Below are 72,089 nucleotides of genomic sequence, written 5' to 3'. Positions count from 1 at the left end.
ACATGTAAATTCTTTAAATTGTTCATATGTATAATTTCAAATGGATAATTTCTGACCATTGTATTTTTCCCCTCACTTTATTTGTTTGCCAGTTAGCTTCATTACATCTTGCCACATATCTTGACCCTATCTTTCTTGTTCTCTTTCTCTTGACCTCAGTCCTTGTGGGTCCTGACTTGAAGTGTTCAAGTTAGATTTTCCTTGAGTGGCTTTCACTTGAACATTAGCCTGTGAATAGCTATATGTTCAATAAATGTAAATAAATGGGGACCTCTTTACAAGCCATTGTTCACACTGCTTGTAGACTTACATGCTACAGGTAGCCCTTCCTTAAAAATCAGTAACCTAGAATCTTTTTTTTCTTTTGCTTTAACATTGATGGTGTCTCCTGCCAAAACTCTTAAGAACCATCTATCAGCAGGTTTCTCTCCAGCCAAAGAAGGCTAGACACAGCTTGCCATAGAGTCTGTCAACTGTGCTCCATGTCTCAGCCTGAGGGGATAAAACGAGAGCAAAGAAACATGTTTGCTACCTCCAGAATCTGTAGCCTCTGGCATCTACTGATACAGGAGCAGAGGAGAAGCAGTAGCACAGCTGGCCTGGCTCAAGTCCCATGGTTTTACACTTTTTATAGCAAATATTTCTGTGGCAAAATTGTTCCAGCTTATTTTACAAGTCATTTAGAAACTCCAGTGTTAAAACTGCTGTAATTTTACTACCCATTTCARTTCCTTTTTCAAGTTACAGAGCTGATCCAGCAGTCATTAAAGGGCAGTGTTTGGTTGCCTACTGGAATCTGTATTCAAGGATATTCTAGCTTCATGCCTCAGTAATGGTTCTTGGGATTTCGGTAAGCATTGACTGTCATAATCGTAAAACAGTCTGTCAGTCTGATAGAGTTTCATTCTTAATTACRTAGAAGCCTGTGTAGCCCCATCTTTCTAACTGAAAAAGAGATCATAAAATGGACATGAAGTGTAGATAGACAGGTCTTACTTTCATCCCATCATCCACTTTTTTGTATGTTGTGAGCTATTGTTTGGGGCAAATTATTGTCGAAAGTGAGTGCTGTCTTTGAGAGCTTCTTGTTTTAGCCACCTAAGGCCAAACACATAGTACAGAGCACTAAGCTTGCTTTCCATGAGCAAGGACTACCTGCTTCCATGGGAACAGTGGATGATCTTGAAATTCCAGAGTCTCAAATTAGGCCACTTTTGAAATCCACATCCTTAGYCTTTCTGTCATTCCTGCTTCTCTAAAATGAGAGAAATATGACATTCCTAAGCATAGTTTGATATCTGTTGATCATGATCTTATTTTGATTATAAAAGCTCAAGATAAATAAAAATAATGGAAGGTTCAGGTTCGGAAACAGAAGAAGGTATCTCAGATGGGTGTGGCTGCTGGAAGGGCAGCAGTGGCTAACTTCATTTCTTACATTAGAAGAGAGAGGAAAGTAAGAGAACATATGTTCTTTTGATCTAATTTTGATCTAATGTTTGCCTGGAGAGCACGATGAAACCACAGCTGCTCATACTTCAGCGAAGAAACATATGCCCAACTTGTAACTATAAACAAGTCTTCCCTGTTTCTGCGGGAAGTACAGAACATTATTTTGTGATATTCTTGCAGGTCATTACTAGTCTACTTCACATAGCAGTAGTCATGTAATTTTGTAGTAAGGTAGTAATAATCTCTTTTTTATTTTTAAAAGTATGTAAGATTTATGCACTGTAGTAGCAAAACTGTACAGTGCTGSCATAAATAATATGTTATGACAACCCCTGAGGGAGTAACTCCTGTTGGCAGTATGTCTGTAATCCCTGGGTAGTCTGATGCATTGACAACAATGGAAACATGAACCTGGCCTCGGGTATCTCACGGCTTGGGTTGGTGGGCTCAGCTGTGTTGGCAAGGTAATGCAGTTGAGCTTCAAGGGAGAAGGAGGGGTGGCTAATAGTCACTGTAGAGGGCCATCTGCTAGATGACTAAAAATGTTTATGATATTTTAAAAGGTTCTGTAAAAGACATGCTAAACTTTCTGTTTAATRAAACTGTTGTCGTTTCTTTTGTCACTTCTCATTCTGCTCTACATGCTATTTGTAACTATAATGTGCTGTCCCACAGTTGGTGCTATACACATAYATTAATAACAAATCACACTTCTGAGATTCTGACTTTAACAAATTTAGAGTTTTGTGTGCCTAGATCACCACAGAAGCAATTTTTTTTTCATCTGGCAACACTGTGATAAAGGAACCTATAAAAATTGTTCTTACTCTCTTAGGAATGATCTTTCAACTTACTACTGTGTCTGTCATCTGTATTAGTATCTGTATCTTATGTGTTCTCTATAAAAATGATGATAATGCAGCTGAGGTATTTTTTGAATAAAACATGTAAATTTGCTGTATTTTATAGTACAAATATGGAARTAGACAGTGTTGGTAACTTGAAATACAAAGAACCATAGCTGTAACAGTATTTAGGAGTATGATTTCCCAGACAAGGAAAGGAATAGTAGAATCAAAGGAGAAACAACTTAGGCACCCAGCTACAGAAAAAGCCATTGATGGCATTTGTGTAGATCATATATTCCCCGGCTCATTATCATGAACTGATTCCCTCTAGGTACCAGGGGTACCTGGCTCCAGACAGATAACTTTCTGCCGTACCAGAGGGATCTGAAAAAGAAGTTGCATCTCCCTCTGTAGTATTTGTCTGGCCTTTGACAGTTTCTTGGGTCACACAGAGGTGTGTGATGATGGTTTTGWGAGACAGAGGTGCACAGAATTATTTTCACAGAGTGGAAGCAGTTCTCAARATCCTGAGTTGTTTTATCTATTAAGCCTCCAGGGACTGCAGTGTAAATGTCCTTGTTATTCTTGTTTTCACTTTTTGTTAAATGAAATAGCAGCAGATGGCAATGCAGACTTCACTGGTACTGCTTGATAATTTAACTGAACTAAACACAGACCGGAGTTTGATTCTTTAGCCTTTTTCGATGGCTGTTTCTTCTTCCTGATTCCTACCAGACTGTAATATTAAGAATAATGCTCCAGCAGATACACATCCAAGCATTTATCTACAAACCGTAGAAAATACTAGCTACTGCTGTGCTAGCCACATTATGTCCAGCAAAACTAGATTTGATGGTCACAATTACTTGCTTAGCTCCTGTATCTTCTAATAAGCTTATTTCAAGGCACTGACTGCAATACCTTAGTTCCCCAAACTAAGTTCCCGAGCTGTGTTCAAGTATTTCCACCTGGTGCGTACACTTTACAGGCCAGTTTAGGATGTGCTGTCACTAGCATGGTGATGGTAATGGCCACCACCACTGCTGCTGACAGTTTTCCTTGACAGTAGCCGTATCCAAGTTTAAAAGTTTGTGAAAGCCAGATTTACAATTTTTCCCCTCAAGCAGTGYCAGTAGATACAGTAATCATGACATCTAAATGAACAAGCTGCCTTCAGTAGGTAGCCCAGCCTCAACTCTGTGAGTAGCCAGGATCTCATAGCTCTGGACAAYGGCCAGTCTGGATAGCTTTTTGTTCTCCTGGCTTTTGTCTGCACTAGGTATGCAGAGCAGGTATGCAGATATAAATACGTCTGCCAGTGATACTTAGTTTTTACAAGGAATCTGCTTTACTCTGTGTCTGCTTCTGATGGGCTGTACACAAGGACAGGAATTTTGAACACTGTAGCTAAGCTTTTGTTTACTGCAGCTCAGCTTTCAAACTCGTATTACAACCAGAAACAATTATTTCCTTTATAGATTCTACCAAAATCTTTATTTTTCTAGCAGTAACCTGCAGAAAAATGTGCAAAGAGCATCAGTCCAGTCTTAACTGGATGCTCTGTGAAAGTTTTTCTGGGAAGAAAAGTGGGCTCACTTGGTTGGGATTATGTTAGGCAATAGTTATGCAACAAAAATGTTTTAGGACGCTTCGTGCTGCACCAAAACACTGCAGCCTTATGGTGCAAAGTGCTGCAGACACATGATTTGAATGTGCCAAAAAATTCTGAATGGGGCAGCTTTTTTGCTTTACGTTGGTTTGAGTATATTCTAGCYGTGCTGTTCCATTCTTACGCCAAACTAGATATTGCTGATTCTCCCACAGACAATACAAAGCTAGCATAAATACTATATTGTGTACGCTGGATAATTCACCAGAAGCGCAATCATGTGCTCATGCCCAATCCATTTGGACTGCTCGGTGATCCAGTACCACACAAATCAAATGTTAATGGCCTTGTCAGTATGTCCTTACTAAAACTGAGGTTTTTTAATTGTCTCGGCCTCTCTTTTGTCTKGCATATATATGAGCACAAAGAAATCTAATATTTACCAGCACAGCTGTTTCCTACCTCCTTCCCCGTCTGTATCCCCCTCAGGACACCATTCTAATACAGTTTTGTGTAAACAGCAGTTGGCAAAAATCCTGAAGTCCCCTCTAAGGTGAATATGACATCACTGCGACACATGTAGCTCAAATTTCTGAAGAAAATTATTTCCGCAAAACAATTCCCGCCAGAGAAATTGAACAAATTGAGGGTGTGCATGGAGGACCTCACCTATCTCTGACCAACGGTAATGTCAGTCTCTTGAGGAGAAGCAGGTATGGAGTTATACTGAGAGCTGCCCCTCACCGTTTTGGAAAGACACCAAGTGGTCACTGTTGCTTGGACCTGTTCAGTTGAATTCAGTGAATGTAAGACTTGATCGGGACTCTGTGCTTTTCCAGTTAAAGGAAATCTACCTGCAGAGCTGCAGCGTGTCTCCCCCGCTGTGAACTCGTGCACCGCAGCGGTCATACAACCCAAGAAGCATCTGATACGAGGGGCTGTGCACGAGGGAGAAGTCATGTCGCTGCAGTGCAGCTGGCCTCATGACATTAATAACATCTTCCTCTGACAAGATCTGACTCACCAGATGCATATGTCAAGTCTACCTCAAACGTCTGGAAAGAAGTGACCTGAGACTGCACTCCCACCAAAATGAAGGAGGCAATGCCCATGGGTTCACACCCAGTTTGTTCTCATATCCTTCAAAGCAGTGTCTAGACACCAGCTAGACTCCAGCTAAGACAGCTGGTGTTGGGGTGGCATTGCACCCTGTCCTGCCAGCACCCCACCTCTTTCTAGGCCAGCCAACATAGGACAGGGGAATTGTAATTTCTGTTATAGGAAAAATAAGGTACCACTGCTGGCTGCCTTGCCCAGCCCCAGTGTGTAGACTGGTCTGTGCTGGACAAAGTTTTCTCTAAAAGCAGCTGCTCTTAGAGGAGACCTGATGTAAACAGGGTTTTCAACAGCATATGAGGCTTCTGCTAATGCTGTATGTTTTTTCTAAAGAAAGGGCAAGATGATATTTCCTGAGGTTAGTACCGCTCTTCAGGTGTTTTTAATTTAAAGTGAAATGTGTCAGGGAGCCGCTGGCCTGGAGCTGGTGGCCAGTAGCAGTGAGGGCTCCTGGTGGTGGCAGGGCAGGACCTCACAGCCAGAGCCAGTGCCACCACCCCACAAGGGAGCAGGGCAGGCTGTAGTGCTGAGGCCAAGCCAGGAATGCAAATTACCAAGTCGGTGTCCAGACCAGGCCTGCTGAGGGTAACTGGGGTCAGACAAAGCCCCGCAACGGCTGGGCAGGGCTGTGGGATTGGGCCAACACCAGGCTGGGTCGCTGGCCTGCAGGTCAGGGCCAGGCTTAGCAGGTCCGTGGGGACAGACCCAGATACAGCACCACTGGCGCTGTAGCTCAGGCAGGGCCCCAGTGCGAGAACCTCAGCTGAAAGCAGCTGCCACAGGCCAGGGGGCAATCATGGTGGCTGCCTCCTCGCAGCACTGCTGGGGACCTCTCCCCAGAGGGACAGGGGACATCCTGGGCTGCATTGGCTCTGCACTGGCCTCAGGCTGGCCAGCCAGACCTCACAGAGGGGAGATGCTCGTAGGGTCCTTGCAAAATGGGTGCGTTGGGTCTTGCAATGTTTACAGCCGATCTGTGTGAACACGGTGCTTTCTAGTATTTTCTTTATATTTGTAGCAAAATCTAAAGTTCCTATTTACTGTTGGAAGTGAAAATGCCACCCAACCAGCAATCTGGTCCTTATCCCAGCTGCTCAGTCTCTCAGTGCCCAAAAGTCAAGTTTCAATTAATTTAATCTTGGATGCCTTTTCAATTTCAGATAAACTAGAGCCTTCAACACTTCACAGCTTTGAGAAAATATATGCAATTAAATATGATAGATTGGGTTCATTTCAAAATACCTACCTTGCAATGGTATACTTTCAAAGCTAATTTCATTAGGGTTTTTTTTTCCATAACAATTTATGGAACCAAATCCTGTAATGTCCTTCTCGTAAGTAGCTCCTGCTGAAATCAATGGGGAGAGCTCACAGATACAGTCCACAGCAATTCTCTCTTCCTTCCGTAGACCAGATCAACTGCTTTACATACTAGATCCAGCCATAAGACCAATGGTTGATCATCTTTGCTAAGAGATCTAAACAGGATTATATATTATAACCTTTTATCTTCTAGTCACTAGCTTGAACTTGGCCTGTGTGAACAGTGACTTAATGTCATTCACAGGAGCAATCTGCAGCAGTGAGAATTCTGGCAACGCTTTTCCTGAAATAAACAGTAGTCTCCTTGGTAAAATTTGATTTTTTTTTTTTTTTTTTTTAGTGTGAAATCAGAAATGTCTGCACAAAGTTTTGTGAACAAAACAAAGATCTCCCCACCTGCAAATGTTCTGGGTCTCACCCTTACCAGTCAGTGAGCTTTCAAAATCTAGTCCATTTGAATACAGTATCCAGTGAAGAGATAAAGTTAAAACTACTGTGTCCAGAAAAAGCACTATCCACTCACACTGAAATAAAGAACAACATTCTTACTGACATCAGGAGGAAGAACAGTCCTAATATAAAGAGATAACCCGAAACCAAGGATGCTGAAAGCATCAACATAAGGACCAGTATCGCAGTGAGTTAAAACAAACAGTGGTGATACTCTCTGTTTTTAAAAGTTGGTTCAGGCAGATGTTCCAGCACTCCTGGTGGTTAAACCAAGTTGAAATGCTCACAACAGAGCAAAGCAGTTTTTCATCCCAACAGAGATGTGGAAATTGCAGGAAAGAAGACATGTGAATAGTCTTATGCTGGAAGTTTCTACTTGGCTTTAGATTTGAGCATTCAAAAAAATAGAGTCAATATTTTCAGGGTATTCCATTCATCCTCAATTTTTTTCATGTTTGAGTATCTCCCAGTTTGCACATTTTCCAGTGTGGCAGCATAGTAAAGACAGGCAATAGTGACTAATTAACACCCATTTGTAAAATCTTTAGGGCCACTGAGACAAGCTGAAAAACATATTCTGCCTTATACTTGGAGAAAAGTGTCCAGGGAAAACCATTACTGTACAGCAGTAAAATACTTAGCTATGGACAAATCCACATTTATCCTCCAACTAGGCAACCTCCCATGAAGTATTTTTTCTAGTAGGTACAATACTATGTGGAAATGATTGGAAGTTAAATATTTCATGTGCAATTACCTGATTAAAAAAAATATTCCAATTAAAAGGCTTCAGATTTTTCAAAATTTTAGTATTTGTTGGAGAAAAAATAGGAGGTGAGTCTCAGTCTGCTCTGGTCTTATCAGAAATTTGACTTAGTAGAAATAATATCAGAGAAAAGTTTGAGAACCATTTGATATGATAATCGCACGCTAACAACAAGATCTAAGAAGGCAATCCAGTTTGATTCCATTATCACAGCTGGTCTATTGGTTTAGCTTGAGAAATGAGTATTTTTGGTTTTGTCTCCACTTTGGGTCTGTCCTTTAAGCATAGGTCACACTGATAGTCTTTGTAAAGCTGCTGCCTTGTCTGAATTAGAAAAATAATTTGAGATTTAATGTTTGGAGGTTTTTTTTTCCACTCACAGCATTATTTCCCTCCTAAAAGCCTCCTAAAAGTTCATCAGCATGAGATTAAGATAGCTTAAAGAAGGCACACATTTCTCAGTCTTTCTGTCTGTACAATATTTAATTCTCAATAAATGGTGCTTTTTAATCCATTTTCACATTTGTTGAGAGCTATGGAGTTGGATTATTTTAAAAACAGTGATAAAATACCTCAGAACCTTTATTTGCATTGTATCCATTCTGTTAGACTCAGAAGTCATGTTTGTTTCCTGGACACTTTGGCTAATCCCAATGGCAGAAGGGCTTCCTGGAAGAAGGACAGATGACAGAAAATGAGTCCAGAGCCCATACATCATGAAGAGAGCAGGAACAACTATTGAGCTGCTGAGATAAAGGTTAGATACTAATGAGACCTTTTATCAGCGGCTTCAGTCAGAAGAACTCATAGGGGATCCCAGTATTAATTTAAAGCTCTTCTTCCAACAATTTCCCAAAGACAGTGGCAGAAGCACCATGTTTTTCTGTTCCCCTGGGGAGTGACTTCTAAGGCAGGCCAGGGTTTCAGGTTGTTTCCTATCTGCTCGCCAGGGCAAATCAGATCTTTAGTCTCAGAATGTGAGCAAGGCAGATTTTATGGAACCGCAGTTTCTCTGAAGACTCAAGTGCTGACTTTCTTTCCAATATTGGCCTGAATCCATTAAGCTGTACATGAATATACAATACCAGAAATTTTCCACTGCAATCTATTCATTAATACTGCAGTCTGTTCAGTGACTTCTTCAGTGGAGAAAGGTTGAAGTCAACAATTTCTTCTGCTGTGTTTTGATCAATAAATATATTGGTCCAGATTCATGCCTGGTGTAGCTGCAATGCTGCAATGTGGAGAGATGCTTTTTTTCTCCATCCCTGAATTAAATTGTATAACTAAAATGATGGTAAGTCTTCAAAAATACTTTGCTTAAGCTAGCCCGAAAGTGCCAGAGAACAAAGACAAATGGGATTTTTAATTTAAAATTTACTGAAGGTTTGCTGACAACTGGTAGTTAAGCAGATCTATTTAGAGTTCAATTTAGAAAATAATCAGGAATCACACTGAAACACAACATCAGTGAAATAAAGCTATTTAGAGACACTTATTTTCTAAGATACACCTTTCATGGTTTCAAAACAATGTACGAACTGCTGAAAACTGCACAGTGACTTGGGCAAGTGAAGAAAGCTGGAGAAGCGGTAATGAGTGAGTGTGCCATAAGTAAAGCACTCCTCTATTTTTCTGGGTTTCTTACTGCATTGCCTCTGGTTTTAAGAGCCAGGCAGAGGCCAGCTGTAGTGAGCAGGCAAATTTTCTGATGTTAACGCTTGCCTTTGGCTTTCTCTTTCACTGAGGTCTAATGTGCAACTTGGAGGTGAAGGGAAGAACTTTCCTGAACACACACAGTGTGGATTAATAACCTAGGAGATTTTATCATTTGAAAGTACTTTTTTTTTTTTTTTTTTTTTTTTGGAAGGGATTTATAGTCCACCATCCTTATTATCGTTTGGACACAGCACAACGGTACTGTCACCACTAGGTGGCACGAACCTGATACAGCCGAAAACACTTCACATGTCTTTGATGAAGCATTTAATGCTCTGCTGAACATCTGACACCCAGTAAGCAAAAAGAATATCACCACCACAGAAGTCATCTGCACAGGACGCAGCTAGAAAGCCCACTTTGATTTGATTTGCAAAACACTCCTCTAGATAGTAAGGGAAGGAGGAATGTATTTGGAACAGAACCATTATGTTGCCTCCTCTCTCCAAATAAAACAAAAATACATTGCTATTAATAAGGGCTTTTTTTTCTATATTTCTGCAGCCAGGTCTTTAAAACACACACTTTTTTTCTGCTTGGAGTTACCGAGATGTGGACAGCTAGGGCTGCACCATAAAAATTAGGCTGCCCTTGCTCTGTTCTGTCCCCTCTGGCCATGCCCACATGCCTCATTTGGTACAACCTTGCTTTTAGGCCACAAGGTTGTAGATTTAAGTCTCACACCCCTGCTTTGCCTCCAAGCAAATGCAGGACTGACACTGCATTGCAGTGCTGGGGAGAGCTGCTGTCACAGAGGAAGTGTCCTCTGGGCGAGATGTCGGTCTGGCAACCTTCGGTGGCTCGCCAAAGAGGTATTAGAGATCCCAAGATACTTTCTATTTAGAGCAAGTGATCGTCAGGATTTCTTTAGGGATATGCATTCTAATATCTTATGCAGCTGTTTTCTTATTCAGATTTGCTGATACCTAATCTATTACTTTATAAGACATTTTAGATAATTAAATCTCTTAAAATAATAAATCAGTCTCTTAAAATACAGGAAAGCTGGCCTAACTGTTTACAGCATGGAGACCGAGCGCTACAGAAATATGTTCTGCTTAAGCTTACAGCTGCTGGTTAAGATTTTGTAACAAATTTTATTTCTGCAACATAGATGTGGAAAGCACTTTAAAGAGAGAGAAAATGGTAGATCCTTGTTTTAAAATAACTGTGCTTCAAATGTAGTATCATATATGCAGAAGGCACTTGAAAGAAAGAGAAAATGGAAGGTCCTTGTGCTAGAGCACCTACACTTTAAAGAGATTAAGCTCAGGATAAGCTGACAATAAACAAAGGGCTAGATGAAAGGCTGGCAATGGTGAGCAGTCAGGCTTAATAATATGACTATATCTTATTTCCTTTTTATTTTTTAATACAGTAAATTTATTGTAATAGGATTTCTGGACGGCATCCACTTTGAAAGCTTGTGTAGAGGTTAGTAATAGAAGATTGACTGGAAAAAAAATGAGTCATGTCAGAGGATTTAAGGGAGTCTGGGGCTGCAGAGAGCAAAAGATCAGAGAGGAGTTCTTTAAAAATACATTTAACAATTACCATTCTTTATACAGACAGCATGTTTTAATATATTGTTCTTAGGTAAGTTCCTGAGTCATTTGTGTCAAATGTGAATTTGGTTTGATTTCGTGGAAGTGCAAAGCTACGTTCAGATGCTGCAGTGACGTTATATACCTGCAGCTAGTCAGAAATTGCATGCAGGGGTAGGAAAGATTTTCCTTAGAGGAAATTTTATTTTTTTTTTTTTTTTTTTTTTTTGACAGAAATCTGAAAATGTTCTCAATTTTGGCCAATAAGTTAAAAAGGGGGCAGTGCTCTTTTTGACATATCATAGAGGAAAGCAAACACTTCCTGAGAAGATCTTCGTTTAGCCAAAACCAGATTTTTCCTCAACATAAGTTTCAGTCAATGGTTCTCAAACATTTCTAAAATAGATATGTGACTTGTCACACTGAATGTCCCTTGATTTAGAAAACCTGTAATTTATTTAGTTTACTTAAATTGTAGGTAATTTAAGTAAAGATTTATAGTGGACAATATTGGAAAACACATGATAATAGCTACAGAGACCTTGAAGTTTGCAAGGGAGAGAGAAAGGCTGCTTGAAGACCTTTGCTCTGAGCCACATTCGTGGATGTCAGGCTTGCCCAGAAGATCTCTAATCCTATCCTCCTCAACGAAAGGAAAGTCTTCCTGCTTTTCTGCCTGGACAGAGCCACTTCACCATCCATTTCCCCAGCTCTGCACTTGCACAAGCTGGCTGTGTAGGAAGCTGAGTTTTGACTCAAGGTCCAACTCATCCGCCAGAAACAGCCTTTCCAGAGCTGCTAACAGCAGCTTGTCCTGCGCGACCCCATGGCAGCCAGGGCTTGGTCTCACCACACGTCCCTCTCCGTAGCACCCATGGCACCAGGTCCCCACACCCCCCATGGCAGGCACAAATGTGACCAGCCCAGAAGCAGACTTTGAAACACAACCTACCAGGCAGATACTGAATTACTGCGACTTGGTTAGTTTGCCAGATCCAAAAAATCAACGTACCAGCTCACATGAGGGATGTCTAATCGAAACGCCTCGAACTCAACGCACGCAGCAGTCGCGCTCTTCCTTTCCAGAGGGAGGCTGGAGTCTGTGCCGTCTCACACACTCTCGATGTGAGCTATTGCAGAGCACCGACAGAAATTCAGGGAGAGGCACCCACCAGTGCAGCCGCGGTCCCGTCCGCAGCTCCCTTGTTGCCCCTTTCCAGTTGCAACCCTTTGCTTGCCTCCACCCAAACTGCAAAAAGATACAGCGTTTCCTTTCTGCACAACCTTCCTGAGCAAAACAGTGTATTTGCTACTGATGGGCCTGTAACCTTTGGAGCTGTGGTACAATCACAGGAACTAATTTTGACCGAATCTTCCTGGGAGAATCCCCCTGCTTATTAGATCTCACTTTACTCTCMTTACTCTTGCTTCTAAAAATGCATACGGATCAGCAACTGGAAAGCTGTTGTCCTAGTAGCAGCAGTGGTATTATTAGTATTTTATTTTCCTTAAGGAAAGTGTTTTCCTATGTCAAAACATTTCATGATAGTGCTGTCTGAGGTGMTCCAAGAAACATCTGTGCTAGTTGTTTCTCTTAACTGCTAAGGTGCTGGATCAATATTCAGATACAGTCAWTGGTTCCCTGGGACACTGACAAGCATCTAAAAACTCTTGCTGAAAACTGGGGAGTTAATGTGAACCAGGCATTTTTAAATAGATCAGCCAGCCCACCCATGATTATAAGCCTGAACATGAGGGAGATAACGGATGCTTTACAAGGTCAATTCCAATTAAAGCTCCTCTCCCAACCCAAATACCTTTAATCTCTAAAGACTAATTGTACGCATCGTTTCACTTACGTAAGTCTGTTTTGTGGTTCCTTCCAATTACTTCCCTGGCCACCTAGCTTTCTCATGCACCACGGCTATGAACGCGCACGTAAAGCTGCAACTGGCCCTGGCTTGCTACAGCGGCTTTCCTCAGCCTCGGCTGTTTTGTAGGGCAATGCTCTCTTAAGCATTTAATGCTTTGGAGTGAGTGGGGGAAGGGAAAACAGCTACTCAAATGATGATATTTAGTGTATCATGTTCTTGCTAATTTAGCTGMTCGTTCTACTTTTTACGATAAGGTTTATACACAAGCATAAGGTTGAAAAGATGCTGAAAAGAGCATAGGGAGGTTCTTTGATAGCAGAAATAGAGTGAAATTCAAGTCTTCGAGTTAAATATGGATGAGAGTCAAAACTCCTGATCTAACCAGGAGGCAGGTTCAAATGTCAAGGGCAGATCTGGATCTCATTTGTCTGTGTGTAAGCCTGCAGTAGCTCTACACTTTGTCCAAATGTAGTGTTTTGTTGGCGACCTCGCTGAGAATACAGTGTGAATCGAAGTGTGTGCATTTGGTCCTCAGCGTCTGGATTTGCGTTGCAAAAGAAATCCTCATTGTGAACTCTAGTGCAATCCAGGACTAGGAACTGAAATTAGTTCCAGCCCATTTTAATTAAAAAATATGTTTCAGAAAGTGAAAACAGAATGAAAATGTATTTTTCCACAAACCTTACCAAAATATATGAATTTCTTATTACTTTTCAATAGGCTTAAGAAACGATGGGTTTCTTAACTCTTTTGTGCCAGGAGAAGAGAGTGATTCTGTCTGATTCAATAGTGTCAGTTTGCTTCCCTGCTTTGCATCAGCCTGGTGGCAAGTGGGCCCGGGCTGGGAACGGGGCCGGTCTCCCAAGCCGGCTGCCCTGCCTCTGAGCAGCAGTTTCTCTATCCTCACAAGAAAAAAAATCTAAAAACATATTTTTTTAAAGGGAAATGACCTTCTTTTACCATACTTTCACTCCAGTATCAACACTAGGTATTTGCTGACTAGGAACTGTCAGCGCACAGTGTGTTTGTAGCACCAAGACCTTTCATCTGAATTAAAGAAAGCAGATGCTTAATTGAAAGGAGAACCCAAACGTGTACAGAACATTTCTAACCAAAGTCCCTAAACACAGCTGATGGTAAAGGTATCCTGCCTTTGAACTGATTGTTCCAATCAGATTTCTTTTTAAATGAGTTCAGATGTAAATAGTTTTTAAAAAGGAAGCAGTATTGTATAGAAGTGATTGATTTTGATGTACTTTCAGCAGTGATCAATGGTGAATTTTGAGATTTTACTTATCTCTGAAGATTATGACTCAAGTATATACATATCTAGCATACTTTTCTTTCTTTAGAGTAGAACATGAGAATATCTGGATTAGCATACCTCACCCAAAACGTAAAGCCAGAAAGGCTTTACATGCTCGTGTCTTACAGGTTCAGTCTCAATAATCTCAGCAGTTCCAGCAAATCTAGCCCTGAGTTTTAAGTCTGGGTTTCCTAGGAAAGATAGCAACTGGATGAACATGAGTAAAAACAGGATAAGTTGGCAAATGCTCTGGCACAATATCAGTTTCAAGATAAAAAGAATTCCTTTGAACATGGAAATATTTTGGGAATGCCTGAGGAATTTTCCACTGCCCTCATAACATTTAATCTGTAGTCTCTGCCTCATGGCTTCCCACCATATTTCAAATTGAAAGATTTATAAAGTCAGACTAGAAGACAAGAGGTACTAGGAAAGATGCTGCATTGAACTGGTGTATTTCTTACCCAGTGAGTTTAGGTTTTGAGAAGAAAAAGAACCAACATACAGATTTGAACAAAGTAATACAGTGTGAATTTTTCAGCAAAGTTTGCTGCATTGAATGTGTGTGTGTGTATATATATATATATATATATATACATACACATATATATATATATATATATATATATATATATACATATATATATATATACACACACACTTCTCACAGAAAATCTCCCAAGAAAGGTCTGATCTATGGTAGAATTTGCTACAATAAGCGAGTTAACAAGCAAACTGTACTTGAAATGTAATTCCCAATAATTACACTTGATTGGACACCGTGCTTGTACTTACTTTCTGCAGGAATTGCCCGTGTTCTGAGAAGTCAGGAATTATATCAGTTTGACTAAGCTAGACCTTTTGAGCAGATGTTGTATCGATTTCTAGGACACATCACTGTAAAATCCAAGTCACCTTAGGCAGCATATTTCAGAGTTATGTATAAAGAATATTGATTTTTGGACTCCTTTTTCTAAACACAGCAAATGCAACATAGGCATCTTTTTTCTCCCTGAGTTTGCACCTGATATTTTCACTCCTTTCTGTGCAGATTGATTGTAAAACACTTTCTTGTGTCATTCCCTTTGCATTCCCCCTGCATGTTTCTAATACCTAATCCCAGTGAAGTCAACAGGAGCCATCCTCATTTGGACAAGATCAAACTTTGAAGATACAGATTAAGACAAAGTGGAGAGAGATCTACTCAGTGACTGTTGTGGAATTAAGACAGTGCCCACAGGCCRCAGACATCACACGTGGCACCATGTAAGATGCTGCACACTGGTTCTTTGAGCACTGTAGGCATGGCCATCTCTAATAAACAGACACAAGTCCAAAGAGCAGGTCCAGCTCACCTCTGGGAGGCATATGATGTATTTAAATTTATGTCACAAGCTTTTATCCTGCTTTAAGAACTTTAGACAAACTGTTCTTGCAACACTGATAGAATGCAGGGGACCTGCATTAAAATGTTGACCTGGTTGACAAATATAGGCTATTTTAAAAGTCTAGTGTTAGCACCACTGGAATTAGATGATGACTCCATGATTAAGGAGAGAGAGAGTCTTCACATTAATTGATTGGTTATCTTCTTTGTTAATGTAGGGAGCTTATCCGTTGTGTTTTAGCTAGACATAGGGAAGGTTTTAAAAGTGCCTTTGGCATTAGGATTTAATATGAAATATACTGCAACATTAAGTTCCTTCAGAAAATCTAACCCCTGTGGAGGTCAGGAAGTCAGTAAGAACTATTTTTGTGAGTAAAAGAAGCAGGATTTGGCCCAACTTTTGATATACTGCCTGAAAGGTTATATGGATTGCTGCTGCATTTGTTTTTGTTTGTAACTGAAAGTGAGTTGCTTCTCTAGGATTTTGAATGATTTTTTTTGTATTATTTACGTATGTTGAAAGAAGCATTGATGTACGATAGGAGCCAGTTTGAGACTGTAGCAAGAGAAAGCTATTAAAACATATACATGCTGAACTCATTAGCTAAATTTATCTTGTCTTATTTTTAGTAAAAGTCATGATGACTATGTATCCCCATTATATCCCCCTGGGTTTGTAAAACATCTATTTGAAAAAGAAAAAAAAAAAAGAAAAGAAAAGAAAAGAAAACTTAACACAAATTTATCAAATCACCTTTCTTCCAAAAATGATTTAAATCCATTGATTTAACAGAGCATTGAAGGGCTATAAAAGGCTGCCTCTGCAGCTCAGTGGCTTAGGTAGTAACAGACCTAAATCAAATCCCATTTTCAGCTTGCATGTCCTGCCTCCCCAGCTGAGTGCTCCTAATTAATACACGCTTATTCTGTGTATAAAGGAATCTCTGCAACAGACGATTCTGGGCTTTCTGAAAAAGCCCACACAGTAAAATAACTTGAAACCTGGTGCCTTGCTAGTTTCCAGCAGAGGAGAGGTGGGGTCACGCATCCTCAGGTGGTGGACCCTGGTGAGCCTGTGTTCTCCACATCTCAAGCACCAGCCTCTCCAGGAGCAGAGGACATGCGGCAAGAAATCCTGAGGAGCGACATTTGCACYGCAGAGTCCCGTAGAAGGACAGACTCTCCCAACACAGTGGCTGTTACAGGTACCCAGACAGGTACCTAATTGTGCCCCAGCTCCATGCTGTGCCACAGCACAGAGTTGTGGGTCTAGCAGGAGACAGCTGATAATTTACAGGACATTTCCTCCTGGCCTGCAGCAGGGTTTTTTCCATACTGGAGGGAAAAGCAAAATTCCATTGTAATGGGGAGCTCCATTATTTTCTGCCCAGACCTCCCAGCAGAACAAAACCTTCTTCACCAGCCCCACCTCCAGCTCCACTCTGGACACCACATTTCCCTCCTTGTCTTCCCCACTGACTGCTCGAGGGTGAAGCACCCCCACAATGTCACGAGCCATCGTCTTCTTCCAGAGCCCTTTCCTCTTCCCTGCTGTCTGTGTGTCATTCAAAACCAAACCAGCAGGCTGTGAGATCACCCTGGCTAATTATGCTCTATCCCAATGGCTCTTGACATCTCTACTGTTGGCAAACAGTGAGATGCTAACTATGGCTGGGGGGACAGGAGGAGCTGGGGGAATTATACAGCAATTATATCTATTCCAGAATAATTCAGGCACACTTCACTGCTCCTGGTGTACCATTGAATTAAATCCTGGAGGTTTCAGACTTGACTGAAATGTCAAACATCAATTAAAAAAAAGCTCAAAACATTCAGAAAATGGACACCTTCTGAACATGTTTTTCTTGACACTTTGCCCCATGCCTTTTTATTACCAGCTCCAATAAACTTCAAACAGGAATTTTCCTCTTGCAGTGTCAAAATATTGGCCAAAGCGGCTAGGAATCCTTAACACCTCAACCTTACCAGTTAAATTTATACGCATTAGCCAAGGAGAGGTATGCACCCAGGTGTCAATGCTGGCTCAAGGACAACATGGAACAGAGAACAAGGGGGACATCATTTGTGAACTGCTGCAAAGTAAAATTAAAACACATGGTGAGAGATCCTGCACAGGAGTCAGGCATGTTTTGACACAGAGAAGAGCATAACCCAGAAGAGGTGACGCACTGCTGTCCCTCCTACCTACAGCTGGAGTCATGAAGCCCCGCATGAGCTCTGCTCCTGGCTACAGGACCAGCTGTGCTCTGGTTGAATGGGGCTTGCCTGCAGACTTAGTGCAAAAAGCCCTGGGCAGCTGGTGCTAAGGCCGAGCTCTGGGCTGGAGGTTCCCTCTTTCCACCTCTCTAACTTTCCTGTCATGTCACGTGGCCCCTTCACTGAGCATCAGATCAGTTTAACTTGTTTACTTGCCCAAGAAAAGCTCATTAAACCTATACTTCTGACATGTTTACACTGGAGAATCCATGTGTTTCCAACGTACACATATTACCCATCCCTATTGCATCTTGCTCACTGCCTAGGAACAGCTTCTTTTCCTGCTGCTCCTGCAGTGGAGAAGGGGAGAAAGAAACAGCATTTTCAGGAAGGACACAATATACATCACTGATTTTAATCTAGAGGGTGAAAATTTAAAATATGGTGCTCATTTTGTTAGACACTGATTGAAACTATTATTTCTGCACCAGGATTAATGAAAACAAGCAGCTTACTACTTGTGTTTATTGTTTTCTCATTTAATTAGGAGCTTAGCTCTATGTTCCAGTGTCAACAGAGCCAGCAAATATTTAAATGAGATTGGGATACTCGTTTCTTCATCGCTTTGCTATTAGGGAAGGGGGCACTTAATTCTCCATCTCTCTTTCTTGTATTTTATTCCGAAGCACCGACGTGCAGCCTTTCCCATCATCCACATGCGTGTGTCGGAAAGGGGCAGGCAGAACACCGAGCTCCGCTACCTGGGAGGCTAAAACACCTTGTCTCCATGCTAGGTGGGAACGCAGCTGGAGAACAGCAAACCGATGCCCGTGGCAAAATACGACGCAGAGTCCGCCGATGCTTTCTCTGCTCGCCCAGGGACGTGCTGTGCCTCACACACTGAGGTGGAGTAGCAGCGACRGGGTGTCTGCTTCTCCGCAGAGGCAGCAACTTCCCTCCTCGCCACTTCTGGCACGGTGCTGGAAGCCGGGCTGACRGCCGGCAGCATTTCCCGGTGCTCGGGTGGGGGGGTGTCACGCGCCTCCCGCAACACCTTCCAGCTGGGACGTGGTCGCTCTTGGCTTTTGGAGAGTGCACTCTAATCACGGGCCCCAGTCTTGCACCTCAGCTGCCGGCAGGCTCGGGCCTCGCTGCATTCGTTACGTGCTCGTCGCCCTTCAGTCTAGACCAGGAGATCTAGAATTGTTTATAAGCTTGGGTTCAGATGCAGTCACAAGACTGCAGGACACAGAGCCCTGGGCTAGACTAAAGGTCCAGCTGCTCGTACCGCCTCTAGCGCAGGAGGGTAGTTTGCCATGGGCCCATTTCATTTCACAGAGAATGAGACATAGCCCAGCCGCGAACAGAAAGCACAGAAAGCGGCTCTGGCAGAGCATTGCAAAGTTGAGCTATTTTTTTTGCTCATGCCAGCAGCGTTTCCCTGGCATGGTGAAATGCTGGGAAGGGAAGACTGCTTCGAATGCAAAGGTAGCATCCATTTGTATTTAAGAGCTAGYATTGATTTCCAATTTCATATCTGCTGAACAGTAGCCACGTGCCACATTAAAATTCATCATCTTCTTTGCTGTACCTTTCAATTCAGACTCTATCATTACCCTTAATGAATCAATCCATGTCAACATACAATACATTTGTTTTTAAACCATTCCCAGTGACGTTATGAAGTRAATTCAACTGGACTCCAAACAGTCCGATCTGACTTCACGGGGCTACAAAGAAGATTTAAGTTTAAAACATTCAAGCAGTTAGAATAATATTTTCAATTATTATTGAACACAGAATTATGTGTTGAATCACTATCGAAGAACTAAGCCTTGGACTACTCTCTGCCCTTAAAACACRCGTTTAATGCGTGATAATGCTGTTTACCCATCATCACAGAGCTTGGTAGCTCTTTGAAGCTTGACGGGAAATACCGAATCAACCGTGTTTTTCTCTGCCAGTACTGAAATACGGTTCTCCGTGGGATTCTCCGTWTGCATACCCTGTGCCCACACTGGCAAAATCTTCCCGGCGCTTGGGTTTTGTGGAAAGGGGGGAGGAAAGACCATTTGGGGGGTTTTCATCGAGAAAGGGAAAGGAGCAGCGAATCTCGTGGCTCTGTCGCGTTGTAGCCAGCCGCAGGATTTGTCCTTCGTGAGACAGCCACAAACCCTGCTGCGCGGCGGCCGTGCTGCAAGCGCCAGCGGGAGCCCAGGGGGGCCCCCGCCATGCGCGCAGGGGAGACCCAAGGCTTCTCCGGCTGCGGGCAGCAGCGCACCGGCCCGGCCCCACCGCCGGTGCCAGCTGCCGCTTGCTTTGTTTTTTTTTTTTTTTTTTTTTTTTTTTTTTTTTTTTTTTTTTTTTTTTATTTTATTATAGATTCCTTTTTTTTTTTTTTTTTTTTTTTTTTACCTTTTCCTTGCTCCATGCAAGGAAACGGCCCAAAGCTCCAGCAGAAAGGCTCGGGAAACACCGACAGCCTCAAAGCCGAGGGGCTGCTTGGAGCCGCGCTCAAAGGGGATTTTTGTTCGGGGAAGGGCAACGAGGCTGCTAACRCATTCTCCTTCACGAGATTAGGCTTCCCTACGCCTCACGTGAGCGCAGCCAGGCCGGCGACGCTACTCATCAATCAAAAACTCAATAAAATAAGCTGTCATTATGATAATCCTTCTTACTGGGAAATGTGGAGTTAAGAGCTTTACCATCCTGGCCCCTGACAAAAGCCCTGAAGACTCTGGCTGGGGTGTTAATTGATTGGTGTCACTTATAAGTAATCTAACAATACTGAATAATTTATTTAGCAGTGGCATATGCTGAAAATATACAGCTGCACAGATATGTGCCCAGCTTTGGGAGAACTGACGCTAAACAGAAAATAAAGCAGAGATTAAGCTTCGGGGCTCTCTTTAGGAACACTTCCCCGTGTGCTCAGCTATACGGCACTTTTATTGCAGCAGAAGTATATAGATCTGACAGTAGGAGCGTATAGATCTGAATGGTCAAGACGTGCAGAACTCAATATTCCCTTTTGTAGCAGGTTGCCTATAATGAATTTTAAAAGCCCAGACGGTGGATGCCTAGCGGGAAATGTGCAACGCCGAGTACAGCCTTGCAGAACGGCAATAAAAATTGACCACAGCGTTTCCACACTGAGGATGCTGATGATGGGAAAAAGTCTCATGATTCAATCTCTGTCTAACCAAAGCGGAATGCAAAATTCCTGCCTTTCAGTGACTGCGGGGTAGGTTTTCCAGGGGTCACCTCGTGGGGAGTGACTCTCGTTCATCTACGTTGTTTTTACAACTGCATGAATAACCCCAGTTCRTATGCTTTGAAATCTGGAGAAATCACCCCAGAGAGCAAGGAGGATTGAAGAGGCTGGCGGTCAGAGCAAAACCTCTGTCCTTGCAGATGTGCAAACGAAACGTTCCTGTTGGTTAGTTGTTATTCACRTGGGCAAAACTCCCACTGATTCCCCGGCCCATTTCAAGTCCGTGTCCCGCCGCCGAGGGCTSTGTCCCTCCCTCGGGGGGGATTCCTCTGCCCCCTCAAGCCAAACCTCGCTCTTTTTTGGTACTCTGGAGCGCAGCATGATTTTAGGTAAGTTCCATTTTATTGGAAAGATCAACTGCATTACTTGGAGGGGCTTTGAAAAGTGTTCCAGTGCATTGTAACTGGAAAGTCTAACCCCACTCAAGTTTGTAAAAAGACGTGGAAATCACCCCCAAAGCAAGGATGATTACGGGACAGCCTCCTTCCTGCATAACTTCCATGCTATCACGTAAAATTTAAAAAGTAATGAATTATATTTTGAGGGGGCTAATTCATGTGGTTGGCTTAAAATTGCATTTGTACAGAATATTCATATTTTAGCAGGTATTGCAGGGTAGGATATTTCTTTCAGATCATTAGTTTCTGAAGTCAAGTGATTACACAGAAATCCTAACCATTACTCGACAAAGTTTTTACTTCTTCAATTTATTCCTGTAAGAGAGCATAAAACATAACCAAATATACTTCAGAAACTAGAATGTTAGAAAAAGTGTGCAAAATATTTTCTAAAAAAAAAAAAAAAAAAAAAAATCTTCCCTCCCCCTCTCTTTCAGATTTAACTTTGCTTGAGGCCTGGAGCATGATTCTTCTAAAAATGAGTTTGATGAGCTTTGCGTTCTCCATAGGCCTTTCCTAACTGCCCAGTATTTCCCGAGCTGTGCGCATTGGAGAGCAAGGCTGCCTGCAGACAGCAGATCCAGTCTTGCTCCAAAGAAGCCAACAGCAGAGCTCTCACTGACTTCCATCAATGCTGGAGAGTATCCAAAGAGAGCAAGGGCAGGAGGGGATATACTTGTTTTCATTACTCATGTTCGTTGTATAAACACCGCTCACTTCTGACAGAGAAATATGTGACTTTATTTCTATCATTTTAAGGAAAAACATTTACCAAGAAAATAATCATTACTATTCTCCAATTGCTCAGTTTTTCCACTGCTGTGCACGTCAGAGCATGCATTGGTACAAATACAACTGATCTGGCGAAGTGTTTTAATACACAGGGGAGTAAATTGTTTGGGATGAAAGAAATTCATTATCCACAGTTTGCAGGGCTGAAAGTCTGACTGTTTTAATGTTACTACAGAGTAAAAAAACAAATTAGAAGTGCATGCTGCGACAAGCTGAAATATGCCTTTAGATGCTATTATGCTACAATAAGCATATTAATTAGATTATTGTGCATTCTTGCAATAAAGCTGAACCCCAACATGGCTAGTAGGAGAACTAAAGGTAATCAGCCAAAGAACAGCCAATTTCCCTTGATGCTTTTCTTATTAATTTAATTCACAGAGGGGAAAACTCCCGCTCCCCTCCTGAGAGAGGGTCGGGGAAAACCCTAAGTGGCAAAAAGAGAATACCTTGAGAGGTCACGCATGAATCCAAGAGATAATCTGTCTGCGCGGGGAGGCAGGAGGACGTATCAGGCTATGAACTGCAGCAATGACTGTGCTCTTACTCCAGGCTATACAAGATGAGACTCTCTCCTCCCACTGCAAGCAGAGCTCCTATGCACGGCAAATATACTCAGGCCTTACACAGAGCTCCGCTATTTGGACAAGAGATTCTATGCTAAAATCAAACATTGAAGGACCTCCTCATCCAGGCTTTTGCATCAGCTTTTTCCTACTGGATCTTTGTTTTTGTCCACAGTGCCTTTCAGCTGCTGCATGACAGAGGACGTGTTTATTTACTTGCTTATTTGTTTATACTTCACCCCTAGTTTGGCAGGGAGGAGCTAGGCCAGTTCTGCCTCATGACCCATAAAATTCACCTTGCGCTGCCTGAAGCTCTCCCTCCTCGCGTGCACCATTGGAGTAACGTCTCTGGAAACGGAGCAGTTCCCGCCCGGGCTTTCRTGTGGGGCTGCTGCAGGATGCCCATTTGAGCCCTGAGCTCGAGGCATCAGAGGGGAATCACCGCCGGTCCGCCAAAAAAAAGCATCTGCTGAGAGCCACACTGATCCTAACCTCAGCTCTTTGCAATACGCTGAAGGTTGCAGAGCCCAACAGTTTGAGGGTACTAATTTCAGTTTGGGGCTCTTGGTTATATTTAATTGGGAAGCCTGAAAATCAACAGTTGAAGAAGTGCTTCACAGATACAACTTGGAGGACACTCTTGTCTGAGAGTTTCCTGAGAGCTCCTCCTGAGAAACTGGATTTGGACCAGCGGCGGCAAGGGAGGAAGGACCTTTGCTGCTCCAGCAGATTCTCTGAACAGCATTTCCCAGCCCGGCTCTCATCTGCTTATTGAAAAGAGCTGTAAAGCTTCTACAATTCTGGTGTCATGGCCTGAGACTTCAGCAGTTTCACCTGCCTCGACGGCACAGGGGGTCTTTGGCATTTGCCAGTGCCAAAGGGGAGCTGCCACACCTGGGCTGTCACAATCCTGTCTCCTACCGCGGATGCCTCCGGCCATAGGGAAGGAGGAAGGCTTAATTCCTTCATCAAGAAAAAAAAAAATCGATGCCTGAAACGCAGTGCCTGGTTGCTGTCAGGGTGCCGCAGTGCAGGCACGACCCCGAGATTATCGTGTTTCACATTGCAGAGCCACACGGCCCTACTTCAGCCAGTAGCTGGAGCCGTGGCCCTTATCAAGTATTGACTATCTAGGAGGACAATAGCACRAGGAATTTTGTTTGCTCAAGTAATGACAGACCTTATTATAGAGCAACTGTGCCATACCAAACATGTTTAATAATTAAGCCGCAAGATATGACAAGTGGCAAATTCCAGCACAATTTTTTACGTGCCTTGGATTGCATTATAAGGCCAAAGGCCAAGGAAAATTCACCAGAGGATCAAACTATTTTGCATCTGAATCATCTATTCTGCCTATTTTTCTGCAATCTGTAGCACAACAGTGATATTCTGTCATGAATATTATAAGCATAAAATTGCCTGAGACCTTGGGATCTATTATCTCAAATGATATATGCGTATTACTTGCATACAGAGTGGTGGAATATACCCTTTGCCCATGATTAGGTCTGGAATTGATTTTCAGACTTCAGTTAACATCTCTGAAAAACAGGTTTGCTGATGGATTTGCTGACAGATTAACCACGTCAATGCAAAGGGCATCACCTCAGTGCTCTGGTCACTAACACTCAAATATTTCTCATTATGCCATAAAAAAAAAAGAGAAATACTTGGGATTTCAAGACAATATGTCTTTCTATATGCTAGAAATTTGATATCTGAGTTGTTTGCTTCATACCTCTCTCTCTTTTAGAATATGAGTGCAATATTATAAAATGTAGTATTTCCCACAGAAATGTCACACTAATGCAGTATCAATTCTGAGACTTTAATTCTACAAAAATCAGGTAAAGCTAGAATGAGGATTCCCACAACAAGTCTACAACAAGCTCTTTGTGGTATGTTTTGCAAGAAGGACTTTCTTTGCGCAGAGAACATAATGCAAAGCAATGTGACGCACCGTACAGCAAATATTTATTTTCGAGATAAGCACAGAGGCTTGAAAGGCCTAATGAGCTAATTGAAATAAATAAGGCTCTGCTGGAATCCAGGGCCGGATGCAGGCAGTGGTGAAGGGGAAATTGCCCAGCTGCTCTGCCACTCCTTGTCTCAAGGCATGCGTGTGCCAAGCTGCCCAGAGCTAGTGGGCAAGTGGGCAAGCTGTGACCCTTCTTCACCTCTGCTCTGGCTAGTCCATAGCAGTAGGAATGATATAAGCCATTCCGGGCATTAATAGGCATGACATACTAATATTTAAGGGATTGCTTACTTGATTAGGCCAATTAAAATTAGCATCTTGCTCTTAGTAATGGCCAGAACAAGTTGTTCAGTAGAAAAAGAGCAAAAATCAAAAACTGAATGTTGAATATTTTGTAATTTAATTGGACACATCTGTAATATTTATTCATTAGAGGTCTCCAAAAGAGTACTAGTGATTCCTGCCCTAAAAAGCTTTCAATTCAAGCAGACAACCAAGCACATCTGCATCTTTGCTTTACCTTACCTGGCTAGTCCTGGGAGCCACCTGAGGTTCAGGGTGTGCTGGAGAAGGAGCTCCCAGTGGTAACGGCAACCTCCTCTCAAGGAGGGACGCGGGGCCATCGAGTCTCGCTCAACAGTGACCAGGTGATAGGCTGGATGGAGACAGCAGCCCCAGCAGGTAAACGCAGCATGGTCAGCAGATATGGTCTCAGGGCAGTCTTAAAATAGAATGCAAGTGTAGACAATTTGATTACCATACAAAGAGGCGAGGGCGAGGACAGAAAGCCTCAATAAAGATGGAATCATCTGGCCGCTCGGTTAGGTGTTGGCACATCTTCCTGCGTGCTAAGCCAGCTGTGCGTATATAACATCTGGAATTAGGAGGCCGAGTGCAGCTGGGACACAGCTCTTTCCTGATTCCTGCAGATAATCAGGTTTTGCCCTGAAGCACTACGCTCTGCTAACCACCTTCTTCAAGTCCAATTTTAACTGGCCTGCAAGATCATATTGTAACACTGCCTGACCGGCACAGCATATAAATGCATAAACTCAAGGTATGACCTGCATGCATTTCAGACACTGGGAAAGCACAGCGAGAAATCTGTTATGTTAAAAAAGACAACAGCATTCTTTCTACACAGCTATTCTAGATTTTTGGCATTTTCTTGGAGAAGTAAAGGCCGTTTTACAGAAGCTTCAGGGAAATGGCTGCATTTTAATACAGACTAATTGACTTTTATGGTTATCTCTGAGGAGTCCTGGTCATAAAAGCTAATTAAATTATACTGATCTACATATTCAAGAACCATTCTATTTCTCACCCTTGGAAAAAAAGAAAAAGAAAAAAATGGAGATTCATACTCATGATGAGGACACGTTACAATCTCCTGACACCCCTCTTTGTGCAGTGTGCTTTGCTCAGTGTGCAGGATAAATTTAACTTCTCTGAACAAGCGACTGCCCTTACCATTTTTAAGAATGTTGAATATGTTATTTCAGATATCTCATTCTACAAATGCGTAGAAAGATCTATATGCTCAATTTACAATTGTACATGCATTTAATAATTCTCTAGAGAAAAGGTTAGAAAAAGGGAAGCTAAAAGTAAATCATCTGAATTTACATGATGGGAGCTTTAAAAAGTACACCTGCATTTTCTTGAGTTTCTTTTTTTCATARCCTTTCTTTGTTTCTACTTTTTAGTTCCATGCACATTGTGAGAGATTCTGACTTTGTCGCAGTAACAGTTGAACTGCATGCCAACCTCGATACTGTAAAAACCAATGATGTCACCATTTTCTAATCTGAACTTTCATTATTTTCATGTCTTTATTGCCCACACAGTGCCAGATTTCCAAATACTGAAGTGCCAAACAAATTTCGACACRTGCCAAGAATGATTTTATGAAGCCRACAAGATTTCTGAAGATCTTAGTAGCAGTCTATATCTGCCTTTCAGCACCTACATACCCTTGAAAATCTGGCCTAAGGCAGAATTCCCACTGAGAATCTTGGCCATTTGGGCTGAACAAATATTGTAGAAACCGGTTCCTCTGGAGTCAGTATCAGTTCCTCTGGAGTTGGTATTTCAACCGATTTTTTAAAAAGCCTTCTGACACCGCACCGKGCAAAGTGTCCAAACGCCTTAATAAAGCTAAGGCATTGCCCACTAAATAAACCCCCCGAATGGCTCAGCCAGYGGCTCGGAGCCCTGCAGGCTCCCTTGCCTTTTTACCCACTTCATGCCCAGGACTATGAAACGCACTAGACAGCAGTGGTGAAGCGGTAACATTCCCATTTGCTCTGCTGTTAGTGACCGACTGAACGGCTTTGGCCAGCAATTTCGTCCTTCACCAGCCGGTCCCTCCTCCTCTTAACTTCTCCCTCTCCGGCCGTGAGGGCTGAGGGCAGCTGCATCTGCTGCCTCTAGCCTGCATCGCACGATTGCACAGCAACAGCGTGGGCAAGCGTTGGAGTCTCTGCTGCTCCTCCCTACTACTCATCCACTCGTTTTCCCAGCTCCCAGCAGTTTTTTTAAAAAATTCAACTTACAAGAAGTTTTATAACTTGATTTCCAAGAAGTACATTTATTAAGCTACAGCGGTAGAGGAAGACCAGCCTGGGATAACTTTTTACTCTCAAATAATGAATAATTCGCCTCTGGTGAACCTTACTGAAACAAATAATATATATTTAAGGCTTTGTTGAATTAGAAAAGAGGATTTTTTTCTGAGAGAGCTGCTGGGAAGGCAGGGTCCATCCCCCTGCCCCAAGGGCACAGGGTCCCAGGGGCAGCCCCAGTCCCAGGGCGAGTGCCWGGCACCACTGCAGGCACAGGTATGGGGATAGGAGTCCGTGGCCGGACAGAGGCCAGGCCACGGCAGAGTTGGAGCTGGTGGCAGAGCAGCATCTTGGGGCAGTAACTGATGGCCCCGAGTTGGGCTGAGATGGGGCCACGGCTGGGCAGCGGGGGGACCATGGGGGATCAGCTTCAAGTGGGGCCGCTGCTTCGGTTTCATGGAACATACTGAGCAACAGGACCCACTTCATTTTGCCAAGAGCTGCTAAATTAGCCATTTAAGGTAGAAGAGTCGAGTTTTTTGTTTGCTGGKCGCAGAGGGATTGATAACAAAGCTTCATTGTTCTTTCTGGCCGGTGCTTAGCGATCCTGTGCTACTGTGCTGGTGCCGGGTGCTGGGTGCCAGAGGGTTCAATGCCAAGCGGCTCACTGAGGATCAGATTGCAAGAGAGGAAAAAGCCCTCTGGAGAGAGAGGCTGTACAAAACAAGGGCTTTTTGAGAAAAAGGCTGGGGGGGTCCCRCCAAAAAGGGCACCTTTCTCATTCCCGTCAGGTAAGTGGCAGCAGTCATAGCTCCACATCACCCACCAGCACTTTGTCAGGGGCCCGTGGCAGTGGGGACTCCTGAGGGTGGGAGGGACARGTCTCCAGCCAGGGCCCGTCCCACCACCCACGAGGGAGCAGGGATACTGGCCAGGGGCAATGGAGAGTCCAGATCATCAGGAAGGTTCATCGTGACAAGGCCAGTCCGAGGCCAAGCCAGGAAGCATGGGCGGTGGGCAGGAACAGTAAGGCCTATTAGTGCTCTCAGGGCAYCGAGACACTTAGTCAAAAAAGTTTGCTTACTCTCCTGCTTTTAAAGATCCACGRCTTTTCCTATGGTCTTCATGGTCCCTATAGTCTTTCCATCATACTGTTTCTGTGATTTTTCTTGCTGTAATCTTTATACACACATACAGGCACAACTCAGGTTATTGCCTGCCTTTACATTCATTGGATTGGAGTATCCTTGGACATACCCRTTTCAGCTTCATTTTGACTTTGGTATGGGCAGGAGCCTCTCTAGTTGCGTCTCTGTTGTTTTTTCAGATGAWCTGGTTGCTCTTTTTAGGTTTATCCTGAATGGAAAGCAGCTGAAAAACAATGTTTAACCCAATGCATAAAAATATTAGCAATGCCCAGGCAGTCTCAGATACTGTCTTATTTCTGTTTGCCTTACACCAAGCCCCTCGGGTACTAATAAAAAGTAACATTTCAAGGGTCAAGTTTCAGTGGTGAATTTCTGCACAAAAAAAGAAAGACGATATTAGCTCTGCAAGTGGCCTGGTAATGTGGAACATCTTTGGTTTCACCTGGGAAATCTGACCCACCTTTTTGGTACTTGGCATGGCCTGGCTGCAGGTGCTCCTTGTGACCTAAGCAGTGTATGCARTGCCTCTAACGTGATTCTCAGTGACCTGATCAGGCAGGTCAATAAATATGGCTGATATATTTTAATTGAAGTAGTTTCACGGATCGCTTATGTCCTTGTTGGTAGATGGATTGTGAGGGCAGAGATTCACAACTTCTCTCATTAAAAGCATCTGAAGCTGTTCCCTGCCACAGCTATAATTCAGAAAGAAGCTGCTTCAGTTGGACCTTTCTTCTTGTTGTTGTTGGGTTTTTTTACTGAAGATACTCATCTCTGTGTGTTTGATCKACGGATGGTTATAAGTGTGCAATATGTGATAAGCAGTGTGTACAATAAATTAGAGCCTGTGGTGTTGACAGAAACACTGTCCYTCGGCCAAGACTTGCTGTGTTCTTGCAGTACTTAGTGAGATCCTAGCCTTTTCCCCAATGATCACATCCTGCTCCTATCTCCCATCCACCCMCACCCAAATTTTTGTTTCACTGTTGTCTTCCTCCAACGAAGTGTCACAGCTTCTGCAGCTATTGTAAAGTTCTGAAAGTGAAGACAAGTCTGCCAGATGTGACAGAAAAGTAGGAGCCACAGAGGGATATAAAAACAGTAGTTAGAACAACTGATTAGGCTAAAAAATATTGCAGCAGTGCTCTGGATAGATTTGAGTTGGATGGGACTACACATGCCAAGACAAGTCTGAAAATGGTTGCAGCAATCTCTGTTGCTGAGATGATGAGAACGTGGCCAAGCATTTTGGCTGTGAGAAGGTCCAGGGAGGGCCATAACCTACAGCTGCTGCATAAGAGAGTCTGCAGGATTTAGACTGAAGTACAAGACATACAGAGAAATCCAAGCTGAAGATGATGACATGTAGGGTTAGGAGCTTAAGTGAGAAGCCAGTTGCRTTGTCCATAAAAATCAACCAAATGCAGAAGGGCTTTGGGATGGATTACAGACTGGGCATGTTGTGACTGATAGCTAGACTTCCATATACTTCTGCTGGTAGGTGACATTGAGCATGCCTAGAGAAAATGCACATGGGGAAAGGGGAGTAGGAAGAAATGACTATGAAATGACAGGGACTGGCACAAGAAAGCTGACAGTGTCCACAATGAAAAGGGTGAGAGACAGTGATGGAGCACGCTTGCTTTATGGCCAGATAGTGGCCCTTCAGCTGGTGTTTTTGAGGAGGCAGACTGGCAAAACCTCAGGAGTAAGCAGTTCAAGAGCAGAATCATGTGTGTATTTCACAGGAAAATAGATCCTTGGGTCCAGTATAGCCAGGTAGGAGGTTAGGCCTCCTCAAGCTCTATTTTTGCTACATCTCTCCCCAGAAGTCTCACTCAGCCCTAATCAGTTGCTACAACACTCCTATCACATGGGATTTCAGTGGCCATCAGCCCATCTCTGTTTTGACCCTGTTGTTACTCCATAGAGAAGGATGCCAGAAACATGGGCAGTTCCATTGGCCTTGACTAGTAGGATTTCACCTGCACGTCCTAAATACCTGAGGAACTTATCCCACTAAGGAACAAACTSTCAGAGCTGAGCAGGTGAACCTTGAGCCTGTTGAAGTCACCAAGACGAGCTTTCCTGTTCAAAAAGGGCTTTCTGACATGAGAATACTGCTCTGAGATCTGACATCCTCCCTTACCTAAAACAGCACTTAAAAATGAAGGCCACAAAAAAACACTACCTTTAAAAGGTGGAAATTAGTAACTAGGGGCTTAGTTATTGGCAACAACTTTGCCTGGAATTCAGTAACATGAAAATAAATAGAAGGAACACATTCTGCAGACAAGGAAGTGCTGTTGGGAACTGGCCTGTTGGTGAGTGACCTGCAAGGTGAGTCACTGACTTGGCTCTGTTTCCTCTCGAACATGGATCCATTGGGATCTTAACCATAAACCTCCCATCTGACACTAATAGCCAATTCTTCTTTATTTTATAATCAAAACTAAATAAGTCTTCCTTTATATCATTCTTTGGCATGTTAATTAATTTTTAAACATCATAATGTCTTTATCTTTTATCTTAGGTAGCTCCCAATACTGAATTGCCTCCTAATCCTTCATCAATTTTTCCTTCCTGCATCTCCATAAAGTAGGGAATTGCCAGCTTCATTTTGCAAATGGTGAACCAAGGCACACAAAAAAGGTGCCTAGAGTTACACTTCAGCAGGGTAAAAACACATGTTCTTTGAGACATGGGAACGTCTGCTAACTGCTTCTCCCCTCCATCGTCAGCCAGACATTGAGGCAGTGGCCGTCAAGCATTCCCTTAGAGCATTACAAATATTGCCTGTCAACAACCAGAAAGCCCCCCTTTTTTTGACCTGCCATGAATCAGATATAACCTTAAGCTGAAATGGAAACAGATGGATGGCTAACTGTGGAGGAAAAGGATTTGGTAAGAACGCTAAAACCTGCACAGAGTGTTTTTTGAACTGGTTTTCTTTTGGCTACAATTCAATGAGAAAATAAAGGAGGACCTACTGATGTTAAGAATTATCTACAATTTGAGAGTAAAGTCTTATTCTTCCACTTATCTTTTGGCTTGCTTGTACTTATTTTTATAGACCTCCTAGTTGTCTTCCTTACCACACTGTATTTGATGACATCCAGTATCCACTTCTTGCTTCAACTGCGCTTTATTGTATCAGTGTAACCACTTTTCTYATGGCCTCTTGATGTTTGTTCTTTGCTTTGTTTAGWTTTAAAAAGGACTGGCAATTGCAAKGCCACCAATTACTATTTTAGTATTTTCCAATACCTACTAGTAAATTCCTGGAAGCTTTAGTTGGTTTTGCATTATTGTTCTGATGCTTATTTCTATTGTCCTTTACACAGCAAAATTTGTGCAAAGAGCCATCACTATTTGGCAGTCTTCTAGCTCCAGAAATAACTCTCAAGTCAGACCTGACAGATTCCTGGATTTGACTCTGCTAGCCTGGGTATCAGTGTCTTTGTCAGGTGTCCAGACCATCAGAAGTAGGAGAGAACTGGAGCTGAAAGGAAGAGAGAACCTTAGCTTTTTGCACTAGGACATATCAGTAAGTATTCCCACTGCTTTCCTGGAAACAGGACATTGCCAAGGTCTGTGATAGCTCTGAGGAGGCGCAGTGTGGGGGTGAGACTCCAGGCAGGAYGCTGTCCTGAAAAGAGTTGTGTTGAAGTTCAGGCTTGGATGGATCTAAAAGAAAATCTATCACTGTACTGAGTGCAGCATTCTACCTTCCAWGGAAAAAGTGTTGGCCTTTTTTTAACTCTTCATTCTTCTGTTTATTGTAGTCACCTTAAAAGACTATATGCAAGCAAAAACAAAACCCCAAGTTATTGTTAAAATTTGTCCCTTCTTGACTCTTTTGGACTAACTGATCTCTACCATCTGTGCCATGTATGAGTATTTTTAGCTATTGTAAAATAGAGTGATATGCCAGTAGCATGCATTTTACTATATTTCAGTTAGGATCTGAAATTATGCCATTTGGGTCAACCACAAGCAACGTGAGTATCTGTGATAAGTCACCTACATCAACTCTGTGTTTGCCTTCCGTTAAAATTTTATTATGTAGATCAAAATTCCATACCTCCCTTTTCTTAATTTCCTGTTCTATAATCATGGTGACATAACCCTCAGAAGTCAGGGGCAACGTGGTAGGTCATAAGCGAGAAAGGTTGGCAGCTACTAGCCGTATACAGTTAGTTCATGATAGAATGGGTTTTATGAACTGGCTGGGAAGTGTACATCTAATGGCTCATAAAGAAGTCTATTCCCATAGTTCTGTGTCTACGTGTTCATATTTAGCTAATGTTCCTTTAACTAGAGAAAAATGCAAATAGGAGCATTAGAAAATGGCTTAATAATGGCCTTTTTTTTTTTTTTGACCTATCAGTTTTATTTTATGTATAACCTGCAGATACACTAAGGGAGAAAACTCAGGGTTCAAAAGTAGGTAACAGCAAGATCCTTCACCCCATTTTAGTCCCTTTAGGCTGAATACGGTTTGAAGAGCACCACAAAAGAAGTCCATAAAATTGACAGCAGCAAATTTCCTTTGGTATCGACACTGTTGAAAAAAATCTGGACAGTAAAATCTGTGACACCTGTGCTAATTCTGCCATAGTGGAATGCTAGGAAGAGGACTGATGAAGAAAGAAAAGCAGCAGGGGCAAAGGTGGCTCTGGGTTGTATTGTGGTCTGTGAGTGAACTGGGTTTAAGCTGCAACACCTTTGAAAAGTCCTCGGAGATATCTAGTATATGCCATGGCTCACGTAAAATCAGGAGCAAACCCCCAGGCCTATGACATTTAGGCAGTATCTTCTGGAGCGCAGCACAGCATCTCACCTATACATTTTGGAAAACACTGCTGCACAAGACTGAGAAACAGCTGAATTATTTGTTGCAAAGGAAGAGAACAAAAATGGCCCAGCTAGTATCAATKTGGGACTCAGAGTCCGAACTGCTGGGTTCTGTTCTGGCTCTGTCTTTAAAACAGCTGTCTCTGAGGCTGTGTAATTCACTTAACATACATGCACATTAGCATGTCCAGCTATTAAATAATAATGGTCATCTGCTGAGAAGCTTGAATTATCTCTGTAAAATCAGGTTAGCTCCTTGGATGACAGGAGCTATGAGCACGCATTGCAGTGTCACTGGCCCATGGGGTCTGAGGCTATCTTCACTGAAATACTAAGCGATGGTCTGATTGATTAGGCTTGCAACTGGAAGACCAAAGTTTTATTGGATGATTTTAACAAGAAACCTTAAAGAGGGTCCCAGGTCTCTCTTTACTTCTGAAGACCTTGAAAAGACCTGTTTTTTTTTTTAGAGGATTATCAAACAGGTCACCGTTTCACTGACCATAGGTCAAAGAACAGATCTCCACACTCGGCTCTTCTCAGGACTTGGTCAAGCTCTATCCTTGCTTTCTTCCCCCATCTTTAGCACTTTGTTGCTGGGCCGGGAGAGGATTATCATTTGTCAAACATATTTCTCTTCCAAAAGTAGTATCCAATAGGCCTCACTCAGATTTTGTATGGGCCTTCCTTGGTGGCGATAACCTACTGGCTCTTTTTTTTTTTTTTTTTTTTTTTTTTGTTAGAAGCTACTATAGTTTAAGTTTTCTGCCTCTGCCCTGCAGCTTCAGTAATGCTGGAGGTGCAGCATTAACCATAGCATTTGTTTAATAAAGAGAAGGGCACATTTTTTGCCCTGGAGTATTCCCATTGACTTCAGCAACAATTTCATTGCAAACTGAGATCAAAATTTCCCCTGCATTTGGGAGTGCCTTGAATTAACTGCTAGCAGGGCCACTGTTTTTTGACTAAATATTTGTATTTATTTATTACTCATAGTTTATACTATGGGAAACAATTACATGGGTTCTTTTCTCAAMTAAATCTGAATGATTCATATTTAGAGCTAAGGAGTTCATTGTGTAATTTTTACTTGTTTTGCTTTTTTTGTTGTTTTTGCTGAATTTGTTGTGTTGAAGGATCATGTGTGTCAGAAGTAGTCATCAGGCAACTTAATTAGTCATGAGTATACATTTCAACATGTCACATGGATCCTCTGGAAGAAAGCATAGAATATCAAGCCAGCAGCATGAGAAAATGTTCCTCTAAAAACTTGGAACTTTAAGGACAGATAAAGGCTTTTCATACTTAAAAATAACATCCTAGATAATCATTCTGCCCATATGTTCAAGGGATGTCGCCTTGTCATTTCCTTATATTTGTTTAGATTATATGTTAGAATGTGCAGTTTCTAGATAGATTGTGGATTGTCTCCTGACCCTGCAGTGTCACCTTGAAATGAAAAGGGAATGGTAAAATTYCTTTATTGTTAGTGAATCAGTCCTAGGTGTCATGCTTCGGACTCCAAGTAAATGCAAAAATCATTAGACAAGCCACTGCTAATGCTGTGAAAATGAATTCTTTCTTGATGCTCATAGTGATCAGATGAAAGCAGAAAAGTAAGCTGCATAATCCATTTATATAAAGTTAGTCACAAAAAAGTGCAGTTCAGGGAACACACACACATACACAGTCTAAGCACCTCACCCCCTAGACCTCACACTGAAATCCTGCTGAGGTAGTGACAAATTTCTGTGCAGAAAAACCTAGCAGGTGTGAGCTTTGTCTTGGTGCCTTTAGCACGTGAACTACTTTCTCAGTAGGAAATGGTTTTGTCTCTCTGAATTTTTCTACTGAACCATTAATATTTGTTGAAACATAGCCTATTGTAAAGTGTAAACATTTTGTATTTGCATCTGTTTTATAAAATTTCTTACTCTCAGTAGGAAATATGTTTTTAAATGGCTATTGCATTGACTTCCTAARCAATCAGGCCTCGACTCTGCTTTCAGTGCAGTTTTAGCTTTCAACAGACATGAAAACAGATCTGCATTCACTACTGCTTTTTATAATTAAACCAAGAAGAGACCAGCTGCCATTAATGTAATGCAGTTTTCCAAATCAATATTGTAACTTCTTCTTCCCTGATCTGATGAAATACAGTTTTAGAAACACAGAGCACATCAAAGGTTAGATGAGGGAAGACCGAGACTACCTACCATTTCCCCATTGTCTGAAGGAGTAAAATCTAAGTTRGTAGACCTTAGAGAAAAGAGGTGAAGGGGACCGGTAGAGCTAAGCAGCTGCAGGAGGCAAAGGGCTCTGCTTAAGCTAAAGTTGTGCCTGTGATGGTTCCCCATAAGGGAAAGTATTATCAACCTCCTCCTTGCTTCCTCATGAAGTATCTTGGGCTGCAGAAGAGTGCTTCATTCCTCTTTATCAAGAATGCTAGACTGCTGTCATCGTCATAAAAACAACAGCAGCAAAACAATGTGCATGTGTGTGTGTACGTGCTAGAGAGAATGAAGGTCAAGTACAGAAATTGTTGCGACATTTTAATAGAATTAAAGGGTTTCTAATTTAGCAACTGTGTTTATTCATAAAATATTACATTGGCAAAGATATAACATACTTAGCAATTCATTTTCTAAGCTTTCCCCCGTTTAGCTCATGCTACACTTATTTCATCTTGTTGTTAGAGGGTCCATCTTGTTTGCTATATCTTGCAAACCTCAAGAAATAATATGAATGTTTCTGAAATGGAAGGGCCTGAACGTGCAAGGTACAGAGTGTTAGAGAAACCAGCAGGAGACTATATTCCATCAAAGCACCAGATTCTAGCAAACAGTATAAAACTGTTTCACCAGCACCACATTTGGATTTTTTTTTTTTTGATAAAATTGTGTTAAATCAAAAACTAAATGAAGTATTTCAATCAGAATTAGCTTTTCAGGAGATACTTTCACAGTCATTCTGGATGATTAGGGCTTTCTTTTCCACCAGAATGAAAGCTCAAAGATCTCTAGGGAATTCATACCCCACATCTGTATTGTTGGACATCTCAGCATCTTCTACATCCAGAAATCTTATCCATGGGTGACATTCTTCTGAAAAAACATTCGTGTCTAGATTGTAGATGTTTTCATCTGAATTAGTCATCCAAGCTTTCTGCATAGCCAATAGGGAGAAATAGACACTTTTAAAGAGTGATTAATCTTATCTTAAATGAGACATCTAGAGCAGCTCTGATGAATCAAGCCCCCTTAAACTGCCCTTTTCTCTCTGTTGACTGCAAAGGTAGCCCAAGGTGACTAGCTCAGACGTAGACATTAAAATTGTAGATGTCTAAACTTAGGTGAAATGAATTCTGGCCCATATGTCTTCTTGATTTTGCAGGCTCTCATGGAGGCAGAGTCTGCAGTAGGCAGTGAAAATACTGAGAAATTTTTGTTCTGTAAACCGTAAAGTTTGGTTTTCCCCAGATAGGTCTACTCACCATATGTCTTTACATTTGTTCCGTATCACAAAACTGACTTCTTGTTGCTTGGTTAAATACAACACTTTTAAGAAGCTAACATATGGCAATATCATGCCACTTTTCAGAACTGGAAAGCTATGGAGAGCGATGGGGAATTCTGTTTAAGAATCGGTGTTAAGAGTTATCCTCAAAAAATCTCTTCCAAGTGGGGAAATGGACAAGGGTTTTTTGTTTTGTTTTCTTTTGTTTTTAACCAAAAATACATCTTCTTAAACTACAGATAAATTACTTAACATAATATGAGTTGGTTGTATTAGAAAATGTTTATGCCAATTGTTGAGTATTGCATCTAGGATTTGATTCTGTGCTTCTAAACGTATGAAAACTTCATATATGGACAGATGTTTAAGATGCAAATACATTAGAGCAGAAGCTATCAGTTCTAAAAAAATCTTCTCTGCTTGCAGCTTTTCTCCATCTTTCAAACATTCATTCCATTATTATTTTTATGTTTCAGGATAAGGAGTAAATAATTTAATGGCAACCAACCGTCTCGCTGGCACCAAACTCCCTGCCCCCTGAGGCTTTGATGCAGTCAGTAGGTGTCCCATGCTGGGAGAGCCAGCAAAAGAGAGATCAGAGGGAGCAGAGAGAATCAGAAGGAAAATTGTCTCTCTGGTGCAGATTCAGCATTTGGTTCAGATTCAGATTTGGGCCAAGTTCTTGCCCTTAGATGCAGAAGGATGCTCTCCAGAAATGTGACACTGACCACAGGTGCCCAAGGGCAACCCACACATGGGGTAAGGGCAGTAACAGGGACTGCATCTACGCTGCTCCAGAAGAAGGAAACAATTTACAAAGGGTTTCTGTGTGACACCATTTCCCTCTCAACTAAGTCACACAGGTAACCCAAAATCATCCCAGAGGAATGTGGTAGGAAATATCAACAACGCGAATTGCTCCTGTAGCATGATACTCCAAATATCTTAACGCTCCAGATGACTGCTGTCATCTTCAGAGCCTTCCACCCACTGCCTTAACCTCCCTACATCTGAGTTAAGGAAGTCTCAGCTGCCGGATTCTCCGTCTGCACCGATCACGCCAGACTTTGAGTTCAGCGCATCCAATTTTGTTTCAGATGAGCTCCCCAAGCTCTGCCGGCGTGCCAGTATCGCCGCTGATTCACTGAAGTCTCTGAGTCAGCCTGCTTAAAAAGGCACAGCTCCGAAGGGTCTGGTCGCCTCCTTCAAGTTGCATCTGACCAGCTCACTCATTTCTCGCTGCGGGCCTCATCTCCGAGTTCGCACCCTGACACTCCTTGAGGCGTCTTTGCTGCAAAGGCCACGCTACGGTCCACGTCCGTTCCCTCTGATGAGGGACTGAGGCTTTCCTCCATGTGCCCTGTCAGACCACAAACCCTTCAGGGCAAGGGCTTATTACATGCCAGGCACCGACCTCTTCCCGCACTGCATCATGTACATTCACAGCACTATCAATTATTTAAAACAGCGCTGCCTTCAGTTCAGCCACATGCTGAGTTAAGCGCCATAGCCTTTGGGTAGTTTGCAGCAATTTTATTTTTCTTCCTCACTGTTTCACAAATTGCTTGCTACTTTGTAGCACTTGTTACTATTTGCTCAGGGAGATGAGATGGTGTATTATCACTCAAGAGAAGTGTTTTTGTGGAGACGGTGTTAGTTTTCTTCACAAAAATTCAGATATGCCTATGCAGGAATGAAAGCCCAGACACTACCCCCAAAGGGGCATTGACTTCATTAGCACTTTCATATAGCTCAGACAAGTCATTATTAATATCAACATCTAATTCTAGCAAATCTAGCTGGATGTGCCACAAGGTGACAAGACATAATAAACATTAAACCATATAGACTTAGAAGGAGGAAAAATGTTCCCTTCAGTTAACAAGGGACAGACAAGATAATGGCTTAATAGTAGCAAATGGTGATTCACATAAATAGATTCGTGTTTTTTAACTTCCTCTTGTTTCCATACACTGAATTAAATTTATAATGTTTTTTCCCTTGAAGTGTTGGGGACATTTTCAGTTCTTTACTCAAGTTAATGAAAAAGTTAAGCTCTGTTTCCTGAAATATAAATATCACATTAGGTGACACAAATACGATCTTTATTTAGCTCAGGAATAGCTGGTGACAAATGCATACAACATAGGACAGTGCTCCAGCAAGCTGTTGCAGTCAGCTTCTGCTCCACATCCTCTCTGCGGGCTCTGACCCCTCCTGCTCTACCTGCACTGTATGGAGTATCCTCAGAAATGTCATCTCTCCCAGCAGCCCTTCAGCTCAACAACCGAAGGCCAGACAGTAGCTATCCCAGAGTCCACTTGTCTGCGACCACCCTAATGAGGAGAAACACCAGCCAGCACTTCCATCATGTGGTCTCCCACCCTGTTATAGGGGTCTCTCTCATAAGAGAAGACACAACCCCATTCCCTCCTTCCGGGTAAGTCCCCAAATAAAGATGCAGATGCTTCGGTTACTCATACAGCAGACTTGGTCAGCATAATACAAAGCACTCCACCTTGCAATAGAAAGTCCAAGGGAAAAGAGTCTATCACCCGAACCACTTCCTGATCTAGCCCTTAAGTCTGTGCCTGGCCTCCAGCAGTCTCTTAGCCCATCATACAATTGGGCCTGCTTTGGAGATGGCCCAAGGAGGTCTGCAAAGACCTTTCTCACAAGAAATCTATGCTGAACACAATCAGCTGTAGCTCAGTCATCCCCAGATCCTCTAAACTCAAGCACAGGAAGAAGGGACAAAATTCCAAGACAGAGTTCCTAAATTTTGCTTAGAAGTCAAAACCTTTTCAGACTTCATTATTCCTCACTTAGAGATGTTCATCTGGAAAATTCACACCAGGGATTACTCCATATCCCTGTTCAGTCTTTGGCAAACTATTGATTACTGCTTTCCAGATACAGTTATAAAATGAACTTGGCTAATCAGGCCATGTATTGCATTCAGGGTTCCCAAAAACTTCACCACTGGTCAGAGGAGGTGACCCAAGTAACCACAAATGTTGGAGATGATTCCAGCCTTCAGGATCGCTCCCTTTTCCTCACTAACTCCTCACACTTTTGCTACTTTCCACAGTCCTTCCCATCCATCACATCCCTGCCAGAGACATCAGAACAGCAGAAAGGTAGTTGTTACCAGTGCCACTCTGACAAGCAGCTCTCAGACAGAGCAGTCACTTAGAGAAGACTCAATGGGACTGGGTTAGGGGGAACTCAGACAAGTTCTCAATTCTATATTTTGTCCAGGGAAGAACATGGAAGTGTCCTGCAGGAGGAATTAATAATAGATTTAGTTTTTACACTTTCACCCCAGGAGTCTTACTCGGAGACAGAAGAACTTAAGCAAAAACAGAACTGCTTGCGACTGCTGAAATATTTCTGAAATTTTTGCTTGTCCACAAAGCGTATTAAAAAGTCACAGAAGCACAGCAGAATTAAGGTCTCTAAAGGCAACACTATAAAAGCGTACCCTTCATCTGACCCACAGCTCGTCGTTTAGACAGCCTTCAGCTATGTACTGGTGCATGGCATTCTTGTCCAAGTTTTAAGTAATCATCATGGTGCGTTGGCCATTTTTCCTATGGCTGACCAAAAAGATCCATTTGAAACTGCCCACATCTTTTTTAAATTATTTCTAATTGTTCATTCAGTGAGGCCAAGATTTTACTCATAGTCCCTTAGCTCAAAACAAGAAGTAACAGAGGAAAAGTGAAAAAGTATAAGCTTATGATTTATATAGATGGTTAGTCCTCTATATATCCCCCAAATCTCCTTTACTTGCCTATTACAGCTTGACTAGTTTCTTACTGGCCTCATAAAAGACAGAAGTTTCAGTGAGGAATTTGAGTGAAGAGAACCCAGCTCACTGCCTTAGTGACTCCTTCAGGCAATAGCTGCAATAATTGTCCCAGAAGAGAAAATATTCATACATATAACTTGATTAATATTCTGCAGGATAATGTACTTTTATAACAGCCTCTTAGCTGAATAGCTGAGCATCCTCTAACGTTCAAAGGGTCTTTTTGGTGTTAAAAGCAGTGTGGAAGGTAAGTAGCCTGACCTTGTAGGGTGTACTCCCGTTACAAGACGTACTGCTGTGAAATGCATGCGACGAGAGCAGTCACATGAGCAGCCCTCTCCCATATGCATAAAGTTGTAAGCCTAAGGCATTTGCTGGGTATACGGTCCATAGTTGCAGCCACCGTGCAAGTTGTTGTGTTGCCTGTCTTCCTAACAGAATTAATGAGCTTTTCCGAGAATAAAATACTGCAAACAATGCGTCTTTGCTATCAAATTTAGGGTAACAAAATAATTCTTGCTGAAGTATAATGTGAAGATACTAGTGCACTGAGAAAGCTTTCTTTGAGCAAGGAGTCATTCGCTGCCCTGATTAGGGGAGTGTATTGGAAACTATTGGTTTCCAGTGAATCCAGGAAACAAACTGCAGCCCTCATACCAGAGCGTACGCTTCATGCGTTTTTCTATGAGACATGTTTTTTTTTAAGGCAAAATGATTTTACATTAGGTAAACACATCCAGACCAGCATTAAGCTATTTAGCAAGTGCAGGAAAATTTGGTGAAATGGGCAAACAACCATTGCATGAGCTCAGGCTCATGACTTGTAGCCTAGTTGCTAGCTTGTACTGTCATATCCTTACTGCTACTGTTACCCACATTAAGTGTATTAAAATCAACACAGGCACGCAACTGGCAGGTACATCAAATCTGCCTCAAGCAAACGTTTGTATTCTGTGTAGACGTATCCAGTTCAAAAGCCAAAAAAAGTGGAACAAGTGTCTACAATGAAGCACTTTTCCTACTCCTCTTTCTTTTTGTGTATTAGCAAAATAAGCTTCCTTTGTGGAAGTTCTTATTATAGTCTTACTTAGAATAGACTGGCAGGCTACAGGCTGAGTCATATTGGGTTTGATCTCCCTTATATGGCAGCAAACCAGGAGCAACTCTGCTGAAGTTCCCTGGAATAAAACTAGGCTAAGCAGGATCAGAATCAGGCACACAAACTTGTGCAAGAAATATTAGCGCTGCTGCTGCTGCTGACATACTTATTTTGGGGTTATTTGGGTTTCTAACTCATCGCTATCGCAGTGGCAGTAACAGTTCTCATAACTGAACAGGGCTCCAAATCCGCACGCTGCGGCRTGATCCACAGCTTGGGAAATGGGTTTTGTTTTACCGTGTGACGTATGAGAGTCTTTCAAACACACACTCGATACCTGCATTCCATAACGCTAATGAGACTGAAAGCATAAGTAAGGGTTACAGGATAATCCCTGATATAATTTTACTAATGCCTTTCACTCTTTTTTTCCCTGACCCTCTAGGCTGTCACATAACAAAGTATTAAAAACTACCAGGGTATTCTTTGTGATTTAGCTCTAAAAGCTGGTTCATGAATCTTATGATCTGACTAGTTTAAAAGGCAAGTTGTTCCTGACATGTAAGCAACAGGATAACAATATTAAACAGCAAATCAGCTCATCTTCAGGTAATTCCTGAGCGTTTATTATTGTTAATACCCATCAGTACTGTTGGCAAAGACTGTACTAACTTCTTTTCATGGTGTTTTCATTTCCAACCACTTTTATTACAGTCCCTGCTGTTCTTCTTCATTATTTTTATCCTCTATGGGCCATGCATCACTTTGCTGGATCCAACGTCTTTTCTTAAAAGCCAGTTTTCCTTGGTAAGTTGTTAATTTTTTTCTGCTGGCTTTGATGTCTTTCTTCAGCTTCCCAGTGCATCTTCAGAACTCCAGTTCATTTCAGGCCTTTATTTCTGTTGATGCCTGCTCTCTAATTTACTACTGCATATGCCAGTAATTTACAACTGTCTGATTTCTTTCATTTGAATTTTTCACGCAATATTAAGCAAGACAGTGAGTTGATGTAGCGTTATCAACCTAAGGTGCAAAAAAAAAAAAAAAAAAAAAAAAAGAAAAGAAAAAAGAAAAAAAGATTGTACCAACCATCATCCTCAGTTGCTTTATTATTCTAAGCCTTCATGGCATTTTCAGTCTTGCAGTCTAAAGGTATAGCTAGAGATACGCAAACTACAAACAGCAACAACAAAAAAAAGACCCTAAAGGAAAGTCTAATGTATTTGAAAACATAAGTGAGCTTAGCAATGAAGCTAATATACTCACTTTCTAAAAACGTATCCTAAATTTCAAACCAAAACGCCCAAGACAATTTGAACCTCTCTCTCCAAGAACTGTTTGAAGGTGAATTGCTCTATTGGGGTAAAAACCCCAGTGCAACCGAGCGGCACATGCACAGAGCAAAGCCCAGCCTGAGCTGAAGCCTTCGTCTCTGCCCATCTCTCTTGCCTGTTTTTGTTGTCTCAAAGCAAATGTTACCCACTTCTCGGAGGGTTATAGAGAGGGGAGAAAGTACAGGGAGGAAGGAGGGGGAAGGAGTAAAGAATGCACAAGGGAAGAAGCAAAGGTTTTCAGAATTGTCTGTGCTTTCTAAAGTCCCCTTCCCAAATGTGTTCTACATCCAGCCATTCCCCCCTTGAGTGCAGTGAAGGGCACACAAATACAGCTCCTCCGTGCTTTGTAGTTCACCTTTAAGGTTTTGCTCTCCTGAAATTAAACTCCTTGTAAAGCTCTGACATATAGAATCACTCTGCCTGTTCATGTAGATGTAGTCTACAAAGGCAGCATTTTATCTATGTTGTTGAAACAAAGGATGGAGAGTTTTGCACGCCCAATTTTGAAACCAAAAAACCTGAACATACTTCTCAAGAAAAAAAAAAGTCAAACATTATTCTTCTTGTCATGTTCATAAAATCATTGTGGTTTCTGTGTGACTCCTTTTAAGTTCAAAACACTGGGTTTTTTAGTAAATGAGACAAGGGGAAATGGTAAAAACACTTTATCCCTGAGGAAAACTATTCCCCAGTTATTAAAAAGTTTGAATATATCTAAACCTTAGGGAGATGAAAGCATTTTCCATTACATTTGTGCTTTTCTGCTTGTTTTTTTAAATTATGTTTACAGAACATAGCACAGCAAGAAAGAAAACAACAGATCATTCAGATTTATAAGCCAGCTCTTCCTTCGGCTGACACCAGTCTCTTCCTTGTCACAATGTTTTAAAAGGTTTCCCACCACTTTCACCACTGTGGCAAGGTATCTCTTGCTGTCTGGGCCCTTATTCAACTGTTTTAAGGTTTTTGAAGGTGTTCTATGCCAACTGTTAAAAAAAAAAATGATCAAAAAAAAGAACTTAGAGTGGTTTCAATTAGAATCACAAAATCATAGAATCAGTAAGGTTGAAAGGGACCTCTGGAGATCATCTAGTCCAGCCTCCCCGCTCAGCAGGGTCACCCAGAGCATGTTAGACAGGGTTGCATCCAGGCGGGCCTTGAAGATCTCCAGAGAAGGAGACTCCACAACCTCTCTGGGCAACCTGTGCCAGTGCTCTGTCACTCTCACAGTCAAGAAATTCCCCCTCATGTTCAGGCGGAACTTCCCATGGTTCAGTTTCTGCCCTTTGCCTCTTGTCATGTCACATGGGACAACTGAAAAGAGTTTGTTCCCATCCCCCTGACACCCTCCCTTCAGGTACTTGTACACACTGATAAGATCCCCCCTCAGGCTTCTCTTCCCCAGGCTGAAGAGGCCCAGCTCTCGCAACCGTTCCGCATAAGGCGGGTGCTCCAGCCCTCTGATCATCTTTGTAGCCCTACGCTGGACTCTCTGCAGTAGCTCCATGTGTGTCTTGTCCTGGGGAGCCCAGAACTGGAGACAGTACACAAGATGAGGCCTCCCCAGGGCTGAGTAGAGGGGCAGGATCACCTCCCTCCCCCTGCTGGCAACACTCTTCCTAAGGCACCCCAGGAGACCATTGGCCTTCTTGGCCACAAGGGCACCTTGCTGGCTCATGGTCAATTTGTCATCCACCAGCACTCCCAGGTCCTTCTCTGCAGAGCTGCTCTCCACAAGGTCAGCCCCTAGCTTGTCCTGGTGCCTAGGGTTATTTCTCCGTAGGTGCAGGACTCTGCACTTGGCCTTGTTTAACCTCAGGAGGTTCCTCTCCACCCAGCTCTCCAGCCTGTCCAGATCTCTCTGAATGGCAGCATAGCCCTCAGGTGTGTCAGCCACTCCTCCCAGCTTGGCATCATCAGCAAACTTTCTAAGGAGGCACTCTGTCCCCTCATCCAGGTCATTGATGAAGAAGTTGAACAGGATGGGAGCCAGTACTGAGCCCTGGGGGACGCCACTAGCCGCAGGCCTCCAACTAGACTCCACGCCACTGATGACGACCCCCTGAGCTCTGCCCTTCAGCCAGTTCTCAATCCACCTCACTGTCCACTTATCTAACCACACTTCCTGAGCTTCCCTAGGAGGCTGTTATGGGAGAGTGTCAAAAGCCTTGCTGACGTCGAGGTACACAACGTCCACTGCTCTCCCCTCATCTACCCAGCCAGTAATACCATCATAGAAGGCTATCAGAATATCAAAATTATGTTCCATAATTTTATTTCCATATAAAATATCCTAACAAAAAATTATATATAGCAATAGAGACACAGAAAGCAGGCAGGAAGAAACCTCAGGAAGTCTTCTAGTTTCTATCTTCTATCCTACTACTCACAGAAGGATTGATTTCTCCTATGCCACTTCTCATAGGTGCTTCTCCAGCTTACTCTTAAAGATCTCCAGATCTTAAAGAACTGCTCAATCTTCCTATGACATCTATTCCAGTGCTTCACTAGCCTTACCATTAAAAATCCTCTCCCATAACCAAACTGAATGTCATACTTGCCTTATTCTCCATAACACATCTTTGGGGATCCTATCTGACACAAACACAGAGGTTAGACTATTTCCTGTCCTCTTTCTGGCATGCCTTGATGTGTCTGAAAAAAACATGCTTGAAGGCTGACAGCATGTCTCTCCTCTATCTTCTTCTCTCCAGACTAAACAACCACAGTTCCTTCTGCTTTTCCTCAGAATTTGCACTCTCATGATTATGCTTTCTTGAATTCTATTCATTCTCGTGGCTTTCCTCATGAAACTCTATCATTAGTCCCCATCTTCCTTGAAGTGGGATGTTCTAAATGGATGAGATAAAGATGCCACCCTTCTCAGACCCTGCCTCTGGCACACTGATGTGGAAAAGTTTCATCAGCCACAGTAGAAACAAGTAGTATTTAAGGATCTCTTAAGCTCAGCTTTCAGGAAATTGCAATTTGTGTCATTGCAAGCATTAATAGGCATTGAGGCTAGTACACATATAGCGGTACAAGTGAACATGCATACAGGGGGAAGAGAAGATATGGCTGCTGTTGGATCCAGATGTGGAGCTTTCCTAACTGCCACGTAGAAGCTTCCACTGCAGCATTGAGCTACGAAAAGTTACTTACATTTCACCAAATAAATATATAAATAAATAAAGAGATGCAGAAAATCTTCTGAGATGAGAGAGAGAATGTGCTGATCTGTTGCAATTCGATCGACGCTGGTACAAAATGATGCTCTGGGAGCAGGATCGTATCTTCGTTCTTTCCTGCTTTTTAGAAACTTCATCCAGTTAACACTTAATAAGTATAAACTCCTGCTGGAGAATAACTTGCACAGTTAATCTCCTGAGAGACTGGTCGGTAGCTTTAATAACAAGAAACCTGTGCTGCATAGCTGCCTACGGCTTCTATTGTGTAGTATTTAGATTCCATTCAAGAGCAGTTCCCCCTTTGTCTGCTGCCTTCATAAATAATGGATACATCTTGCATTAGAGATTAGCAAAATTGTTAAGCTTCCTTTTTTGCATGTGTAAGATTTGGTAGCTTTTAAAATATTGATATAGTTGTGCAAGTTGGTGCACTTATATTTTTAAGCGAGATTTCTTTTTTAATGCAAAGAGATGAGGAAAAGCATGGTAGATCTAAAAAACAGATTTCTGACAGTCAAAAACATCAGAATATTTGATCCTTCCATTTTAAAGTCTCTGGGAAAGTAGTTACATTACTAATTTTTGTAATATTCTTTTAAAGAAGATTCTACAGAGATCACCACAGGTTTCAAAGCAATTATGGTAAGAGGTCACGAAAAGCCTTCAGGAAATGCTGCCATGGTACTGCACCATCTAAAAGGAAGAACACAGTGCTGGAAACTTTTCAATTCTGACTGAGAACAGACAAAGAAAGACAAAATTTCAAAGTCCTCTTTACTCATTTCACAAATTTTATTTTTAATGTAAAAATTTACAATTATATCTTTTATGTGAAAATGCTCTCATATTTAGCCTTGGTAATTTGTGGGGGGGGGAGGTCATTTTGGCAGCAAACAGTTTAAGCAAGATTTGTGACTTCTGTTTTTTCCTTTGTCTGCATGCTACCAAGTTTAACTGTCCAGGCAGTTACACTGCACTGTTATTGTGGTTCTTTGTATGCGACTAGGGCCTATTTTCAGCACTCTGGCCCAACCCTTCCGCATATCCCACAGACAAGACACTTAAGTGCAGCTTATTACAGGGGACTAGTTAACCAGTAATTTCACAGTATTCAGCGGCTATGATCCTGAAATGCAGGCTGCCCAGCCAAAAACGGCTGGACAGAAACAGAGAGACTGCATTAAATAACCATAAAAGTTACAGGGTCTGATAAGAGATACAGTTATGGCAAAATCAGTGCTTTCATGATGTGGCTAAATTGCCATTATCTTGTGCTGTGGGGGAGGAGAAGAATAAAGGCCTGAAATAACCTAGCTAATGGAAAATTGCAGGCAATATGGTACCGAGCATCTTGGTGCCAAGGCATTTGAATGGTTTGCTGTGAAATCAGGTAGGATGGCTGGTGCAGCATCAGCATTAATAGGCCCTTCCAGATCGTGCTGATCCCTTCGGGACCACCCAAGTGTGGATGTTTGTCTGTGCTCCATATTCCCGGGATGCTCAGAGCTGGCTGAGGAGCACAGTGTGGACATACTCGGGGCTCTGCAGGGCTAAGCTCAGGTCCACTTGGCACCTCAAGCTCGGTGCCAGACTTGTTGAACTGAGGCTGGCTTCATACGGAGCCACCTTGAACCACAGGGTGCTCAGARCCCCAGGCGTCTCAGTGCAGAGCCAGCCTGAGTTCAGCAGGATTTTTTAGTTCAAACTTTGGCATACAGAAGTGGCAGAACTTCCTCTGAGACAAACTTACTCTAGATACAGGATAGCTGTTTATGCAACAGTCTGAACTAGTGTGCCTGCCCAGATCCAAACTGACTCTGTATCCATACAATTAAGCCTTAATCCACAAATTACTGAGAATGGACTGCTTCATCTGGGAAACACAGAAGATAAGAGATTTACTCAAAGTCTCATTGCACATCAATGCTAAGTCCAAAACTGTCTGACCTGAGGCTACTCTGTGAAAGCAAGGCTGGAGTCTGCTTCCTTACTTTCCCCAGCTGCCATGTCTGGAATTGCTAACTTGTGAATGGATGCTCTGAACTGGTAACTGCAGATAGTTACAGCAGATAACTAGTTACAGATAGTTACAGATAACAGCAGATGGAGCATGGGAATCACAGGACTGAGTTAACAGGGACTGAAAGGTTCAGCTTTCATGGCCACATACAAAAAAAAAATCTGGAAAATAAACCTATTTGGGAGTTAGAAAGCTAGAGACAGGTACTTCATACCAAAATGGGTTATCTAAAGCATGACTGGTCAGAATTACACATGACATTTTTTAATTATACATTTAGCATCACTAACAATGTGAAGACAGTGAGAAAGACAGACCACATTGTTTTCTTTTGACTCTGAAGCAGACTCTTCAGACTGGAAGTGGATCAGAACTTGCAATAAGTTCTTTCTTCTTTAAAGATTCATCAAGTTAGTTCCCCTGGGGCTTGCACTTGTTCCCTACAGTTATCTCCATGGAAGGAGAGAAGAGTAGACATTCAATGTTTGATAACCAACAAAGGCAGCACCTTGTTCTGCTGCAGAGGTTCTCTCCTTGGGGAATGAGAAGGCAGCAGGGACAGCTGTGCGCACGGCTGTCATTSCTCAGCCCTAACAAGAACTGTGGAACACAAATGCAGAATCTGGGGAACATGGTGGCTTGGATTAAGAGGAAAATGTGTTCCTAAGTATCAAGTTCTCAGATAGCCTCTCCTTAGATCATAGATACGTTAGAGAAGATCATAGATACGTTAGAAGACTGAGCAAATACTTAGAGAACTTACAATATTTGGAACTTTTTATCTTTTAATTTTCCCCTTGGTGTCCTCTATTTGTATTGCTCTCTGAGTTGTCATTTGATTCTAGCCTTCCTCCAGCTTTTCCAATACAGGAATGTGAAATATCCCGTAGACACAGTTAAAAAGATAAAAACAGGGTCATCAAGTCAAATCCATGTCAGCATAGCCCAGTATCCTGTCTCTAGCAGTGGCAGCAGTAAGTATCTAGGAAAGAATACAAGAGCAGAGTAAGTGTATAACATTATTCCTAGGCATTTTTTCAGTACTCAGGAATTTGTGGTTCAGAGAATTCCTGAACCAAATTTGGTRACTTTGTATTTAATAACCTCCTAATGGATTTAGCTTTCTTTGAATAGTCTAGTCACTTTGGAACCCATGTTAATTTTTATCATGGTAAGYGAATTCATATTGTAGGTATTATGTCTTCCATGTACTTCCCTAAGATTCTTCTTTTTGATATTGAAGAACATAYTTCCATAAAAATTGACAAACTAGGRATGATCTTTGACCTTGAGACGAAGACAGAAGATGCAATTTTCCTCCAGAACATTAAATAAATGTACAAGCACCCTTAAACTGGAAAAAAAAATGTAGAATAACACTAACATCTATCTTKCTTCAGTAAAAGTATTTGAGTCTGGTTTTAGCTATAAGCCTTTCATCATGCACAATTGAACCCATTAGAAAAGTTCTCAAGAAGTAATTGAAACTTGGCTGCAAAATGGAACAGTGCAAATGAATGGTTTTTTGATAAGTGTTGAAGTGAATTTATGCTGCACAGTGAGATTCACTCCCATGTAGTTTTAAAACCAACATCTTCTGTTTCCTACCATGCTTTCTTGCCRAAGATGCGCAGGAGAGACTTCCATGTGCAATTCTCAACAGCATGTGAACAAATTCACACCATAGGTCTATTGTATACTGAGAAAAAAAACAGATGCTTTGTGCCATTAGGTAATGGAGCATATCTAAAGCAATACAGCACATGCATTAAGCTCAGCAAGACARATTCTCTCCTGTTACCATATAAATGAAAACTGAAAAATTTGGCCAAGTGTACTTCTGTGTTTTCTTCCTGCCTAGCTGTTGTGTTCGAACAAAGGCCTTCTTTTCCACACAGTATAGACAATTTCTTGTCTGAATCTAGAGTTCATAACTCAATAATTTGTTCTGATGGAAATTGTTTTACTGTTGTTACTAGCACTGCTGAGAAGAAGAAAATACGAAACTGTTAACAAAGTGCTTAGGAGTCTCAGTCATACTAATACAGACAGAAAAGACAGAAAAACACCAAAACAACGAGATGACTTCGGTCGGGCTGGYAGGCTGACCACGTGCTGCCAGCTCACCCAGTTAGACCTGACCTGGCCTGAGTTTGAAGTGATGGTTACGTCAGCTGGGAATTGTCACAGAGAAGTGCTGAGATTCAGGCAGAAAGCGATAGTTCTGGCATAGATAGTTCTGGCAAGTGCAAGTTGCCCAGAAGGCAATAGCACCTGATTTTGTGAACAAGATTACCTTGGGCCTAAGATGCAAAGGGAGAAGAGGAGACCAGGGAAGGACCAGACTTGGAAGAGGGAAAGAAAGAGCTTCTAACAGAAGCGTTARAAGAGGAGTTAGGAGAGGAGAGAACTAGTATGATGGGAGACATTCAGTATGATAAACCTAGCACAGGACTAACTAGGAAGAGAAAGTGGTTGGGAAAGAATCCAAAATCTCTTTTAAACCCCAAGTGCCTTCTCTGAAGATGTGGGTCAAGAAATATCATCAATAATAAATCAAAGGCTCAAAGACTCATGCTTTGAGTCTAATATGAGCCAGTATCTTCCATAAATATCTTCCCCCATACAAAAGTCCTTCTTTTCAGGGTACTGTTATTTGCTGTAATGATGAATAAATTCTGATTAAGCAGTTCAGAGAGGATGAAATCTGCTTTCTGCTTCCCTCTGAAGACTTAGAAGGCCTAAGAGTAGTGGGACAGTGAACTACAGTGGTGTCAGCAGGAGAGGTGGCAAGATGGCCCCACMTATTGCTGGATCAGTAAGCAGGATTTTGCAGAGGAAAGATGGGCAACTAATCAGTGCAGCTGTATTTCAACTGACCAACTGCTCCTCAGCAAGGAAACATGAGACGGGACCTGCAAATGGCCACAGGGCCACRGTGGCCTGGAAGGGGACCCAAATCTGTCTGTGTTGCCGTGAAGCACGCACTGAGAGGACAAGAGGAAAGGTCGTCATTTGCTGGAGCCTCGAAGATCCCACCAGGCTCCTGTGCCCACGGATAGAGTGAATATTTAGGTTGTTTTTCAGCCACAACTGAGTTGCACAGTGCTGTTTGCTCCAAACTTACATTCAAAACAGAGCTGGACTTTTGAACTGGAGGCCCCCAGGGAGGCTCAGCTGTGTGCCAATGCTAAATTTAGAGCTTTCTAAAGTGGAAAATGGTAAAATGATTTGCAAATAGTAAACCTTTCAGGATGTGGTGCACAAGAGTCTTTCCACACAGCCAGGCTGCTACAAATAGATAACTGGAGAGTGGGCAATCATTAATCTCTTTCTGGAAAGACGTATAGATTTCTGAGCTGTTCACAGATGACTTCAGATACATCCAGAATGAAAAGTCTTATTTTTCTTCCTGGCTCAAGGCACAGAGAACATTTCAAACTGGCACTTCTGCCTGGGAATCACTGTTCCCTGAGGAGGCATTTGAATCCTCTACAGAAACAGATGAGTCTATGTAAAAGCTGCCGCATTTCCTAACAATATTTGGGAAGGGTATTTTTACTCTACATTTGTTTTTTTTTTTTTTATGAGTAGTTTTACAGGTATCATCAAAATTTATAATATTTCTACTATGTCAGATAATCATGGTATTTATAGCCTTTATCACCTTCAGCTTACTTCAGAGTATTAAATTATACTTCAGCTATAACTCACTGTTCTGTACATTCTTCAAAACCATCACTCTGACAGCCTCCTCCTTGGATAAGTTATTATTTTTTTAATATCAGGATACCGAGTGCTAATTTGGATAACGTACTATTTCATGCCTTAATGTGGCATATTTACAAAGATCTGTAAGAAATCTGGCTTTGTATTTCTTGACTCTTCTGAGAAAGCTCGTCCACTGTGTTGCATTAAAACATCTGTTTCACGTAATCTCCTTGAAGCTCCCTGGGACACAGAATAACAAGTAGTTACTGGGGGTTAGCTGGGCTGGTGAAGGTACGTGAAGGTTCAGCTTTGGCAGAATCTTTCTGTCAACTGCCATGCTCACTACAGTGATCTGTACATTTACATGCATATTGASAAACAAAAATCCCAAGTAGTATCTAGTACAGAGCCCACAAACTGGGATGGATAAAGAGGAACAGAAAAAGCCCAGAGCCATACTTCCTCCTTTATTTTTTATTGATTAACTATAGAGAAGCCAGATGCAGTAAAATAAAATCTGTGTACTTAGACAAGAATGCTTTACTATTTTTCTAACAGAATTACCTAATAACAAGAGGTAAAATCCTATAAAAATTAACATATTGCCTCTCTGATGTGGAAGATATGCTTCAGACTGGTGGTTCAGAATAAAACTAGGATAATACAGTTGCATAAATTACATAAAACTCCTAGGTACATTACAAACTGAGACCATATAATTTAAATTAGAATATTAATCAGTTACAATACCATYTCTTGATTTAAGTTGCACAGCAGGACAAGGGTTTCCTAAGACAAATCTGATAACCAGCATGGAGGGGTTTTTTTAATTTAGTTGCCTAGTTACGCAGTTTGTAAGCATACACTGCAAGGTTAGCCCATTTGTGAGGTATCATAAATATGTTTGGCCTGAAACTATAGCCTTGGCAACATGCCAGAAGTCCAAAGGTTTCTCACAAGAGACTCTGATATGTACTGGTTTCCAACAAAACCTGCACATTAAAATCATCTTTGGCTCATGGAAAGGTCCAGGCTAGACCCAGAATAACAATGATCCAGTGTTTCTCCATGGGTTAGTCATTAGGCTTCTTTGTGATTCAAGCCACTTGATATCTGTAATACAGAAAATAAAAGAATATTTTCTTCATTTCTATAAAGAATATTAAGATCTACAAATAAAATCATTGTTTAACAGAGCAAAGTACTGTTATCCTTAATAACTCAATTACTGTGTTTTAAATTGGTATATCCGTATTTTGTGAGTCATAGATTTGCTTTCTTTTTAGTAGCTGTTTATATAGATTTTTAAAAAWAACTCATAAACATAACTCTTAATATTTTCTGATTTCATGCTCTAGAATTTGCAAGGATTCACTCTTTCTTTGGGACTGTGCTGTAGAACTTAAATTGTCATAGTACCTGTTCCTTTCCCTTATGGTTGCAAACATAATCTTCAAACTCTGACAGCATCATCAGCCAGTGCAGTAATGTCTTCCCAAGGTGACAAACTGTCTGAATTTAGAGCAGTAAACTGCCTCTTCCTATTCCAGGTGACCATACATACTTGGTGACTCTGCAGCTACAGTCTAAAACTTGTCTAAGAAAGAAACAGGTAGTGTTTTTTTTTTTCCATAGAATATTTTACTTTGATACAATCTCCTCTCTCCAACACTTTTATCTCTTTCGGTGCCCTACCAAGACCTCCATGGAGCTGCCCTTTATTCAGCCCACTAGGAGCAAATTAATTGGATTAAGCAACTCTGCCTTGAACTGCTAAGGAAGGTAGCAGGGTATTACAGATGCAGTTTGCAGCTCTTACAGCAGAAAGCCCTAAATGCAGGAGGCAGAACCGAGCAGCCCAAGCAGCTGGGAAGGTGAGATCTGCCGAGCCTCAGGGCTGAGCTGCTGAAGCCAGCTGAAAGCTACTTCTTTCCTTACAACAAATGGAAGGGAAAAAAAGACACTGAACAAACATCAGCAGAGCCAAGACGCGAGGAGTGGAGCCAGGCCAAATGAAAAGCGTCATGTAACAAACTCTTCTTCTGATATAGCATTCGTTGAGAAAACTCACCAGTTCATTTCCCCATCAACTTTAGATGCGGTCAGCTGCCAATCAGTCATCACTGATTATCCATCCTGCTCTCCATAACCCTTAAGATCACTCTGTGCAAGCCCAGCTCAAGTGTAGAAACAGCACGGGCCCCTGCTTGATATGCACAGTGCTAGCTCACTATGTTCTTTTCTCATTACACATCTTTATAGCCCAGTCTAAGTAAGATTACTCAGGATTTTTTCTTAAAACAGAGTGTTCACCTCTGTCTTCCATGCCTGCATTTTTTCTAGGTAATTAGAGGCTGACAGTGTGAACCCTGCTTGGGAGGAGGTGGGCACGGGAGAGTCGGCAGCAAACACTAAGGTCCCATTCTTTCACCTTAGAAACAGCATTTTGTTTCAGAAAAGTCCATGAATGTTGCCATGACACTTAGGGGTTGTTCTTGTGCACTGGGTTTCACTGTGCAATGACTTACATAGAGCTTCTTTTAAATAYCTGACATTTTCAGGGATGGAGTTATACTATAATCCCAGATCCTTGAACTTTATTCCTATTATGTGGCTTTGAGCTCATTGTGTTGACTGATAATGACTTTATAATACAAGAATTGTTTGAACCGTTAGCATCGCAGCTACTGTTGCAGGTCTGCACCCAGTGTAGATTACTTCTTAACCCAAGCTGGCCAGATAGTTACATCAACTACGCATTTTAGCTATTTCAGATGAACAGTTTTCATTAAACTAGTTTCTATTAATTTTCATTGTCCTCTGACAGCTGTATCAGAACTTCCTTCCTGCAATTAGTTATTGTAAAATTTTTATATATGAACAGTTTTAAATACAAAAGGTAACTGACACTGGTACTGTTTATGCTGCTAAACTGATTAGGCCAGCGGGAAAATGAGTATAGCAGTACATTAAAATTTACAGAAGTGAATTCCTGCCATGCGGTGTGTCATTTCATGTAGTGAAATGTCTCAGAGCCGTTGAGCGACCACATGGCATGCACCATTCGACACAGCCTAGCAAGGCCACAGCCCGACACAGCCGACACACCTCACTAGCAGCTTCCCCACGCTGTCCTGCTTGCTCTGTCACAAACTTAACCTTGCTGCCACGCACTAAATACACCAGAGACTGTGACAAGTAGTTGACATTAAATGCTAGTTATAAAGAGCAGGGCTCACCTGATCTTCGCCCTCAAGAAATGAGGTGTCCAGTCTAGGCTAACCATCGAAGCTCCTCTACAGCAGGACATCTCCATTGGACAAGTCACTTGCCTTTCCTGCAACATAGCAAACAGGCAGTTTTTTCCACTGGCGGCATCAGTTAACCAGGTCCCAGGGTTTCCTCCAGACGCTCATTTTTGCTCCCACAACACTCCACTCCCTTCCRTAAAACTCTGTGCGGCCACTCTGTGAACCAGATGAAGTGATCAACGTGGACTTAAAAGACATTTCTTGGATTTTGTAATGCAATCTGCAGTGCCACCCCACCAACAATTTCACTTAGATCATTCATGCGACAGTGCCGAAGAACAAGAAGGCAAGGGCACAGAAAGAGCTAGAATTTACTTAAAGCCATCACTGACACCAGAAGAAATCTCAGAAGAGCCACCATGTTACATACCAACTGCAGGATGACTGAGTCAGGCCTCCAGCAGTACCTGTTCCTCTCTGCTGACTGCAGACAGAGCCTAGAGGACATCCTCGGACTAAATACCTAAGTGCTAACTGGTTAAAGTCAGATTAAAACCCAAAATGTCTATGTCTGTGGTGTGAAGGCACCACACCCTCGTAACTTGTTTAACCATTTTTCAGGCTATCAAGCATTGCTGGTCATGGGTCTGTCTTGGTATCATCTCACTGTATACTTTTTTTCTCTCCTCAACCATTCACATTGTATTTTGACCTTTTCATTTGCTCTAGATTCCATCATAGTTCTTTTTAGCTTTGGGGGGCTTTTTTTTCTTTATTTTCTCTTTTCTTCTCCTCTGGTTTTAGCTTAAATTTCTGTACTTTGATTTCAGTGTGCTACTGCCTTTTGGGTTGTCACAGTAACACCTCGTACATAATTAGCAACAGTGTTCTTCAGCATACCATGAGGTGCAGATCTAATTGGACTGTGAGTTTTCCCCACTGCAGCTCTAAGGCCAGACCAAAGACAGCCTTTGTTGTCCCTTCCTCTTCCTATTAGCAGTCACTATTGTCCTCCTGGGCCTTTCTTCTCCATGATCATTCCATTTTCCCTTTGGTAGGAAGGCTGGGAAACAGGTGATGTAACCCCAGGGCCATCAACCTCCCTGTTTTCATAGCTTGTCAAAAATCAGCGTTCATCAAAAACAAATCTGGAACTGGCAAGTCTGAAGCCAAACTTCAGCAGTCGGGTAAGCAAATTATTTCAGGCTGAGGTTACTGACTTTAGGGAGCTGCAGATGCCAGAACTGCCTTTGGCCCCTCAATGCCAAAATCTTAGAAAGATGGAAATAAAAAGAATTCTGAAAATTAAAGCAAGGGGTGGCTGGCAAGGAGAGGGAAGGAGGAACAGATATGCTTCTCGGTGTTTACCAAGAGACAGCTTGCTGTTCAATCTGGTTTGTAACCATTAGCTTATAAAGAGGTACTTCTCAGCTCTGCTGTGCAATAATACTGAAGAGTAAATGCTCTTCAAGTTGTGAAGGGCCTATACACTGCCCATTGTAACCAAACAGTGAATTTGCTATTTTTCCTCCAGGTATTGCCATACATAAGAAATACCCTAGGTTGTGCAGCTCCATTAAGGAAAGCAATTACACAGTCTTCATTCAATCGGACTGACAGGCCGGCACCACTGTAAGGGAAATTCATCTCCAGGATCTGCAAATGACAGAGCTTGCTTCGCTGTACAATAAAGCTTCCTGCAGCAACATTAGCTGCAGTACCTTTTGTTACGTTCTGCTTACACTGTTCTATGCAGTGTAACTTGATATTTCTCTGAGTGACATTTATATTTAAGTCAAGAAGAAAGCTGATTGTCTTTTTCTGTGAAAACATTACATGAGAATTTTAGACCTCTATGTCATTTGATATAAATCAGCTCCATATGTATGAAGCAACTAAACTACCCTCAGCTCTAATTTTCACATAATTTTGGTGTGATTATTGTTTAGCCATCTATGTGTGACTTTGATAAACATACTCCCTTGGAATTAGTCCATTTAAAAGCACATTTCCATGATCAGCCTCCCCCTCTTAGCCCTTCTTGACCCTCACTTGATAATTTCTTCTAAGTCATTTTAATCATGTTTTATCATTACAAGACTCCTTAATAGGACAGTCTAGCCTTTCCTTCTCACTGCATGAAGCACTGCTGCTGGAGCTTGATTTGCATGACCTAAATGATTTCTGCAATCTCTGCTCTCCAGTTGTTTGTCCTGGAGGGACAGTGAAGGATTATATTGTTTTAAAAGCATTTCTATTTAGCAAATACCTCATTTGCAATAAGACATCAGCATTTACCACATTCATAATGCAACTGGCCTGCTAATAAATTTCATTTCTGCTTTAATTTCCTGATTCACAGACAGACCAGAGACAAAGATTGTGTAACTGAGCTCTAAGAGCAGTAATTCCTTACCTATTAGCCCTCCAACTGCAAAATTGTAAGCTTGTTCAAAATAATTAATCAGCAGCTTGCACCATCCGTCCTGTCCCTAGGACTCCACATGAGGACCTCCATACTCTTCTGAGTAGGAAAGGAGGAAGAAAACGCTGCTGAAGCCCAGAAGAATTACCAAAAATACTTTGAAAGTAAAGATGATATTTTCCTCACACACATCTGAGGGATGATCGAGTCAAGGGAATCTCATTATGGAGTTAAATCACAACTAGTTCAAGGCCTTTGGGATAGTGAACACCACAGCTGGGAGGTGAGAAGAGTTGTTTTTCAAGTCTTATCTGGTTGCTCTCCCACATGGACTATTCTGAGCACCAATAGCTAAGGTAGATACTGTTAGAGAAGCCAGGAACTATCAAGCTCATTTATTATGCTGCCACCACACAGACACACTGAGGAAGAGTTAGGTGAGGAGGAAAGGTCTGAAGTCTCCCCATCATACTGCAGCTATGCCATGCAAAAGGCATGGTTTTCTTCATAATGGTAAACTAAATGAAAGTTTGAGTTGATTAATGGCTGTGGTAGAAGAACAAATATTGAAAACCTTTATAACTCATGGTATACCTTCCARTGCTCGAAAGGAATGGGATTCTTAAGCAAACAGCTTCATGCAGCAGTTGCCATTAAAGGGAGGCATTCATTTTGCATTATTGATTTTATTTATTCGTACAGGTCCCTACTATAGCCGCCAACGTCATGTCAAAAGCAACCAACATGGATTTCCACATCTTCTTGAAACAGYGTGTGTCTTTATTAAAGCAGGGTATGTCTCCCTGCCACATGTTTCTGTAGTGCCTAGCACCTTGATGTATTATAATAATTCTTGCAGGAAGAACAGTGTAACTCCATAAAATACTTCCCTTTCTCTGCATCTATATTTAGYTGATGGGAGAACATCCAGCTCCATAGTTCTTTTGAGAAAATAGATCTGCTTCTGGCAAAGGGGAAAAACTTTTGGGAAGCAGGTTTTTTCCATTCATCTCTCCCTCAAGACCACAAGCAAACCAGCATACTGCTGCTTGGAGCACAAAGTGCTTTTACCTGCACTGCAGGCCTTCCTCTGTAAGGGAAAAAAAAAGCAGTGGAGGCAGCAGACACTTGTTGAGTGTTCTGCATCACGCACCGCAGATGGCACAGACAGCATGGCTGCTGTCCGTGGGGAGAAGCAACACACGGGACTTACGAACGGAATCAGCTGTAAGGCTTCTTATGGGGTTATATGAACACTCGCACACAAATGYATGCAAAGAAATAATAATGGCCAAAGAGACCGAAAGCATTTTACAAGGTTGCCACCTCATAGCGCTGCAGCAAGTTAAGAGACAGACAATTCCTTAAAACATGACAAATGGCCCTAACTGGAAGTCTCACTGTTAGCACTCTATTTTTCTGCTTAATTCCGAATATAGGTGTTCACAAAATCTGTGGTTAAAAAGAGAAAAATCTCCAAAACAGCCATTAACGCTCTCAGAGCAGGTGAAGTTTGCAATATGCTGACACAGCTTGTACAACACCAGATGACATGAGGACAGATACAAATACCTGGCAAACAACTTTGGATCTGTTGGTTGAAGCAAAAAAAGCAACAAATATAGGCTAGCAGTATTTACCCGCTTACAGCACTGCCAAATGTGAACTTGCAGAAATGTATTGGCTGTTTTGAACCGATCTTTGACTTGGTCTCCTCACAGATGAAAGTGGCCTAAAACCAGAATAATCACATTACAGAGAAAGAGATATGGCAGAAATGCACAGGGTAACCCCTATTATTTGTTCTTGCCATAAGAGTCACCGCTGGAAAAATTAGGTCAGCTACAATTTTCAAAGGCATTAGGTAAGCTAGATCAAATTGATAACAGAATTTGAATCTGATAAAATTCTCTGTGTCAGACTGGATCACCCTTCTACTTGGAAGAAAAACTAAGGTTTTTTAAAATTAGAACAGACATTTTGCATTTAAAAATAATGAACTCACATGTGATATATTATCTGTTCCCAACTCTTTCACTCCTTCTCCCCCTCTCCCTTTAGGCACTAGCTTTTAGATGCTCCCCCTTAGTAATTGTATGACAAGCTGCACATGGACGGTAAGAAAGAACACCTATAAGATTCAGAAGTGCCCTGTGGCAATCAAATTTGAGACAGACATAATTTCTACATATTTAATGTGACTCATGATTGCTATTACAATCAAAGCACTACAACATTTTCACCCAGAAACAATAATATTTTTAAATATCAAGACTTAACTAAGGGCAGCAGAAATGTCATCCTAGGTGAGACCAAACCAATGAGCCATCTGATTCAGTACCCTATCTCCCACGCTGGCAGTGGGCGATGCTGTTTAGGGAGAGTATGTGCATCTGGGCACTTTCTGCTTATTTCTCTCAAAGTGTCCCAAGAAGTGTTATATTAGGGATGTTAAAGGGTCTATTGCTGCCAAATCCTGTTAGCACATTTATTGACCTTTTGTCTGCAAATTTGACTCATTTCTTTTGGTCCTGCTGATACTGCCCACCTCCTCAACCTCCTCAACCTCCCATATTGCTGTTGTCACCCCTTGTGCAAGGCAGCTGCGCTTGGCAAGGAAGYGCCACCTGACTCAGACAGACCATCTTTGGTTCATGAACTTCAACAAGTGGCTCCTTCGCTGGCCCAGCAAGGAACAACATCTCCCTTCCCATTCTACATACCCCAAGAAACAGTTTGAAACTGAATTGCTGGCTTCTGTGGGAAAGCAAAGGCAAAAGATGAAAGTTAGCCCTTTGCACGCTACCATCAGAACCAGGGCTTTCATGGCCATACAGAATTTAAAAAATGTAAGCAGCAAGCCTGAGACACAGAATAATTCAAAGGAAAAACAGTCATTGTTCCAGGGCTTTTGCTGGTATTTTTAATTGTGGAAAGAAATGAGAAAACTGTCAAATGGAATTTCTTTGATATAACTATATTCAAGGGTAATTTCCATTACCCAGATGCATGATCTAACTCCCAATGAAAGGTGTGTCCTCAAGGACAGAATTTGGCCTTATGTGAATCTAATGAACCCAACATTTTTTGTGGCCTTCTCAAAAAACTCCTTTGTTCTGTAAAGTGCCTTACCGTACTGTTTACATGAAAGAAGCTGTACAAAAGATGAGTCAGATGAAATGCTCTAGGGCCAGATTTTGTTTGACCTTCCCGTGCTGCCTGAGTGAAAAATTAAAGGAAGACCTTGTACAGTGAGTAGAGACAACTGTTTCTTTTTACTGCACGAAGCATCAAGTCTGCTCCTCACTGGGAATGAAACAGGGATTCAGGTCCAACTTCTCTTTGCACTGGAGCAGATAAGGAAAAGTTGAGACAATCTGCATATTTCTTTCACACAGCAAAGCTGGGGAAAAATAGCTCCCAAAGCATAACCTTACCTTTCAATAATATTTAACTTATAAAGGGATTGTGGCTCTTCCTATAACTGTGTCTGGAGGGTTTTAAAAGGTATATAAGGAAGGTTGATATAACTGTACTAAATTGGAAAAAATACAAGGTAAAATGAAGCTCTTAAAGAATCATAAATGTACGTGGTCCCACACAGGTGATGAATTCTGAGTAATTAAGTGCTTCATTTGTTTTACAGTGCAGATGTATTTATTTTTCCAATTTCCTACTGTTGTGCTGATATCACCTTATACTCGGTCTACTAATGACAAATCTGCTGAGGTCCCCAGTGGACTGAATTCAAGACATATGGAGAAATGGGTGCCATGCCTGAAAGGACCTAGCGTTTACACTTAGCAGTCCAGGAAAACTGCTGCTATGCTGCTATGTATGAGCTCTGCTCAATAGCAGTGCAAAACAGATCAGGAGAATCATATGAAGACAGACTTTGGAGGTGCTGTATGACCCCTGGGGAATGAAAAATATTTTGGAGGTGATTTCTAATTTATTGGCAGAACTCTTTAAATGTTGTGTATAAGTACCTGAAGGGAGGGTGTCAAGGGGACAGGGACAAACTTTTTTCAGTTGTCCCATGTGACAGGACAAGAGGCAATGGGCAGAAATTGAAGCACAGGAAGTTCCTCCTGACCGTGAGGGGGAATTTCTTCCCTGTGAAAGTGACGGAGCACTGGCACAGGTTGCCCAGAGAGGTTGTGGAGTCTCCTTCTCTGGAGATATTCAAGGCCTGCATGGATGCAACCCTGTCTAACACACTCTAGGTGACCCTGCTGAGCGTGGAGGTTGCACTAGATGACCTCCAGAGGTCCCTTCCAACCTTACTGATTCTATGATTCTATGAAAGGGATATCTTTGGCAAATCATTTAATAAATTAAGGTTCTGATTTATGTGGACATTGGTTACAAAAGACTGCAGATCGTAGATATGGCAAGACTACTTAGGGGGCTGAGGAGTGAAAGTTGTGTGTTGCCCACTCCTCAAAATTACTAACAGCCAGCTTTAAAGCAGCTTTAAAACTACTAACTATATCTCAACTGCAGAGCAGTAGCAACCCCAGGGCCAGGCAGACAGCAATGCTGTTGAGCAGGCACACTGTGTAGCTGCCAACTCCAACCTGGATCAGGTACCACACATCCTCATGCTGGCTCCAAGTGCCCGGGCTGGGAAATGCCCTGGCCAGAGTGCCTGGCGCTTCCCAGGGCATGGAGGAGGGTGGCTGGCACAGATGGGCATCAGTCGCCTGTGCCTGCAGAGTGTCCGGACAAGTATGCAGCATTCTCCCGGTACTCCTCAGAAAGGTCCACAGCAAGACAGAAAGTGTGAAGGTCAAGCCAGGCTGAGCTTGTGGTGAGGAATGGATAAGGCACTAAATCTTGGCACTGCGTCCGGCACCAGGTCAGGCCCAAGTCTGATCAGGCAAGGGAAATGCTGACTTGGCCACTGGGACTTATTAATGTTTAAAAGTCCCAAAGAGACTATGGTGCCAGATCAATATAGCGCTTCTGAATTTTGTCTATGCCTCTCCCTATAAATGAATACCTTATGTGATGTTTCCACTGATAACTGTAACAGAAACACAGGCTGGTAGGCATCTATCTTGACAGCCTGTGGTGTTAGAAACCATAGCTATTTGTTCATAACAGCTTTCCTACCCCTTTCAGTTGAGAAAACCATGTGAGAAACCACGTGACATGTAGTTAAAATACGAAGGGCCACAGAATTTTTCTCTGAGAACTAGTTTTAAAAACTTTTATGAAATAAATGTAGTGTATTATAATGAAGCAGATGACATGAAGCTGTTCGCTTTACAGGATGAGGTGTGATGTGAAAGGAAATAAGAATACAAGAAGCAGAAAAGAGGTAGTGAAAATGTAATACGCTGCCAATATGTCGACAGACAACAGGCTCATAAATGAGTATCAAAAGGATCAGGTAGGGATGTGCCCTCTAACATCCCTAACACAAAAGCCCTGGATGTCAGGGCAATATGAGAGGAACAGACCACAGAAAGTGGTCTGCTCACTAGCTCTCCCTAAACAACATCTCCCATCACCAGTGTCAAAGACACAATATGGGATCAGATGGATCATCGTTCTGACCTTGTAGGGCGTTTCTTATGCACTTGTGCTCTTAACTCCTTTCAGAAATGATGACTGCATCATTTCATTCAGACACAGCATTTGCAGAGTTGTCCCAATGCCTGCATTGCCAAAGTGGCCTTCTGGTCCAGAGGAATCCTTTCAGCACATCAATGTCTCAAACAGATTGCAGGAAAAACTATACAGGCAGAAGACAGATGTAGACTGGAGAAACCCAGAAGAAACACTGGATTACTGTGATAGGACAGGAGAAAGCAATAAAAGTTTTTATTACTGAAAATTCAAAAGCTGGTTTCTTGTACCCCTTTTGGCATAGCAGTACAACCCTGAAAATTCCTACACTGTTAAAAAGCATTACTAGCTAATATATACACATTTTTCATAAAGAGYTTTTTCCTGAGAGCTGCTGAGTATCTTTGGTTCTCATGCTGATACTTTAACTGCTAATGTGAAGCTGCACCATTTTACATTTGGCCCACTGGCTGCAGTGTGAGTAAAGGGTACTCATCATCTCCTCCCCTTGCACCCAGTAATTATCTCCAGAATAATTTACGTATGTACCCTGGAGATCTCCATCAAGGTGCTTTTTTTCTATTGTGGACCATAACCATTAGGCTGGATCTCTGGCTGATATGAACTGGCAAGGCACATTTAATTAATATATTTTCCTCTACCCCAGAGCTAGAAGGAAGTCTTAGGAATAGATGTTGTTAAGGGATATTGGAGGCAGCTGTGAATGGAAGATTTGAATCTCTTAAAATCTGATTATGCATTCTCTGCACACTCTCAACTCTGTGAGTTTTAGCTTGATCATGAATATGAGATCAGACTCTTGGTTTGTTTATAGGTAGAAGTATGTGTTGCATACAATGTAGGTACTATTACACTGATAAACTTGTACTGATATAAGCATTTTTTAAAGACAGAACAAATGATTTTCAGACTTTAAAACCTCATGGCCAATAGCTATGTTGCAAAAGTACTTGGCCAGCCATTTTTCTCATTTTAATTAGTATCATTATAATGGCTTGCTTTGTATAATTTAGACAAATTCATATACCATTGCTTTGCAACTGAAATACCAGTGCACTTCATGGATCTCAGCTTGAGAACAGCCGAGGTAATTATTATTCTTCCTTCTGTGTGTGTTGTAACTACGGCCAGTTTCTTGTTTGCTGCTGGAAAACCCTCACATGGCAGCAGACCTAGTCCCCACCTGGGGAGCCTCCAGCAGGAAGAGGGAAGTCATGTCCCCACTTCCCTTCAGTGATAAAAGCCTCAGGATAAAATTTCTGTACAGCTTAGTGCTTCTGAATGAGTTGTTCAGACGAATGGAAGCAGGCAGGGGTTGAATAGCTATTCAATAAAGCTATTTCTCTCTTCCCACAGTAGATTTGTGAGTGTTCATTCTGGAGAGAGGAGAGACTTGAGAAGTTGTCAGTGTTCACAAACCACAATGTTACAGCAAAAGCATTAATGCCTTTCTGTGGCAATGAGTGTTGCCTTCATGAAAGTACAGTAACTTCTGAATACACATACATGTTCATCATATGAATCTCTGAACTGGCAAGGAATCAATTAGTAATAATTACGAGGTTTCTGTACCTCAGTTTTCTCTGGATTAAAATGAGGTATGAATTTTAAGTATAGTGACAATTCCAGAACAGCTATTTTTTAAGTCACACTTAATCCACTGCAGTTATTTTAATTTTCTCTCTGCAAGTTAAGTATTGATTTAGCTAGCAAGTTGGAATATCCTGTTATGATCTTTCACATCATATCTATTACATTTAAGTGTAATTATAATAATTATTATCATGTAATTCTCTATAATAGGTATATATAAATATTTATATCTGTTATTAAAATAATGCATGTTACATAAATAACCAGGACATATTAGCAAATGTGTATGTGTTTTTACACATATGCATACATGCACAAGGGAGAAATAGATACTTTGACACAGAATATAGTATTTTGAGTCACATATGAATGAAATTTTGAAAACGAAAAACAGGAAAATGAGCTATGTCAGTTCAAACTAAATTCATTGGGGACAAAACAGGAGAGAAGATCTAAATAGAAGTGGTGTATACTGTGTAGGTTAGCAATAGATTATGTTGGAAAGTCAGTGCTATGGATATCCTATTGATATCCAAATTGTTAGTGATGAGTATTTTTGAGGACAGATTAATATAAAAGTACCCAAAAAGAAAAAAGTAACCAACAATCCAAGTATATGTTCTTTCCCTCAGAGAATGACTCTGATTTTTACCATACTCAAATAGATCCCAAGATCCAAGACTTTCCAGCAGGCCACTTGTTATTCATGAGGAAGCATAACAGAACTTGTCTTTTATTAAATGAAATAGGAACATTTGCTATTGCCAGTATAGTATTAGTACCTTCTATTTCATTTGGATGCAATTAATCTGGAAATATGGTGAGGTCCTGAGAAACTAATCTTTCCCTAGTTTTACGTAGCAGAAACAGTTGTCATTTACCAGACTAGCAGCCTCAACTTCTGTGGCACAGTCCTTCCAGGTGACATTTCCGGCCACCCTAAACCTACTTTGGCAAGCTCCCTGGAGGGGATGTATTTTCTGTGCCAGCCGTTACAGGAGCTGTGAACTGCAGATGCACTGACACAGTGCACACAGCCTCCACTCTTGCACAGAGAGGGGAAATCACAGGACATTTATATGAGGATTCCGGGTGCTATATGCAGAAGGACAGAGTGGAAAATGTGTAAAAAAAGAGTGGGCGCACACTAAAGCTGTGTGAGTTGAGAGGCAGCTCCTCCGGTGTGGCTTGTCACCAGCACGTGGAGAGGAAAACTGCCAAGTCTTCTGCTCCCGCTGAGTTTTGACCAGTTTTGAACCTCTGAGGGGGTCCGAAGGCATCCAGCAGCTCCAGGATCCCTAAATCTGGTGGCGCTCAGGGTAGCAAACAAGAGGGTGACTGCTTGTTTCCAAAGGCCACTTCACGGGGGGAAGGGGGTAGCAAAGACACCTCCTGGGCTGCTGCTGCTCAGCAGCTCCTGCTACCCTGCTCCTTCCCCATCCGCCCTCCGCTGCTGGCAGTCGTCGCTGGCGCCAGCCAATGCCTGCGTACGAATAAATGCCCTTTATTGTCTCTGCATGAAGGACCTGAACACAAAAGAGGCAGGTATCCCTCTAGCCTATAAACCCTCCATGAATATACTGACATTTAACTACTGTGACTTAATCAAGATTTGCAAATACATTAGAATGAGTAGGTGACACACTCAGTGTCAGTTAAAACAAGAGGATGACACAGCACTGAGTTTACACTAGCCGAAGATATTTCTTGATGATCTGAAAACCGCACCTATCTACTGCTGATGCTTGAGGCGAATTATTTCTGTAGACTCAAACAATTAAGAGATATCCTTCTGAACGATGTTTATCTAATGCTGCTTTCTTCACAGTGAAGATTGTTAATGCAGCAGTTGAGCAACTCCAGGAAGGCACAGTTATCCTGAGATAATCAGGAGCCTCAGGGCTCCCAGGCAGTCAGCTGTGTTCTGTGCCCCAATTTCATCGGTATATTAAATAAATAACAATAAAAAATCTGTATGTTAATACGTCACGAAGGTCAAATATTTCATTGCAAAATAAGTGTGGAAATGCAAAAACAGGGTTCCCAGAGCAGTCCTAACTGTATGTTTACATGTACGCAGGTAGAGTGGTTTTTCCCAATATTATTACTGCTGTCACTCAAAATCTATTAGAAACGTGGAGAAATTACAAGGAGATTGATGTCTCAAAAATTGCTTATTTAGTTAGTTGACTCTATGTACATCCTTATGAAGTATGTGGGTAAGCAGAAGACCACTTAGTTGAATTTTGGATACCTAGTTAAAAACATATTATGAAGAATTTCGTATTTTTTAATCTATTATATGATTGTATATATAAAAGGGCAGAATTATAGTTAACCTGTCAATATTTAAGAATGAAAAATATTTCAATATAGACATATTAAGCATACTTTATGTGTTAATGATACCATACCACACAGGACATGGGGTCTATAATATGTTTTTAACTGTCCTTGAGAGAAATGACAGCTTCCACTTAAGCTCTGCTGACAAGCTTTTGGCTACTGATATACTCTGAAATAAAATGGGGTGTGATTTATTAGGTGTACTGTGGGGGTGCTTAGCATTGCTAATTATGATCCAATTCCCTCTTATATTAGGAAATACACAGATAAACCAGCAATGAGCTGTCAGGAATGCATGTACGTGGCAAGGAGTCATGACTGACTGTCCTCCCTACATCGCTATCTGAGAGAGATATCTCATTAAAACCTAGCCTGATGAGCAAAAATCCCTAGTATGGAAAATGCTGAGAACTACTGGCTGCTGAATTGATGGCAGCCACTGCTCTCTGTACATTAAATAACATGGGCAGCTCTATTCACTTTTTGGAGAGCATTTGCCCCATATACAGCAAACCCTACACATGCAGCACTCGTGAATAGCCAAAAGCATGGATAGAATACTCCTGAGCACTAAAACATGCTTTTACGCCTGGAATAAGTCAGATGCAGTGAGAGCAGGATGTGAGCCAACCTGGGGATGCTTGAACTGCCTCCGAACTTGCTCTGTAAATGGAAGGAGTCCATCCTGAGGGCCTTTCCTCCATTACTGAGTAATTACAGACCAAAAAAAAAAAAAAAAAAAAAAAACAGTAAAACATTAAAATCTATTCACAGGAACTGGCAGCTATAACACAACTGTTATTTCCAAGGCACTGTTCTTTCTCTCAATTTACTGTTATGTATTCAAATTGTGAAATAATGTGGTGCTGATCTAAGAGTGTTTTTTGAGAAAAAGTACAAGTCCTCTCTTTTTAAAGGAACATAAAGAAATAAAGTAAGAGTAAACGCTGATCTCCCAGCAGAAGTTTCGGTATTGTAGCCCTGCAAAGGAAATGTAAAGACTATCTTGAGTTGATTGTATCACACAACCGCACCCCAGCACTAACTTGAAATCTTTAAACTGCTGCATTAGAATAAAAAGGGAGACAAGACAAAAGAAAGCAAGAAGGGGGGAGGGGAGAATTTGCCATCTTATAAAATAACAGAATGATATATAATAAAATAAAGACTTWTATGTGTTAGAAAGATTGAATGAAATCCATTGCTGCAATTCAGTGTGTCCTCACTGGAGTCTGAAACTCCCTTAATTTGTTCATTTTTTTCAACTGTAAACGGAGCGCTAGTTTAGAACTCATCTTTAAGGAGAAGGAAGAATGTAGAAAACAAGAGTAAGAAAAGCAGGAAGCAAAACTAACAACTCAAACAGCAATACCATTTTAAAAACTAGATTTTGTGCGACATTATTAAAATCATGGCCCTGAGTCTTTTTTCATTTGAATCCCTCTATGCCACACCGCGCATAGAAACCAGCGGCACAGCTAGCATAGTATCACCTGAGCATATGAAACATAGCACCAGGGCAACAGGAGTATCACCTTAACGCAAGGAAACCTAACACCAGGGCAACAGTTTCTATTCCATCCCTATCTTCGGAAGTGATTCACAGGGCTCTGCTTCACCCTAGCCATCTCTGAATGTTAAAATAGTGTCTAGAGCACAAATTAGAATACATTTTATGCTGTTCAAAGTTGTAATAGAAGATTCTGTGTAGTGTAGAGGTAGTTAAAAGGCTTGGGACCTTGAAGCAATTCTAAACTTGAAGCAAGGTTGAAGAAGACATCATTTACATTGCAAATTAAGTGTTTTTATTGATATAACTTCAAGGAATTTAACAAAACAGACATCTCATGGAAGAGGATATTAGCAAATCTTAAAGCCCATGATACCTGCACAGTGTATCAGTAATAAAATGAAAAAAATCCATAAATCTTTATATGAATAATCTATTCAGAACGTCCTGCAGGTTAAGGAACAGAAGGGATTTGGCCCCAGTGTCTTTCTGAAAGCAACCTCAGAAAGGGGCAAATATGTTGTGGGCCTGCTAGCTGCTAACTGGTCCTGCAAAACAGGCTGTAAGTCTCTAGCAAAACAATTCAATGACAGCAAAAATAAACAGATCTGGAAAGAGTGTGGAAAGACGGAATGAGTGGTGGCAGAGGAACATCAAAATGTCTCTGCACGGCTCTGATGCCATCGTTTATAATAAAGCCCATACAACATGAAAATATACCCAAACTTCTCCAGAGCAGACTGAGAGCCTTAGCCTGTGGCAAATGTAGCAAAAAGTCATTTGGAGAAGGTTTAAAGATACACACTGAACCAAAAACATAAAGCTTGTCAACATTGCCCTACTTTTACCTTGGTTATTTTGAGAATGAAAATAAAATCACTAAAATATTGCTGTCCAACTAAAATACACAGTTAGACTCTTGGCACACAAATTAGTGAAACAGTCATCTGAGGGGTTAGCCGTTTTAGGAACTTTTTAAGAAAGAAGTAAAATGTCGAAATTTTGATCAACTAACAAACCTGCAACACATTCTTTTTACTAAAAGATTCATGAGAAAATCACCCTGTTTTTTGGCTGGCTAGCATTAAAAGGAATATGTGTGTTCCTTGCTGCAGATTGCTCTAACAATCCTCATTCAGACCTCTCTCCTGGATTGTATTTTCAGCAGCAGCTTCCATAGCCAGAGGAAAGATACGGCAGTACAAGGCCATGTCTACAAGGAAAGCTAAGGAGAAAATGACCTAATGAAGTTAGGAAATAAATTCTTCTTTCTGTGCTGTACAATTTGTTCTGCTGAGCAAACCAAGTCACCAAAAGTAATGAATTGCTAATGTAACTCTAATGATTTCAAGAGGTTCCTGTGAGTGCTTTTGGTCTATTGCATTAATTAAGGCTGGATTCTGAAGTGGACAGAAATAAAAGAAGCAAAGAAAAATCATATTTATATTTCAATGTAAATTGCTACATTAATTGGGATATAATTCTGCTGTTAGAGGAAGCAGGGCAAAAAAATAGTGAGCATTTTTAGACCTGTCATCATTAAATATAGTTGTTCCTTTCTTAATATTGATGTAAACCAGAAGTGAATATATTTTTAAATGCAAGTATTGCTAAACGTTGCATATCCCTCAAGGGCTAGATTTAAGTCCTGGTATAAAGGTCATTAAAATCAACAGTAACTTTTCCTCTGTCTTCAGTAGAATCTGAATCTAGATATAAATGAGTATTCTGAAAAAGAATGAAAAAAACAATKAATAAAAGTAAGATATGATAGTTAAAATGGTGGTACTGACATTCAGTTGTAATTATAAAAACTGTTTTTCCAAAGGACAGTCTCATATGGGGACACTCTCCCCATGTGAAACTGTCCTGGCAGGCTAAACCTTGCCTAGTCACAGTTCTTAGCTTTTATTCAAGCAAAACTCATGCTTACTTGAATAGGATCACTAGCTTGGTCCATGGGCTGCCCTTGCTCGGGCCATTCAGGTTTTCTGCTCAGTGCGCTACTCTAAAGAATCTGCACGAAGGATTTTCTCAGCAAGAATGTAGAATTATAAAGGAGGGAGACAGAACGCTARTTTAGAACTCTTTACTGTCATACTATCTAAACTCTGATTTTACCAACCATTATCACTTAATTGACATTGCAYCCAGTCCTTTTATGGAAGACTTTGAAGAACTATCCAAGTACCACAGGAAGTGGAGCTGGTGATTCAGAAGGTAGTAACCTTTCTGCATCATATGCTGTTGAAAGTGCTTTGCTGGGAAAAGAGGGAAACAAAACTTCTGAAGCCTTGAAACTGTTAAAACATGTAAGATTTTTTAAGACTTTTTGTTTGTTTGTTTGTTTGTTTTTTCCAGAGGAGAACTGTTAGCCCATATCCTCGACGTATTCTGCTTAGGGTAATTACATTCACCCCTCTAGTTCCAATCGGATATATTATTCTACATTTCCTCTTTTAAAATACTGCTGTTGCTGTGACARTCTTGTTCCTTATCTGATCAGCTGGTTGTCCAAAGCAATTTGAAAGATCTTTTTGACAAAGGATRAAATAAGGTAGGCTCTCCTTTTACCTAATTAATACTTATTTTTAAGAGTTTGAATTCCAGAGCTCAGGGTTTCTTCTTCAGTCTCCCTACAATTCAGACAATTGTGCTTTCAAAGCAGCCATATTGTGAAAAAGCTATTCCCTGCTTTATCCAAAGTAAGTGCAGTGATATACAAAGTAGTCCCTCAAAGACGGAGGAAAACAGATTAAAAATGAGACTCCAGTAAGTAAACTTACTACTTAGGCATTTTTACTATTTAGATTGCAGTAGTGTCTATGGCATGTTCTTCCCCAGCTCAGAAAAACAAAGGCAGATTTTGGTCCTGAAGGCAGATATTAAGAGAAAGGTAGCGCTATATTATATGAATGAACAGTACGATTTGGGCAGACAGAGGGGAAGAGGGTTAGCCCAGCAAGGGACATTGGTGGATAAGCAAGAAGAGAGTCATAGGACATCCCTAAGAGATAGGTAAAAGCATAAATTCAGTACAGTTTGGAGGAAGAAGCAGAGCRGAGAAGTGATTGAGAGTTTTGTCGACAATGAGGAAAATGTAGAAAGTGGAAAGGATTCAGGGAAAAACAGGGCGTTAAGTTTCGGTCATGTTTGTGATTAAATCCCAGCTTAAACATGTTAGTAGCAATATATCAAGAAGATGCAATGAAGAGAGGTTAACATGGAGAATCACGTAATAAAAGTGAAGATGATGAAGTGGTAGAAACGATAATTATCTGAGTAAAAAAATGCAGGTTGAAGTTGTATGAACAGAGAATACAGAGAGAAACAGCACAGGGATTATAGAGGAAGACACAGCCTTCCTCCAACACATTTGGTTTAAAGACGAAACATTTTGTGTATGGAGAAACACCAAATGAAAATTATATTGAATTATAAAGAATAATAAAGATACACATCTGTGTCTCAAAGATCCCAGCCATTTTCTTGA

The sequence above is a fragment of the Rhea americana genome, unplaced genomic scaffold (assembly GCF_003343005.1).
Source record: "Rhea americana isolate MKP2758 unplaced genomic scaffold, rheAme1 scaffold_64, whole genome shotgun sequence".
NCBI lineage: Eukaryota > Metazoa > Chordata > Aves > Rheiformes > Rheidae > Rhea > Rhea americana.
Note: the sequence above shows the minus strand (reverse complement) of the source record.